The sequence below is a fragment of the Oncorhynchus clarkii genome, chromosome 7 (assembly GCF_045791955.1).
Source record: "Oncorhynchus clarkii lewisi isolate Uvic-CL-2024 chromosome 7, UVic_Ocla_1.0, whole genome shotgun sequence".
NCBI lineage: Eukaryota > Metazoa > Chordata > Actinopteri > Salmoniformes > Salmonidae > Oncorhynchus > Oncorhynchus clarkii.
The window spans coordinates 46538951-46599898 of NC_092153.1; the positions used below are offsets into that span (position 1 = coordinate 46538951).

Sequence of the window (60948 nt, forward strand, 5' to 3'; positions counted from 1 at the left end):
TTTGATAAACTTGCGTTGATGTTATTATTAGCGGCTTGTCTCTTTTTTTATATTGAGTAATATTTAACTTTATCTGGACATCGGACTAACAACATGAAATGGTGCATGAGGCAGAAATAATGCAGCTGGAAGTCTGTGTCCCCTTTTCTCAGGGAGGGAGGGAGGGAGAACGGAGGGACAGTGACAGACAGTTTCACCGCTGCTACGGTATCTCCCTCCCCCAAGACTGACCATCAGATGCAGGCCATCAGTGTAGTAAAATAATAAAAATTATTATGCTCATTCAGCTGTGCCTCACAAGTATTACAACAAATTATCTATTACCAGTGTGATCATGTACCTTACATTTTGAAGTATAATTTCAAAATAGTCTGAGAAGAACAACATTGGCCGGGCAATTCATTGCTACAGAACTATTTTAGTAGATTAACTTCTTGACGCACCCATCCCTTTAGCGGGAACATTTTCATCAACACCTGCTGAATTGCAGTGCGCCAAATTCAAATTAAATTACAAAAAAGATTAAATTTTCATGAAATCACAAGTGCAATATAGAAAAACAAAGCTTAGCTTGTTGTTAATCCACCTGGCATGTCAGATTTCAATACAGCTTTTCAGCGAAAGCATAACAAGCGTTTATGTAAGAATATCTCTCTCAGTAGACAAAATATTACAAACACTAGCAGCCAAGTAGATTGGTCACGGAAGTCAGAAAAGCAATAGATTAAATCACTTACCTTTGATGATCTTCAGATGTTTGCACTCACGAGACTCCCAGTTACACAATAAATGTTCCTTTTGTCCCATAAAGATCATTTTTATATCCAAAATACCTCCATTTGTTTGGCGCGTTATATTCAGAAGTCCACAGGCTCGAGCGGTCACGACATCGCAGATGAAAATTCCAAATAGTATCCGTAATGTCCACAGAAACATGTCAAACGTTTTTTATAATCAATCCTCAGGTTGTTTTTAACCTCTTGGATCTCTAGGGGCGCTATTTCATTTTTGGATAAAAAACGTTCCCGTTTTAAGCGCGATATTTTGTCACGAAAACTATGCTCGACTATGCATATTCTTGACAGTTTTTGAAAGAAAACACTCTGAAGTTTCAGAATCTGCAAAGATATTGTCTGTAAGTGCCCCAGAACTCATTCTACAGGCGAAACCAAGATGATGCGTCAACCAGGAAATTAGCAGAATTTCTGAAGCTCTGTTTTCCATTGTCTCCTTATATGGCTGTGATTGCGCAAGGAATGAGCCTACACTTTCTGTCGTTCCCCCAAGATCTTAGCAGCATTGTGACGTATTTGTAGGCATATCATTGGAAGATTGACCATAAGAGACTACATTTTCCAAGTGTCCGCCTGGTGTCCTGCGTGGAATTCGGTGCGCAATTGCCAGCTGCTTGTACTTTTCCATTTGATTCAGGGGAGAAACCATGCGTCCAAGAACGATATATCAATGAAGAGATATGTGAAAAACACCTTGAGGATTGATTCTAAACAACGTTTGCCATGTTTTCAGTCGATATTATGGAGTTAATTTGGAAAAAAGTTCGCGTTTTGAGGACTGAATTTTCTGTTTTTTTTGGTAGCCAAATGTGATGTATAAAACGGAGCTATTTCTAATACACAAAGAATCTTTTTGGAAAAACTGAGCATCTGCTATCTAACTGAGAGTATCCTCATTGAAAACATCAGAAGTTCTTCAAAGGTAAATGATTTTATTTGAAGGCTTTTATGTTTTTGTTGAAATGTTGCGTGCTGGATGCTAACGCTAATGCTAACGCTAAATGCTACGCTAGCTAGCTACTTTTACACAAATTATTGTTTTCCTATGGTTGAGAAGCATATTTTGAAAATCTGAGATGACAGTGTTGTTTACAAAATGCTAAGCTTGAGAGATGGCATATTTATTTCATTTCATTTGCGATTTTCATGAATAGTTAACGTTGCGTTATGGTAATGAGCTTGAGTCTGTATTCCTGATACCGGATCCGGGATGGGGAGATCAGAGAGGTTAAAATATATAATCGATAATATATCAACCGGGACTGTCACTTTTTCAATAGGAGAGGGAGAGACAATGGTTGCCCCACTCTGTTGCGCAAGCAAAACTCTGCGAACACCCAGCTATCCACTGACGTGATGTTATCTTTCTCGCTCATTTTTTGAAACTATGTCTAAAGACTGTTGACACCTTGAGGAAGCCATAGGAAAATGAATCTGGTTGATATCCCTTTAAATGGAGGCAAGGCATCCAATGGAACAGAGAGCTCTCAGGAAAAACAGCACTCCCTGGTTTGATTTTCTTCAGGTTTTCGCCAGCAATATCAGTTCTGTTATACTCATTATACTATTTTGACAGTTTTGGAAACTTTAGAGTGTTTTCTATCCTAATCTGACAATTATATGCATATTCTAGTTTCTGGGCCTGAGAAATAGGCAGTTTCAAATGGGTATGTTTTTTAGCCAAAAACGAAAATCCTGCCCCCTACACTCAAGAAGTTAATGTTGCTTAAGTTTAAGTCATATAGAAATACAAAATCTAAGCGGTAGATCTCAGCTTGCATTTTGACTCAAAGTGATCTTGACTCAGAAATGGTTGGTGAGCACTGTTGTAGAGCATGAACCTGCAGGAGAGAGACTGCTTGGATATTTTCAGCGAACGTCAGGGTGTTGTCCAGGGTCACGCCAAGGTTCTTTGCACTCTGGTAGGGTGACACTGTGGAGTTGTCAACCCTGATGCCAAGGTCTTGGAGCGGGCAGGTTTGGTATGGTCGTTTAAAAAACATTTTTTAACGTTTCTTGAATGTTTTTTTGAGGTGTGGGTCGACATCCAAGCTGAAATATCTTCCAGGCATGCAGAGATGCGTGTCACCACCTGGGTGTCAGAAGGGGGGAAGGAGCAAAGTAGTAGCAATTAGGAGAGACCATATTATGGAGCCGAGGGGACTTGGTGTATAGAGAGAAAAGGAGAGGGCCTAGAACCGAGTCCTGAGGGAAAGCCTTTCGTGAGAGTACTTGATGCAGACACAGATCCTCTCCAAGGCACCTGGTAGGAACTGCCTGCCAGGTAAGATACAATTCAATAGTGTGCAGAGCCTGAGACGACCAACTCTGAGAGGCTGGAGAGGAGGATGTGATAGTTCACAATGTCTATGAGGTCAGAGGAGAGAGAGTCAGCTTTGGCAGAGCTGAGAGCCTTTGTGACACAGAGGAGAGCCGTCTTGGTTCAGTGACCCGTATTGAAGCCTGACTGGTTAGGGTCAGGAAGATCATTCTGAAAGGGATAGCGAGAGAGTTGGTCAGAGACAGCACGCTCAAGTGTTTTGGAAAGAAAAGAAGGGATACCGGTCTGTAGTTTTTGATGTCAGAAGGGTTGATTGTTGGTTTCTTGGGGGGAGCAACTCTGGCAATTTTGAAGAGGGAACACGGCCGGTGGTCAGGATGAGTTGATGAGGGAAGTGAAGAATGGGAGAGGGTCTCCAGAGATGGTCTGAAGAAGGGAGGAAGGAATGGGGTCAAGTGGGCAGGTTGTTGGTCGGCCGGACCTCATTAGTCACAGGGTTTTATCTGGATAGAGAGGGGAGAAAGAGGTCAATGGGTAGGGGAGTTGTGTGGGTGGATGTTGTCAACCTTTTCAAAGTGAGGAGTGAGGTGGTGGAGGATTAAGGAGCAAGTAGAAGTTGGAAAATAGTTTCCTAGGTTTGAGGCAGAATCTTGACATTTAGAGTGATAGAAAGTGGCTTTAGCAGCAGCTACAGAGGAGGAGAAGGTAGAGAGGGGGGAGTGAAAGGATGATAGGTCCTCCATAAATGTAGTTTTGTTCTGTAAGCTCACAATGAGTCACTCAGACGCGGAGCAAGAGGGGGGGGGGGGGCAGAGCCTTCCGGGAGGAAAGGGGACAGTGTGAGTCATGGGATGAGGAAAGGGAGGAGAGTTGGGTCGAGGGGGCAGAATCAGGAGACAGGAGGGAGAAGGATTTGGCAGAAGGGAGAGATGTGGGAGAGAGAGAGCGAAGACAGCAAAGATTGAGATGACGCATGATCATTGTGTACGGTCTGAGTGGGTAGGGTTGGAGGAGAGTGAGACAGAAAAGGAAACAAAGTAGTAGACCTGGAGGGGGGTTGCAGCGAGATTAGTAGGTGAACAGCCTCTTGTAAAGATGAGGTCAAGCCTTTTGCCTGCCTTGTGAGTGGGAGGGGACTGGGAAAGGGGTAAGTCAAAGGAGGCATGGGGTGGAAAGAAATTAATCGAAGGCAGATGTCGGAGGTTGAAGTCGGCCAGTACGATGAGCAGTGGGCCATCATCAGGAAATTAGCTTATCGAGGTGTCAAGCTCATTGAGGAACTCTCTAAAAGCACTTGGTGGGCAATATATGGCAACAATGTTAATCTTGTGACAGTATGGAATTCAAATGAGGAGATGGACAGGTTATTGAGGGAGAAAAGAGAACATCTCCACTTAGGAGAAATGAGAAGCTCTGTGCCACCAGCAAAACGGCGGCCCCCTAGAGATCAGAGTCCCTGTACACGTGCACCTGCGGTATTCAGCCATGATTAGTACAAGTTTAGCTGGCTAGCTACTAGACTAATTGACCAATAAAAAAATTGTTTGCTGACATGGCTAATTGAGTGACTGACATAACAAGAGGAAAACTGCTGATGCACAACCAAATTTCGAAATTGCACCTTGTGTATTCTACTATTCTAACTCTCAGCAGTAAGTTGAGACCCAGACTGAGTTCGCTTATGTCTCTAATGCCTGGAACCGACCTTGCCCTGGCATGACGTGGGCATGAAACAAACCTTTACCCACCTTTCACCCACCGCATATGCTATGCTGCCCCACCACTCCTGGGGATATTTCCCTCAAAAATGGGTCCATTGTTGTAGCACTCCCTAAAGTCTTGCAAGTCTCTCCAAAGTTCAGGCCAAAGTCCACTTCTCTTCAGTGCTGGCAATAACTATTAGTGTGTGTTATTTGCCAGGAAGTCAGACATTATTGGCAAGACGTGTAATTTGGGACTGTGTCTGACGTCTGTGTGTGTGCGTTTTATGGAGATGTGTGGAGGTGAAAAGGACTGCCCCACTGCTCATATTGGTTCTCAGTGGATCTGTCAGTGGATCTCTGTGTCCCTCTGGCACATACTTCAGGAACACGCTGTTTAATGCTCTACCCACCTCACTAACGACCAACGACCATGCTTTACTGCACTATAGCAAGGTTACAGGCACCTTTCTCTTCCTCTCTGACATTATTGTGCCCCTCCCTAAAGTCTTGCAAGTGTCTGCAAAGTTTAGGCCAAAGTCAACATGTCTTCTGGCAATAGGCTACCATTGGCATGGATATTGACCAATGTTCAGGTCAGAGATGAATGGTCAAGACATGGCCAGAGTGTCAGACGTATTGCTATATTAGTGTTGGGTAATGCGTGTGTCTGAGGCAGTGGGTGTGTGGTGCCAATGCGGGTGGCAAGGAGTTAATGCCTACCTGATAGTCCCTTTGTGCCCTGTGGCGTCAGCCTCTGTTTGTCTGTGTGTTTTAGTTCCTTTTCTTTCTTCCTGTGGCCCATTTCCTCCCTGGAGTGTTCCAGGAGGCTGGGTTAGAGAGATTACTGTGGGGACTGCTGCTGCTGCCTGTGGTCTCAGGAGAACAAGCTAGTGTATATCTTCTCCTCCGCCACTGGGCCAGACACACACACACACACACACACACAAGCATACGCACACTCCCGACTCCTTACCTGTCCTGTAGTGACTGGCCATTCTGTGAATGAGGAGTTGGTATGTTCTCCCTATGTGGTAGCCTAGGCTAATCTGTTTCAAGAAGGGAAAGATTACAGTCCCCACCCTGCAGCTCAGGAAACACAAGAACCCCATCTCCTCTCTTTCTGTCGCTCTCTTTCTATCCACGAACTCTTTCTGCTGTACAGGGCCCCCAGTTAGCATGTTATGCCTAGCTGGTAGCTAAGGTAATGTTGACAGTTTATCTGCAGAGTAAACTGGAAGAGAACAACACTGTTTTATTCCATGTTCTATTTTGCTCTCAAGACTACCTTCACCTTAACGGATACCGTTATTTACATCATACCAGACCGCTGTTTGTTCCATAATCAACATGCTGTTGCCCTCAACGTTATTTCTCTGATTGAAAACTGATTGTTACCGTGTTTACGAGTGTGTTTGCGGCTTTCTGTCTTTGCGAATGTTAAATGGCAGTAGCCAATATGTGGGCACTGGGCCTGCATTATTTTATCACCTGTCTCACCCTCTCAGTCGTTGGTCTGAATGAGGAAATGCAGTTTGTTGTGTGAGGTTGTTAATAATTAAGGTTTAAAACGCTTCTGTCACACAGAGGGAAATAGCTGAGTTCAGTTCAGCTCATCCCTCCTTATAACTCTGTTTTTCTGCTTCTTTCCTTTTTTCTCTCTCCCCTCCCTCTTCGTTTGCACGCTCTCTTCCCTCGAAGGGTTACCACCCAACAACCTGCTCCTGCTTGTGATTGGTGGAAGTGGGCTGAGCGGGCGGGTCTGTGTTTGTGCTTGTGAGAGTTACCAGTCAGAGCAAGTGCAGGCTGTCAGTGTCAGGAGGGTTTCAGTGGAGTCAGGCAGACCAGACTCTGGAAAGCAGAAGCAGCTGCGCAAACCTTCCTCTTTCAACCTCAGGACACAAAGGACTGTCTGTTCCTACACCTCTCTGCCATCTGCTTTCCAAGGCCAGGAGGAAAAAAGGGATTTAAGATCAACAGACGCCGATGATATTTCTCTCTCTCTCTCTTCCTACTTCCCTCTTTGTTTTTGTCTTGCAAAATCCCTCCTGCACAGAGGAGAGATAATCACAGCCTCCTCTGAGGGAACCAAAGAAAAGGAGGGATCGAAATAAACGACAACAACATCATCAAACCCAGCGGCCTGCGTGTGGTTGTCCGACTGTCCCGTTGCGGCCCTGCTGCACTGTCCCCCCGAGGAGGGAGACTAATGCATGTGGCGCTGTACTCCGGGTCAGGGGAGGATGAGTCCGGTCATGGAGGCTCAGACCATGCAGGCCAAGCAGCAGCAGACGCAGCAGCAGCTACAACACTACCTGGAGAAAGGGGTCCCGCTTGAGCCCTTCATGCACCAGGTGGGGGGCCACTGCTGCGTGCTGCGTTTCGGGGAGCAGACCATCTGCAAGCCCCTCATCCCCCGAGAGCACCAGTTCTACAAGAGCCTACCCAGCGCCATGAGGAAGTTCACCCCCCAGTACAGAGGTAAGAGGCTACCCCGGAAGACACATTTCAGTTGAATGCATTCAGTTGTACAACTGACTAGGTATCCCCCTTTCCCTTTTCTAACCACAACCTCCACCGCATCCATCTACTGTGTGTGACTGGGCTAATGTTGTGCTGCTGTGTTCTCTCTCTCTTTTTCCATATTCCATCCTCTCTCTCACTATCTCTTGGAAGGCGGTTGGAAAAGAGGGTAGGTTATTGCAGGTGCATGCATTTTTCTCTATGCAATTTTCATTATTCACAGTCCATGTAAGCCCACGGTTTTAGGGTGTTTTCAGGAAGTCTGACTGTGCCCCTCCACAGAAGGATCAGGTGGGTTTTGTCAATTCTCCAAGGCCCAGGGTAGGACTTTGCAGGCCAGCCAGGATGCTGTGTGGTAGCAGGTGCTATTGGACCTGGCCACAGGAGGGCGCTGTAGCATTGGAGCACCACCAGGGTGTCCTGCCCTGCCCCTGTGTGCAGTCACATAGAAACAGGTTGGAGCTGTGTTTCTCTGCCCAGAGAGCATGCAGAGCAGGTAGAATGTAGTATAGTATGCATTAACTGAAGAAAGGTTTAGTTGCACACATACACAAATATGCATTCTAACAGGAGAGGGGTGAATCTGTCATACCATGACATCAGTATCTAAGGCTTGAGATTCAGAAGGCAGTGTGGACCTGCAGGGTCCTAAAGTCCTCCCAATCTGGTTAACTCTCCCCTTCCACCTCCAGTGCTGCCTCTCCCCTCCACTGTCTAGCCCTTTAACAGTGGGTTATCTAACACTGTGTTATGGTTCACTGCAGCTGTTTGTCTTTAGTCCCTGACAGACAAGTGAAAGGTGAACCTGTGTGTGTACACAAGGAAGAGGAGATCCAATTCATCCCAGTCGGTATCTCCCTTTTCTATCTTCAATCTTCCCTTTGAGCTACAGTACCTTTTCATGTTAATATTTGCAGCTGTTGTGTCCTATGCATCCCCACAGAGAGTTGGGGTGGCTGGGTGAGAGAGGTGGATTCTGGGTAGGGTGGGGCATGACTCATGAGAGAGGGGGGTTAGAATGATGCACTTGCGGGATGGGTAGAATGGCGTGAGAGACTGAGTGGCTGAAATAGGCTTTCACTTCATCCATCTGGTCCATCTACAGAGGCTGCAAACTGTGCATGCTGCTGTTCTGTTCTCTTATTGCACAAGTTGTTGTAAGGCAATATGCATAGGTTTACATGTTTTGTGTTTGTTGGTACTCTATGGTGTTTTTAAGATGTTTTATTTAATGTTGCTCTGTCGTCTACTGTTTAATAATATTACTGCTATAATGGTTTGATAAACCAGTTTAAATCAATTCAAATCAATAGCATTTTTGATTGCATCTGCTCGAGCTTTGGTGGTTTGTGTTCGGAGTGACTTTCCTTTTCTGCATGATTGATAGTATAATATTGGGTGTGTGTGTGTGTGTTTACACAACTGCATACTGTACTCAAATATAAACAAGATTTCCAGATAGACACATCCTCAATTTGTTTTCCCCAAGCCCCATATCTCCATTGCTCTTTCTCTCTCGCTTGTTCAAGATCCGAGTTGGGAGATCTGTGTGTATGTTTGTCATGTTGTCCAGGTCCTTTGATCTCTATCAGGTTGAGAGACACCAGGGCAGACAGCTCTGGAACTTTAGAAAGGCAGGAGAGTAAAATGAGTTGGGGGTAAGAGACAGTCCATTTGCATGTAAAAGGATCATTGAGCAGCAATATGTGAAGTTCATCGTGTCATGTCAAATGACAGCTAAGAGTATATCTTCTTTAGATTAAGAAATATATATATATATATATATATATATACAGTGCCTTGCGAAAGTATTTGGCCCCCTTGAACTTTGCGACCTTTTGCCACATTTCAGGCTTCAAACATAAAGATATAAAACTGTATTTTTTTGTGAAGAATCAACAACAAGTGGGACACAATCATGAAGTGGAAAGACATTTATTGGATATTTCAAACTTTTTTAACAAATCAAAAACTGAAAAATTGGGCGTGCAAAATTATTCAGCCCCCTTAAGTTAATACTTTGTAGCGCCACCTTTTGCTGCGATTACAGCTGTAAGTCGCTTAGGGTATGTCTCTATCAGTTTTGCACATCGAGAGACTGAACATTTTTCCCATTCCTCCTTGCAAAACAGCTCGAGCTCAGTGAGGTTGGATGGAGAGCATTTGTGAACAGCAGTTTTCAGTTCTTTCCACAAATTCTCGTTTGGATTCAGGTCTGGACTTTGACTTGGCCATTCTAACACCTGGATATGTTTATTTTTGAACCATTCCATTGTAGATTTTGCTTTATGTTTTGGATCATTGTCTTGTTGGAAGACAAATCTCCGTCCCAGTCTCAGGTCTTTTGCAGACTCCATCAGGTTTTCTTCCAGAATGGTCCTGTATTTGGCTCCATCCATCTTCCCATCAATTTTAACCATCTTCCCTGTCCCTGCTGAAGAAAAGCAGGCCCAAACCATGAGGCTGCCACCACCATGTTTGACAGTGGGGATGGTGTGTTCAGGGTGATGAGCTGTGTTGCTTTTACGCCAAACAGTTCAATTTTGGTTTCATCTGACCAGAGCACCTTCTTCCAAATGTTTGGTGTGTCTCCCAGGTGGCTTGTGGCAAACTTTAAACGACACTTTTTATGGATATCTTTAAGAAATGGCTTTCTTCTTGCCACTCTTCCATAAAGGCCAGATTTGTGCAATATACGACTGATTGTTGTCCTATGGACAGAGTCTCCCACCTCAGCTGTAGATCTCTGCAGTTCATCCAGAGTGATCATGGGCCTCTTGGCTGCATCTCTGATCAGTCTTCTCCTTGTATGAGCTGAAAGTTTAGAGGGACGGCCAGGTCTTGGTAGATTTGCAGTGGTCTGATACTCCTTCCATTTCAATATTATCGCTTGCACAGTGCTCCTTGGGATGTTTAAAGCTTGGGAAATCTTTTTGTATCCAAATCCGGCTTTAAACTTCTTCACAACAGTATCTCGGACCTGCCTGGTGTGTTCCTTGTTCTTCATGATGCTCTCTGCGCTTTTGACGGACCTCTGAGACTATCACAGTGCAGGTGCATTTATACGGAGACTTGATTACACACAGGTGGATTGTATTTATCATCATTAGTCATTTAGGTCAACATTGGATCATTCAGAGATCCTCACTGAACTTCTGGAGAGAGTTTGCTGCACTGAAAGTAAAGGGGCTGAATAATTTTGCACGCCCAATTTTTCAGTTTTTGATTTGTTAAAAAAGTTTGAAATATCCAATAAATGTCGTTCCACTTCATGATTGTGTCCCACTTGTTGTTGATTCTTCACAAAAAAATACAGTTTTATATCTTTATGTTTGAAGCCTGAAATGTGGCAAAAGGTCGCAAAGTTCAAGGGGGCCGAATACTTTCACAAGGCACTGTATATATATATATATATATATATATATATATATATATATATATATATATATATATATATATATATATATATATATTTAAAAAATTATATTTTCCATCCCCAAAAAATTGAATAAGAAAATAAGTAAACCCACATATCTAATTTGGTCTCCCTCATGAGGAGGGAGGATAATGAAAGTACACGGAAGTAACAAGGAAAAGTAGTCCTATCCACTAGTTATTGTGATTTTACGGATATCAATTTTGTTCATGAATTGTTAAGTGATAACTAGAAATGTTCGAAAGAATCAGTAACAGAATCTATGCAATTGGATTGGCTACAATGGGAAATCATAATATTTACGAACCACAATTGGGTTCACAAGTTTGGACAGTACAGCACAGTAGAGTACAGTAAAGAAAAGTAGAGTTCAGTACAGTATTGTAGAGTTCAGTAGAACACACGAGGACAGTACAATGTGTTGTACTCTACGGTACAGAACTATACTGTACTGGATACTCTACTGAGCTCTACTGTGCTGTACTTTGATGTCCAAACTTGTGAAACAGACTCTACTAGCTAGGTTTCCATCCAATTGGTGACTGATTTTGATATTCTAAAATCCACAAAAACAATATGCACATTTTTCCACCAGAGATGTTACAGTCAAATTGTCTTGTTGCGGACAACAGTCATTGTGTGATAACGTAGTGCACATATAAATAACTTTTGCAGTTACATTCACATGTACCGAATAAAAAATACGATACATAAAAAATACACCTGCATTGCTTGCTGTTTGGGGTATTAGGCTGGGTTTCTGTACAGCACTTTGATATATCAGCTGATGTAAGAAGGGCTATATAAATACATTTGATTTGATTCCATTGAATTTAAACTCCACTGATGGTTTTGTCAGAAGAAATGTTGCGTAATGTAGCGAATCTATGGTCTTGGCAGTGTGCTCTAGCCAACAGCTCACAGAAACAGTGCGGGCAGGCTACCTACATGATGAGTACACGATGATTTATATTTGTCAAACGGCAGCCACGCATCGCTCATCAGAATAAGACCCTCAATATTTATTGGAAAGGAGCGTCAAGCTCGTCACTGTGCACTTTCAACACATATCTTGTTTAATCTGTAGCCTAATAAACTGCATGCTTTCCCAAAATCGTAGTGGGAGGACAACACAATATCGTGTGACTCCACGTTTACTTCGATATTATGGTTATTATATCAATATTTGCACATAAAGGCATTTCCATCATCGTTTCTCACATAATTCATTTCACAGACACAAAAAGATCCCACCCACAAATTTGCTGTTTCCATCAGGCCTGTCGTGACATTTTTATCCGACATGTACTTTGCTTGCATTAAAACCCTTTTGGGATAGGGGGACAGCATTTTGTGGCGGCTAGTGGTTAGAGCGTTGGACTAGTAACCGGAAGGTTGCCAGTTCAAACCCCCGAGCTGACAAGGTACAAATCTGTCGTTCTGCCCCTGAACAGGCAGTTAACCCACTGTTCCTAGGCCGTCATTGAAAATAAGAGTTTGTTCTTAACTGACTTGCCTAGTTAAATAAAGGTAAAAAATAAATCACTTTTGGATGAACAGCGTGCCCAGAGTGAACTGCCTCCTACTCTGTCCCAGATGCTAATATATGCATATTATTATTAGTATTGGATAGAAAACACTCTAAAGTTTCTAAAACTGTTTGAATGATGTCTGTGAGTATAACAGAACTCATATGGCAGGCGGAAACATGAGAAAAATACAACCAGGAAGTGGGAAATCTGAGGTTTGTAGTTTTTCAAAGCTTGGCCTACCGAATACACAGTGGGATATGGATAAAGTTGCACTTCCTATGGCTTCCACTAGATGTCAACCGTCTTTAGAAACTTGAATGAGGATTCTACTATAAAGGAGGGGCACATGAGCCCTTTCTGAGTCAGTGGTCTGGCAGAGTGTCTCAGGCTCGTGACGCGTGCTCCCGACAGTTACCTCTCGTTCCAGTGCTTTTCTTCAGACATAGGAATTCCCCGGTTGGAAGCTTATTGATGTTTTGTTAAAAACATCCTAAAGATTGATTCCATACATCGTTTGACTTGTTTCTACGACCTGTAATGGAACTTTTCGAGTTTGTCTGGAAGAAGTGCTCGCGCCACATGAAGATGGATTACTGGGATGAACACGCTAACAACAAGTGTCTATTTGGACATAAATTATGGACTTTATGGAACAAATCAGTCATTTATTGTCGAACTGGGATTCCTGTGAGTGTCTTCTGATGAAGATCATCAAAGGTAAGTGAATATTTATAGTGTTATTTCTAACTTCTGTTGACTCCAACATGGCGGCTATTTCTTTGGCTGGGTTGGCCTCTGAGCGCCGTTCTCAGATTATGCTTTTTCTGTAAAAAAAAAAAAATAATTAAGGAGAAGTCTATCTTTAATTCTGTGAATAACACTTTTATCAATGTTTATTATGAGTATTTCTGCAAAATCACCGGATGTTTTGGAATCAAAACATTACTGCACGTAACGTGCCAATGTAAACTGTGATTTGTGGATATAAATATGCACATTATCGAACAAAGCATACATGTATTGTGTAAAATTATGTCCTATGAGTGTCATCTGATGAAGATCATCAAAGGTTAGTGATGAATTGTATCTATATTTCTGCTTTTTGTGACTCCTATCTTTGGCTGGAAAAATGGCTGTGTGTTTTTTTGACTTGGCTATGACCTAACATATGATTGATTATATGTTGTGCTTTCGCTGTAAAGCATTTTTTAAATCGGACATGATGGGTAGATTAACAAGATGTTTATCTTTCATTTTCTGTATTGGACTTGTTAATGTGTGAAAGTCACATATTTCTAAAAAATATTTTTGAATTTTGCGCGCTGCCTTATCAGTGTAATGTTGTCGAGGGGTTCCGCTAGCGGAACGCCTGCCCTAGAAAGGTTAAAAGGTTGGATGGAAACCTGGTTTATGATTGGTTCAGATTTGGTCCGGCTGAAACAAATTTGTTCTAGTTTGGGGGCAGAGCTATACCCAAATAGTGGGTAGAATAGTACCCAAATATGCAAAGGAGGATTATGCATATGTATACCTTTGTGTACCTATTTAGGATAGATCACCATGAAGAGAATGACATTCAGAGTTTTTGGAAAACGTGGTCACATAAAAAACTGAGGGAGATTTGCCGGAATTCTGTTACCAAACGTTGAATCTGCACAGTTCTTCCAGTGAATGTGTTTTTGTAAAGTCTTCAGTGTAAAGTGTTAAAAGTAGTCCTTGTGACTTGTATGGTTTGTTTAACTTTGAAGTCAATGGTTTTTGTTTGGCATATATTTTAAGTGAAAAATCTTAGTCTCAGCGCAATTCTGTTACCGTGGAATTGCCCAGACAAATACTTCCCAATTTATTCTATTTCCTGCTTAGGAATTCAAATACAGTATTACAGAGAGAGAGAGAGAGTCAAAATAACCATTGCTTTGCAATTTCTACAAAGTTGATGTCTTACCGGTTTTTCTTCTCCCTTTTTGTCTCTCTCTGTCCCTCAGGTGTGGTATCTGTGAATTTTGAGGAGGATGAGGAGGGCAACCTGTGTCTCATAGCGTATCCACTGCAAAGTGACTCTGGGGTGGGGGACCTGGAGAATATAGACCCATCGGTCAATGGCGAGCCCAACAGCAAGATTCACCAGTGGGGCATCAAGCAGTTGTCTGCCCAGAGTCTGCTGGACTCACGCAAAGACAAGGACAAGAGGTGAGAGACGAGAGAGAGACGGGTGCACTTGAAACACTGTTACAGAGACCTACTGAGATACACCAATAAAGAGATATACAGGGTGACTGTTGACTGAGACATACACACACACTTTAAAACCCCAATGCTCATTTGAGACCCCTCTTTTAAAGTCACTGAGATCTATTCTTCTAGTCAAAATAATGAGCAACTGGGCATTTTTATACATGACCCTAAACATTTTTATTTTATATTTATTTAACTAGGCAAGTCAGTTAAGAACAAACAGTGGGTTAACTACCTTGTTCAGGGGCAGAACGACAGATTTTCACCTTGTCAGCTTTGGGATTCGATCTTGCAAACTTTCGGTTACAAGTCCAACGCTCTAACCACTAGGCTACCTGCCGCCCATGATGGGGATGTTAATTGCTTAATATCTCTCATATACTCAGGAACCATGCCTGTGTGGAAGCACCTGCTTTCAAGATACTTTGTATCGAACATTTTCCTCTATTTTGGAAGTTACCTGTTACCTGTATGTTGAGACACAATGTAGGTTCTAGAATAAGCTTGATGCTCTCCACCCCTCCTGACTCCTCTCTTCCTATTTCCCCCAGTCATAAGCTTGAGGGGGAGGTGTTGGAGTGGCTGCAGCAGGAGGAGGTGCCTGTGGGAAGCAGAAACGCCATCCAACACAACCCCTGGAGACTCAAACTCCAACAGAAACACCTGCAGAGGATGAAGGAGAACGCCAAGCACCGCAACCAGTACAGTATCCTTTCAGCGTGGAACAACCACTTTGAACATCAGGCCGTCCAGCACCTGTCTGCAAAGTTTGTCCATGTACTGTACCTAAACGTATTACTGTATAGTGCTGCCTATTTCTTCACTCTGCAGAATCTTGTGCCCAAAGTAGCCTTACAATCTCACAGATACTCCACTTGTGACATCTGTGTATTTGTAAGTGAAGTGGATTGATGTGAGGAAAGGCTCGAGATGGATTGGTGTCCGGTGCATCTGATGAATTAGTGTCTGCTGATAGGGATTCAGGTCTTCCTACTACATTAGCGGAGAGTTAAGTCTCCAACCAGGTGCATTAGGAATATGATGTGATTCTCCTGTAACCAGAGGCTCCTTGACTCAGGACCCCTTCCCAGAATTCATCCTGCTGGAGAACCTGACGTGGCGTCATGCGGTTCCGTGCGTGCTGGACCTGAAGATGGGCACGCGGCAGCACGGTGACAACGTGTCCGAGGAGAAGAAGGTCATGCAAATCCGCAAGTGCCAGCAAAGCACCTCTGCCTCCATCGGAGTACGCCTCTGTGGCATGCAGGTACAATGTTAACTTGTGTTATTGATGGGGATGGGGCAGAATTGAAGAGTCTGAAATGATATATTGGCGAGGCATAGCTTAGTTCTAGTTCAGAATGAAAGGGAAGAAATGTGTTTATGAACCGCTCCGTCTCCTACCTCTCTCTCAGGTATACCAGTCAGACTCGGGTCAGCTCATGTTCATGGATAAGTACATTGGGCGTAAACTGACCTTGTCGGGCTTCAAGGAGGCTCTGTTCCAGTTCTTCCGTGACGGGCGGCGTCTGCGGCGCGAGCTGCTCTCCCCGGTGCTGCGGAGGCTCAGGGAGATGCAGGCAGCTCTAGAGGGCTGTGAGTCCTACCGCTTCTATTCCTCCTCCCTGCTCATCATCTACGATGGTGAACCGCCCCGCACACACACACGCAGAGGCCCCGAGGGCGGTCTGTCTGAGGAGGAAGAAGAGGAGGAAGTGGAGAAAGATGAAGAGGCAAGTGCGTTTGGGTTTCCCGGCAGCAGTAGTAGTGGTAGCACTGATGGTGGACATCTGGCAGCCCGATCTGATATAGGCCCTGGCCCGGCGGTGGACGTGAGGATGATTGACTTTGCCCACACCACGTTCCCTGACTATGTGGAGGACAGTGTGGTGCACGATGGCCAGGACAGTGGCTACATCTTCGGTCTGCAGAACCTCATCACCATCATATCCCAGCTGGAGGACCACTGCACAGACTAAAGCACACACACACAGTTTCTCTTCTCTCTATTGGACTCATAGAAGAAGCAGCACACTGGACTACAGAGGCTGGCCATAGGGGCACACTGAACATTGCTGTAGCCAGTTTTTCCACAGGAGTCCTTCATTTGGGTGTTTTTGTTTGTATCCACAAGGGATACAAAGGGCCATGAAGGTTACATTTGAAGAGACATTTGCAATCTTCTTTAGTTGACTCAGTGAGTTGTCGCCATTATCTGCTTACTCTGTTACCTATTACGAAGTTGGTTATTTTACCCAGTTATTTATTTAGGGAAAAAGCAACACAAGGAGGTTTGAATTGAAGTCCAAGACTGCAAGCATGGATTCCAACTGTCCAAAGGTGCCTGGCTTATGCAAGCATACACACACATGCACTGATTTTTATGTGTGCTACTGATCGGGCAGATGTACTTGAAAAAGCAAAGAGGAACTGATGTATGTGTGTGAACTATTAAAGTTGATGAGAGGAAAGAGAAAACAACATCTCATCTTCCATTTTTCTTCTAAACCAGTTTATTTCCCCACCCTCTTTTCTTCTCCTTTTGCATTCATAGAAGATACTATGTTATATTCAGATAGCAATTACATTACATACAGGGACTATAGCTTTATTTATTTGACATGTTTCTTAAATAAAATAAAAAATAAAAAATTGAAATAATTGTATGTTATTGTATATTATTCATTTTGTTAGAATAATATTAATTAATATTATTATTTGACGTTCAGGTACAGTTGAAGTCGGAAGATTACATACACTTAGGTTGGAGTCATTAAAACTTGTTTTTCAACCACTACACAAATTTCTTGTTTACAAACTATAGATTTGGCAAGTCGGTTAGGACATCTACTTTGTGCATGACACAAGTCATTTTTCCAACAATTGTTTACAGACAGATTATTTCACTTATAATTCACTGTATCACAATTCCAGTGGGTCAGACGTTTACATACATTAAGTTGACTGTGCCTTTAAACAGCTTGGAAAATTCCAGAAAATTATGTCACGGCTTTAGAAGCTTCTGATTGACAGAAGCTAATTGACATCATTTGAGTCAATTGGAGGTGTACCTGTGGATGTATTTCAAGACCTACCTTCAAACTCAGTGCCTCTTTGCTTGACATCATGAGAAAATCAAAAGAAATCAGCCAAGACCTTAGAAAAAAAAATTGTAGACCTCCACAAGTCTGGTTCATCCTTGGGAGCAATTTCAAAACACCTGAAACTACCACGTTCATCTGTACAAACAATAGTACGCAAGTATAAACACCATGGGACCATGCAGCCGTCATACCGCTCAGGAAGGAGACGCGTTCCGTCTCCTAGAGATGAATGTACTTTAGTGCGAAAAGTGCAAATCAATCCCAGAACAACAGCAAAGGACCTTGTGAAGATGCTGGAGGGAACAGGTACAAAAGTATCTATATCCACAGTAAAACGAGTCCTATATTGACATAACCTGAAAGGCCGCTTAGCAAGGAAGAAGCCACTGCTCAAAAACCGCCATAAAAAAGCCAGAGTACGGTTTGCAACTGCACATGGGGATAAAGATCATACTTTTTGGAGAAACGTCCTCTGGTCTGATGAAACAAAAATACAACTGTTTGGCCATAATGACCATCGTTATGTTTGGAGGAAAAAGGGAGAGGCTTGTAAAGCCGAAGAACACCATCTCAACCGTGAAACACGGGGGTGGCAGCATCATGTTGTGGGGGTGTTTGGCTGCAGGAGGGACTGGTGCACTTCACAAAATAGATGGCATCATGAGGGAGGAAAATGATGTGGATATATGGAAGCAACATCTCAAGGCATCAGTCAGGAAGTTAAAGCTTGGTCGCAAATGGGTCTTCCAAATGGACAATGATCCCAAGCATACAAAGTTGTGGAAAAAATGGCTTAAGGACAACAAAGTCAAGGTATTGGAGTGGCCATCACAAAGCCCTGACCTCAATCCTGTAGAACATTTGTTGGCAGAACTGAAAAAGTGTGTGCGAGCAAGGAGGCCGACAAAACCTGACTCATTTACTCCAGCTCTGTCAGGAGGAATGGGCCAAAATTCACCCAACTTATTGTGGGAAGCTCGTGGAAGGCTACCCAAAACGTTTGACCCAAGTTAAACAATTGAAAGGCAATGCTACCAAATACTAATTGAGTGTTTGTAAACTTCTGACCCACTGGGAATGTGATGAAATAAATCATTCTCTCTACTATTATTCTGACATTTCAAATTCTTAAAATAAAGTGGTGATCCTAACTGACCTAAGACAGGGAACTTTTACTCTGATTAAATGTCAGGAATTGTGAAAAACTGAGTTTAAATGTATTTGGCTAAGGTTTATGTAAACTTCGGATTTCAACTGTACCTATCTTGTAAATTATCTGGATTGTCCACAGTTTGCTGGAGGGGAAATAAAAACTGTTTTAGTTGTGGTAAAATGTACTGTTCTGCTCTGTTTTCTTTGTGTGCTAATACTGTATTATACAGTTACGATCATTCTCACTACAATCAGACAATTTCACCATCTTAACAAGAGTACAAAAACAAAACTTGCATTGCAAGTTTTTACTGCTTCTAAAACTTCTTCTTGCCCCACATGTTTTCTAAAAATAGCTTTCAGCTAATACAATGTTGACATGTAATGGATGGAAAAACAAAATCAAGTCCCCTTCTGGCACACCGAGTCCAATTGGTTGTAATGGGACTTCGTGTTTTTACCCTGCAAACTAGAATGAACCCTGACTATAATAGACAGCTGACAACGCTCTTAGATTATACACATTTGATGGAAGGAAAGTTAATGTGAATGATGATGTGGAATGCCTCTCAAAGTGCCAGCGCATTTATAAAACAATTGAATCCATGATTTGTTTGGAAAGTATGAGAACTGCAGCTCCATGATGTCAGTCATGATGCAGTCCCACTACCACCTGCTGGGTCAGGGGGAAAGACCTGACCACAGGGCTCAGACTGCTCTGTTAGATCACATCTAAGAATGGAGGCTAGAATCCCATCTAAATAACACTTGAAAGTATCACTTTCAGTTTATTAAAATGTCAGATGAACATTGGGTTGCTGAGAAACATGGGCTCTCTGGAGCTAATCTAAATAAATGATACAAAGCACCACATGACAGCTATATGGTCCAGAAAGGAATACAGAGGCTGTGTGTGTGATGGTGCCAGATGGGGCTGGTACTACAGTAAGAGGTCAAGTGAGGTCATCCAGAGCTGGGGGGAGATGGTGTCTCGGGTGCCGTCAGGTCCTAACCAGTCTGAGGCGGAATCAGAGGAAACAAGACTGAGGAGAGGAGAGTCAATCAGCCAGTCTCGGGAGGAATGCTATGAGTCACAGACTTCTGGAGACGTGATCCACTCACTGAGCATTCAGAGCTCTTCTCTCTCTCCTGTGTACACAGAGGTGATAGACCATTATCTGCCTATCAGCTCAACTTCCCCTTTAACTCTATGTGCTGTGCTTCAATAAATAACATATGGTGGACATTGACAATCAGAGATGCTTTCTGCAATACGCACAAGCCATTGTGTCGGTCAGTGCATCAGTCTTCTGTCTACAGGTATCTTGTTTCTCTAGTTAGTCTGACTGATTTAAAGGGGCAGTGTCCTGCTAATAAACCTATGTGGGGTAGGAGTCTCATGTTAAACCTCTGCACTGTATGTGGAGCAGGTCTGACCAACTGGCTGATGTGACCCAGAGGACACAGCTCCAACCTCAGGGTAAACAGCTGGGTGGATCAGGGCAGGGGGCACACAGGCAGTACATGTACACACAAATGCACACAGGCACACAGACACGCACAAACACAAGCACATTCACTGCTTGAAATCACTCTCTCCATTTCTCGCCATACTAAAGATATTTGATGTGTTTTATCTAGTCCCATTCCTGTGTGAGATTGCAGATAGAGAGATTGAGTGATTTGATAGAGATAGTATAAACTGTCATATCTCCAGTCTCTTGAGAAGGGACTGTAGTTGATGTTAATGTAACAGTGAAGCCACTGAGTGGACTGTTCTATATTCTAGACTGTGTGTGTTATTCATATCCTTGCCCTTCTTTTAACTCTGCTCTGGCTGCCATTGCAAGTGGTCCAGTTGCTTAACAGTGGTACAAAATCACTATGGCAACAGCAGCATAGTATTTTTAGGTTTTCTCTGAAGCTGAGGATAAAATGGTGTTCCCGAATCTCAGATGTTTGTGATCATCATACCCCAAATGATGAAATACAATCCCCTTCAAACACTCAGCTCCATTTCAAACAAAAGTATTTATTTCTTACTTGTTTATGTGTAATTCTCCAGTGACTACCATGTGATTCACCTATATTTGGAATCAGAGTTTCAGCTCTCCTATTTTTCTCTCAACCTCATTCTGTCTCCTCTAAAAGTATGCGCTCAAATTCAGCATCTAGGCCTAAGGCCATTCTTAAAATACTCACCCCGGCTAACTTAGGTTTCTGTTTGGTGAAATCGAAAGGAGCCAGAATGCTGCAGAATTTAAGCTTAATTCCTCTTGCCCTCCAATTGAGTCCCACACAAACACCCATCTCATACACAAACAAATACACTTCAACAGCCTGCCAGAACTCACAAACGCATACACAGATTAAGAGTGTTTAAGAGTTCTGAGAAGACCAAGCTAGGCACAACAAAAAGCATGCAAATGTCAAAATGCATCAAGGGAAATAAACACAAACAAGTTTGTACAGACTGAGTATATAGGTTGATGGACGCAGGCAGACAAGCACACCGATTCCCTTTCAGTCCCATCTCCCACTCAGTCCATCCGTCTCCTCTCAAACAGACAGCCACAGAATCCCTCATTTGTCTGACATGCGAAGGCTTGCAAAGGCTTCCATACATTTGTGGCTCTGCCGCTTTCGCCTCTCAAAATGGACTGTGTGTGTGCATGCGTGTGGTTATGCTTGGTTAATTCAGCCCGAGTCAGTGCCTGAGGGGGTTACATAAACAGAACGAGGCTGTGACAAGAGAGATGCTCTTTTCCAACTCTCCTCTCTCTTGCTCCTAGAGAGTACACAGAAAACTTCTCTGTGATAAAGGATGTTTCGTTGTGTCATCTGTAGGAAGCCAAAGGCAACGTTGACTTTTGAAGGAATTATATTATATTCAATTCCATCACATGGAAAACGATACAATACATGATGTTCTATAGGCCCAATACATGAATAACGACACTGAAAGAACAGGGATTGACATGACTGACATACATTAACGGCCTTTAAAAATAAGGAAAATAAGTTTAATCTGGAGCAGTTGCAAAGTAACTGTCCACTCCATTCACTGTGTGTTCCCACAAGTCTCTACTGCACATCTGCACATTTCTCTGTGTGGACGTGTGTTTCTCTGTTAAGAGTTCATGCAGATTTTTCTTCAGGGCCTGTATGAGTGTTTGGCAGAGCTAAATGTATTTGTTGTATGGTAGCCTACTTGTCCAGTATGTGAGTGTGATGGTCAGCTACGTATAAGATCATAGACAACACTGAGTGAACCACTCAGACATGCCCTTCAGAGAGATCTGTCCATTGACTGAGGGAAGCGTGTCCCCTCTGGGGCCAGCCTCACAAGGACAAACAGATACTGATGTTATTTTTCTGTTGTCTTAGTGTCAATATTGGTCTGTCATGTTGCTGTCAGTAATGCATTTTTGAAACAATATGCACCGTAAATATACATGTATTTTTATGTATAATTGTGATGTTCAGTCAATCAGCTCATGGAGAAGCAGGTCAGAATTGTACTGATGGAAGTTCCAAACATATGTTTTCCCCGATTAATCAATTAGAGGATGAAGGCAGGTACAGTGACAACAGTAGCTGATCAAAGTTGTTCGTACACCTCTAGGAAGAGGGAACGCAACACACTGGGATTGTAGGTGCGATTGTAGGTGCGATGACAAGGCAGAGAATTTACCGTTTACTGGGAATTTATTCCATCACACAGTAAATTTGGGGAAAGGGGGCTGGATGGAACCAAAGAAAGTAAATGTCAAAGCCCCCTCTCCTACCTTACCTGCCTACCCACTACTTACCTAATTTAGCACCACCTGGTGCGCTAACCAGAATACAAGGGGTGGTCCGCCCAGGTCTTACCTAGTGTGCATACAGTACATACTACGGGTATAAGTATGCCTGCAGGCCTCTTGCCTAAGCACTCCCTAGGTGCCTTCCCCTTCCCCCCTGGGAACAAATGAAACATAATATTACAAACAATTTCACAAAAACAACACAGGACATTAAATAAGCTCTATCTGACTGAGCAACAAACTAACACAGAAGATAACCATCAGCTCTCTCAGCAACAACTAACATAGTACATACCAAATCTCTTTCTAAGACCCAACCAACATATGATATAACCCTCAGTTTTCTTCTGCGCAACAGAACACTGGCTTATATAGCTGGAGAGGAGTCTAATGGGCTACAGCTGTATCCTGACGAGGGGGCGGGGTCAGCTCTCCAATCATCGATGTAGCCGACCAATCAGCTGCTTGGGGGAATTTCAGGAAGCCATCCTGAAACACACACACATAGAAACAAAACCACAACACAGAAACTGGGAAATGTAACAAAGGTGGATGAGGCCATCAGATCACTTAACATACAGATTGGGTTAGATTGGAGGTCCTAATGAACAAGTGCTCTTTCATCGGTGAGGGGATAGCTGACAGAACAAGGGACATCTTTGAGGGTTGTAAAACCAATATGTTATGCAAAATGCATTTTCAATGTTATTAATTTGTTATTGTATTGTCCATTGCTAATGATAATCATGGAAGGAAGGTTCCCATTGGGCACAGACGTTAATTCAATGTCCTTTCCTCGTTAGTTCCATGGAATTTCATTGAAATTATGTGGAAACAACTTTTATCCAACCAGTGTGTGCCCAGTGGGTTACCTCATATCCATTCCTTCTCTGGCTATGTTGCCAGATGTGTCTCATTGGGTCATATATTTTCAACTGCTAGAAACAAGCCACTTCCTCTGAAGTAATGGTGAAAACAACGGTCATGAATCTGCGCTCAGTTTACTCTCAATGGCACACAGAGGCTGCGGTACAGCGAAGCCTATTATCACATCAATTATTATCTGGGTGATTTTTTTTCTAGGTCGCACAGCAAGATATTTTTTGAGCAATTTAGAGCAGACCGGAATGGCTTGTGTCAACTTGAACTAGCTAGCTAGTAAATGTTAGCCAGATAGCCAGCTAGCTAGGTTAAATAAGAAAAGATGCATTAATTCAACGTTGGCTAGCAATAAAGATACTTGGAAACAAGTCACGGTACCTACCCAGCAGCTTCTCAAAATATTCTTCCACTTCATAGCCGCTTCAAGAAGATATTTTCTCAGATAGTCTGAACTTCATGTGTCTCACCTGACAGCATGAGGTTGGCGCCTGAAACAAATAACTTGTATCTACAGCAGGCATAAGCTATTACTGTAAAGAAATACAGTATGTTGGTGACATTTTTACAGTAGGCTTCCAATTACGGATAATAATGGCATTTTTCAGCATTTAACCATAATGCAGTGCAATCTAGAGCATGATTGCTGTAAAACACATGTACAGTATTTTACTGTGCATTATACAGTGTTTTACTGTTAAATTACAGAAAAGTCTTACAGTGTATGTGAGTACAGGAGTCTGCGTGTGTATGAGGTGTGTGTGAGCTTGTGTGAGCTTGTGTGTGTGTTTTATATGAGTGAGTCCATCTTTGTGTCTTACTACACAATGGCTGTTCAACAGTCTGACTGCCTGGAGATGTTTCTCAGTCTTTCGGTCCTGGCTTTGATGCACCTGTACTGTCTCTTATCCATTTCATACACAAACCAAAATCCCACAAATTTACCATAAGCTTTTTTACACCAGCTTTTCCATATATCTGAAAGGGGTAAAGGGTAAAATAAACATGGTTAAAAGCCACCTAAAGACCTAGTCATGATTCCAGTATTTTCACAGACCCTGTAACAAAAATATAGGTATTGGGTTTAGGGTGACCACATTAAAAATACCCAAATGCAGGACAAAAGGATGATTTTGCGGGACATTCGCACAACAGTGTAGCCTAAATGAAAACTTTTTGGGCAGCACTGACAGATGAAGCCTATTGAATCTCATTAGAATATGCATAAAATGCATACTCTGATTGCAACGTCTGCCTATGCCCACACATATTGTCTTAATTTAAAAAATACATTCTTAAACAACTTGGCACATCTATATTTGGGGAGTTTCTCCCATTCTTCTCTGCAGATCCTCTCAAGTGCTGTCAGGTTGGATGGGGAGCGTCGCTGAAGAGTTATTTTCAGATCTCTCCAGAGATGTTCGATCGGGTTCAAGTCTGTGCTCTGGCTGGTCTACTCAAGGACATTCAGAGATTTGTCCCGAAGCCACTCCTGCATTGTCTTGGCTGTGTGCTTAAGGTCGTTGTCTTGTTAGAAGGTGAACCTTAGCCCCAGTCTGAGGTCCTGAGTGCTCGAAAGCAAGTTTTCTGAAAGGTGAATGTATCACCCAGTGTCTGTTAGAAAACAGACTGAACCAGGTTTTTCTCTAGGATTCTGCCTGTGCTTATCTCAATTCTGTTTATTTTTTTATTCTAAAAAAAATCCCCAGTCCTTAACGATTACGTGCATACCATACCCATAACATGATGCAGCCACCACTATGCTTGAAAATATGGAAAGTGGTTCTCAGTAATGTGTTGTATTGGATTTGCCCCAAACGTAACACTTGGTATTTTGGACAAAAAAGTGACACTGGCAATATTCAACAGTGCTCTGAAATCGGAGTAGATAGCCAGAATTAACAATGTCCATTGAAACGCACAACGACTATACCACTTTGCTAAGAATGATGTGAATAATCAAGTCAATAAATGTTGGTTAGTTAGTTAGATAGCAGATAGTAAATATACTGCCTGCCAAGTTCGATGTATTAGTATCCAACTAACGTTAGGTAACTACCTAACATACATTCCTGTAATGCTATGTGGTTCGCAAGGATAGCGTAGCTAACAAATTGTCAACCAACATAACATGTAACGTAACTTATTTCAAAAGTCATTACTTTATTACATTGCTCAACATTTTATTTTAAGTCAGTTAAGAACAAATAATTATTTACAATAATGGCCTATTTTATTATTTTTTATTTATTTCACCTTTACTTAACCAGGTAAGCTAGTTGAGAACAAGTTCTCATTTACAACTGCGACCTGGGCAAGATAAAGCAAAGCAGTGCGACACAAACAACAACACAGAGTTACACATGGAATAAACAAGCGTACAGTCAATAACACAATAGAAAAAAAGAAAGTCTATATACAGTGTGCGCAAATGGCGTGAGGAGGTAGGCAATAAATAGGCCATAGTAGCAAAGTAATTACAATTTAGCAGATTAACACTGGAGTGATAAATGAGCAGATGATGATGTGCAAGTAGAGATACTGGTTTGCAAAAGAGCAGAAAAGTAAATAAAAACAATTTGGGGATGAGGTAGGTAGATTGGGTGGGCTATTTACAGATGGACTATGTACAGCAGCAGCAATCGGTTAGCTACGCTGATGTTTAAAGTTAGTGAGGGAAATATAAGTCTCCAGCCTCAGTGATTTTTGCAATTCATTCCAGTCACTGGCAGCAGAGAACTGGAAGGCGGTCAAAGGAGGTGTTGGCTTTGGGGATGACCAGTGAGATATACCTGCTGGAGCGTGTGCTACAGGTGGGTGTTGTTATCGTGACCAGTGAGCTGAGATAAGAGCTCACATAGACTTATAGATGACCTGGAGCCAGTGGGTTTGGCGACGAATATGTAGCGAGGACCAGCCAATGAGAGCATACAGGTCGCAGTGGTGGGTTGTATTTGGGGCTTTGGTAACAAAACGGATGGCACTGTGATAGACTGCATCCAGTTTGCTAAGTAGAGTATTGGAAGCTATTTTGTAGATGACATCGCCAAAGTCGAGGATTGGTAGGATAGTCAATTTTACTAGGGTAAGTTTGGTGGCGTGAGTGAAGGAGGCTTTGTTGCAAAATAGAAAGCCGGTTCTAGATTTGATTTTGGATTGGAGATGTTTAATATGAGTCTGGAAGGAGAGTTTACAGTCTAGCCAGACACCTAGGTATTTGTAGTTGTCCACATATTCTATGTCAGAACAGTCCAGAGTAGTGATGCTAGTCGGGCGGGCGGGTGGGTGCGGGCAGCGAACGGTTGAAAAGCATGCATTTGGTTTTACTAGCGTTTAAGAGCAGTTGGAGGCCACGGAAGGAGTGTTGTATGGCATCGAAGCTAGTTTGGAGGTTAGTTAACACAGTGTCCAAAGAAGGGCCAGATGTATACAGAATGGTGTCGTCTGCGTAGAGGTGGATCAGGGAATCACCCGCAGCAAGAGAGACATGATTGATATATACAGAGAAAAGAGTCGGCCCGAGAATTTAACCCCCATAGAGACTGCCAGAGGTCCGGACAACAGGCCCTCCAATTTGACACACTGGACTCGGTCTGTGAAGTAGTTGGTGAACCAGGCAAGGCAGTCATTTGAGAAACCAAGGCTATTGAGTCTGCCGATAAGAATACTGTGATGGACAGAGTCGAAAGCCTTGGCCAGGTTGATGAAGACGGCTGCACAGTACTGTCTTTTATCAATGGCGGTTATGATATCGTTTAGTACCTTGAGCGTGGCTGAGGTGCAGCCGTAACCAGCTCGGAAACCAGATTGCTCAGCGGAGAAGGTACGGTGGGATTCGAAATGGTCAGTGATATGTTTATTAACTTGGTTTTTGAAGACTTTAGAGAGGCAGGGCAGGATGGATATAGGTCTACCCCGGCCAAACCCTAACCCGGACGATGCTGGGCCAATTGTGCACCGCCCTATGGGACTCCCAATTACGTCCGGTTATGGTACAGCCTGGAATCAAACCAGGGTCTGTAGTGACACCTCTTGGACTAAGATGCCGTGCCTTAGACCGCTGCGCCACTCAGGAGTCATTAGTTAGTTCAATGTATTTGTATTCGCTCGCTTCGGACTTCGGCTGCAAATTTTCGACATTTTCTTCAAATCTGAAAACATTGTGAAGCCACGGCCATTTTCTGAAGAATTAAAAAGTATCCTCTGCGTGTATACTTCGTATTTTGGTTAATTTAGTACGACATCTGGGAACTTTTGGCATACTAACCATATCCATACTTTGACCAATAAGCATGCTATATACTCAATTCACATCACAAATAGTATTGTTAGTTTGAGTATTCGAACACAGGTCTATTCTCCTTGATTCTACTTCCATTTTATTCAGAATCCACTTTATCACCCGCTTCCTCCATCTTTCTTCACTAGTTCCGAATACACGTCGCCTGCAGCCTCCTTGTTGATGTTCTATTCCAAAACCATCTAACCAAAACAGAGTGTTATGTTTCACTATATTGGATCATTCCAATATATTGGTATCAATCCGCGGCGGAAGGATAGATCCGAGGTGAGGATTTACAGATTCACTCCCATGTACACCTGTGTCACGGCTGGGGTCCGCCCCTGTATGTAGACCCCATGGCCGCGACACACGTTCTCTTTCATTTTCTCGGCGGGCGTCCGTATGGTTTGAGGTACGAACTTTATGAAGTTCGTTTGGTGTCACTAGTAAGTGTAATATCTTGCGTGGAAGTATACTCACTGGCTGTTTGCAGCCTGGAGGCAGCTGGCCACATGCGGTTGATCTGTATCTTCTGCCCATGGTTTGTCGTACTTGTGATTTGTTAGTGTTACACTACGACTCTGTGTGCATCTATTAGTATGGTGGCTCTTGCTGCCACAAACTGTAATTTACCTTACACAACTTGTCGGCTGGCTTGTTCTATGTGTGTGCTGTGAATTGCTTTAACATGCTGTTCCCTGCGCCATAGGTGCGGGTTCTCTGCTAATTACCCTGCTGGGTTTTTTTATTGTTCTTTCCCCTGCAGAGTGTAAAAGTATCATGGTGGACTTTCCACTACTTTGAGACATTAACTTTGGAGTTCCTTAACAGAGTTACTCCATCATATGGCTGTTTTTACTGCTTGGATTAAACAGGCTAGGTAATATTGCAGTTGGCGTAAAACAAAAAAAACTAATAAATCAAATCCATTACCTGGCTGCTGTTTTTTTTGTCTGCCCGTTTTCTCCCACATGGGTCTTCCCCATTTTTTCTAGAGGTACTGGATAGTTTATCCCTCACCGGAGCTTTACGTATTCCCCCCTTTTCCCCTGATCCAGGCTGTGCTGGACAGGACCAGGACCAGGATCATTGTCTGCTGGCCCAGATGACCCTGGTTCAGCCTTTTATTTATTTTACCTTTATTTAACTAGGCAAGTCAGTTAAGAACAAATTCTTATTTTCAATGACGGCCTAGGAACTGCCTGTTCAGGGGCAGAATGACAGATGTGTACCTTGTCAGCTCGGGGATATGACCTTGCAACCTTTCGGTTAATAGTCCAATGCTCTAACCACTAGGCTATCCTGCCGCCCCAGCCTTCTCCTGTCCCTGTTGTCTGGGACACCTTGGCAACTGCCCCTGAGACACGACCTGCTGTCTCAGACCGGGGGAACTATATGGCATCCGAGACCGCACTGCCTCAGTCTGTTCTGCTCTTGGTGCACTGGTATTGAGGTTGTGCCTGAGTCATGTGGGGTGCAGTATGTCCTCCAATACCTGCAGTCTCACTTGGATGAGTGCTTGGCAGCCTCTACACTGAGAGGGTAGAGGGTATTTGCCTCTATATCTGCCTGCCATATGGGGTGGATGGACAGGCCAGTGGGGTGCCATCCCTTGGTCTCCAGGTTTATGAAGGGGTTTCGTTTCCTGTGTCCAGCTAGCACCCGCTCAATGGCAAGCTGGGATCTGGATGTGGTCTTGGCAGCTTTGGCAAAGCCACCTTTCGAACAGTTGGAGTCTGCCTCCCTGAAACACCTCTCTATGAAGGTGGCTTTCTTGGTAGTGATTACTTCCATGAAGAGGGTGGTTGAGCTCCATGCTCTTTCGGTAAGTTCTGAGTGCTACCGGATGGACCCCGGGGCGAGGAGTATATCTCTCCTCTCCAACCCTTCATTCCTCCCGCAGGTTCTGTCAGACAGGCATGTGAACATCCCTTTTATCCTGTCTGCTTACGATCCCCCAGGAGTGGTGGTGGACTCTGGGCCTCCCTCCGGCATGCTGTGCCCTGTGCGGACACTGGCTGCCTATGTGGAGCGGACATGGTCAGTGAGAACAACAGACCAGCTTTTTGGCTGCTATGGTGAGAGAGTCCTGGGGGCTGGGTTATCAAAGCAGAGGCTCTCTCACTGGATCGTGGTCACGATTACGACAGCATACCGCCTGGCTTGCAAGCCAATGCTGGGATCTGTGGTGGCACATTCAACACGAGGTGTGACTGCATCCTGGGCTCTATTGAGAGGAGTGCCCCTTGCTGATATCTGTGCTGTGGCCAGCTGGGCTTCCTCTTGCACCTTTGCTAGGTACTATCGGGTAAGTGTGGCACCTCCCTCTGCGTTTTTTTTCAGCGGTCCTGGGCATCGCCTCCTCTTCCGGGGACTGTGCCAGGACCCCCCTTCCACATTGATGGCCCCTGCGTCTCGTTCACGCGCTGGGACTTCGCCGCTGGCTGGCCAGGTCCCTCTAGCACCGACTAAATCTGGTACAGGTATACCAACATATTGGAGTGATCCAATGTAGTGAAACAAACGGTGAAACAAACACGGTTATGTGAGCTATATGGATCACTCCAATCCTCTACGGTGCTAGAGGCGCCTCAAAAATGATGTAGAGAATGTGTTGCAGCCATGGGGTCTTTTTATAGGGGCGGACCCCAGCCGTGACACAGGTGTACGAGTGAATCTATAAATCCTCACCTCGGATGTATCCCTCTGCCGCGGAGTGATACTATTATATTGGAGTGGTCCATATAGCTCACATAACCGTGGATACATACGTAACCTTCGTTTTCGACACACCCACTTTCCCATACTCCAGTCGCCATATTGGGATGCAGCCACCCCCTTCTCTGAGAGTCTCATCTTTCGATAGGTGGTGAGTTTGTTGCTTGGTTTGGGTTTTACACACGATTTCGTGATGATTTTCTTGTGTGGGTGTGTCATGTGTAGAAAAAAGCTGCTATCACAAGCCCCATGTTTTGGAAAAGCGGCAAACTTTATATCGGCTGAAAGAGGTGATTAAGCTGCAGCCACTACAATAGATAAATCAATAGCATAAACACACAGCTATTCATGGGTGCCTCAATCGACTCTAGGTCTAATAGAGAGACACTTAATCATTGTCCAATTTTTTTTGCACATAATTGATTTACTTAGTCACTTTACCAGTTGCTCACTTTTCTGTGCTTGCATGATTCAATGTCATTCTAGGGCCAACTGAAAGCTGTACAAAAAATAACATGCAGTGATAAAAATTGTATAATGCTGACCCCTGATGGCAGTGTAATCTAGAGCATTTTCTGCATTCCCAAATCATTGAAGTCAAATAAACAGTATTTTAATTTGTTCATGATCATGCATTTTAATTTCAGTGAAGGTAAATTAAACTACTGAATGAGCAGTCTCATGTGAACATTTATACATTGTAATGACCTAGCAGTTATTCTGAAGTTTTGCATTTACTGCAAGTGTAATTTTTCTTGTTTTATCATAATCAAACGCATATTTGAGATTTATCTGTTTTGACTAATGGGATCCATTTTTGTCAGATTTGACTTTTGGCAGCATGTTAGGAGAATTTACGCAGCAGGTTATGAGAATTATGCCGTGTTCAAAAATACTGGGAACTCTGAAATCTCCGACTTCAGTCCGTTCAAGACAACTGGGATCTCGAAAAAAAACTGCTACGACTGGGAAAAATCGTTTTGAACGGTCATCCTAACTCAGAATTCGAAGTCGGAATATCGGACATCTTTCTAAAGCTCCGTCATTCCAACCTGAAAATCAGTGACATCATGATTTGACCTAGTTTTTTTTCTCCTTTTACCAGTTGTATTGAAAGCATCACACGTTTCAAATTCAGACATTCTTGAATGCGGCATTAGAAACCCCAAGATCTGACGTGTAGTAGGAGCTTCATTGATGACGTGTCTTTTCTGTGCAGAGCGGTTCAATGGTGCCACGCAAACTGTGCTGATCCTTCAAGTGGCACCAGTTTAACACAACGGGAATCGGATAAAGGACACCATGGGCAGTGAGTCATTTTTCTAACGTCTGTCGATGTATCTGTGAATTGCATCTTAAATGTATATTTTGAACGTTTAGTTAGTTAGATTGGCTGTGAACGGACATGTATTGTAGCTTGCTACTAGCTAGCCAATGCTAACGTCAGCTGTAATGTTAGGTGGTTAACTACCTAAAGTTACCGTACATTGGCTAGTTAGCTAGTAGTTATGGTGTTATAGTTATTAGCTAACCAGGGTTACACAATCGTTTTACTTATCTATTACCTGTAAAATGAAGAATATTATAACGTTAGTTAACGGAATGGGAAGCTAACGGTAGGAGGCAGCTAACGTTCAATCTCTGCTTACTTTAGCTCATGAAATGCCCACAAATTGTTGACTCTTGGCACTTAGTTGGCACATTTCAGATTGCTGTGTGCAACATTCGCTAACTAGTTACCCTCTACAGTCTTTGTGTCATTCTAGGAAATGTTACTAGCTAGCATTGTCTGCTGTAATAGTGTCAGTACCTGTGTGCAGAGATACTGCCGGTTCAAGTCTTTGTAGTGACATCAGACAAACAAACTGGGTGGTTCGAGCCCTGAATGCTGATTGGTTGAAAGCCGTGGTATATCAGACCGTATGATAACATTTATTTTTACTGCTGTAATTACATTGGTAACCAGTTTATAATAGCAATAATGCACCTCAGGGGTTTGTGATATGGCCAATATACCACGGCAAAGGGCTGTGTCCTAGCACTCTGCGTTGCGTCGTGCATAAGAACAGCCCTTAGCCGTGGTATATTGGCCATATACCACACCCCCTTGGGCCTTATTGCTTAATTATGACTATTTTGCTGCTAGCTTGCTAACATTGTTTTTGAATAAACCACATTGGCATTCCCAATGAATGTCAACTTCTTTGAAGAACTATGGTTAGCTGTCCAGCTACAGTAGATATTAGAGGTTGACTGATGATTTTAACGCCAATACCGATTTATTGGAGAACCAAAAATATATATTTTAAAATCAGCCGATTTTAATCTGTATGTTTGTGTGTGTAATAATGAAAATTACAACAATACTGAATGAACACTTATTTTAACTTAATATAATACATAAATAAAAGTCTTAAGTCTCAAATAAATAATGAAACATGTTCAATTTGGTTTAAATAATGCAAAAACAGTGTTGGAGAAGAAAGTAAAAGTGCAATATGTGCCATGTAAAAAAATAAATTAAAAAAAAGCTAATGTTTAAGTTCCTTGCTCAGAACATGAGAACATATGAAAGCTGGTGGTTCCTTTTAACATGAGTCTTCAATATTCCCAGTTAAGAAGTTTTAGGTTGTAGTTATTATAGCAATTATAGGACTATTTCTCTCTATACCATTGGTATTTCATATACCTTTGACTATTGGATGTTCTTATAGGCACTATAGTATTGCCAGCCTAATCTTGGAAGTTGATAGGCTTGAAGTCAAAAACAGCGCTGTGCTTCAAGCATTGCAAAGAGCTGCTGGCAAACGCAGGAAAGTGCCGTTTGAATGAATGTTTACTAGCCTGCTGCTGCCTACCACAGCTCAGTCAGACTGGTCTATCAAATTATAGACTTAATTATAATATAATGAACACAAATACGAGCCTTAGGTCATTAATATGGTCAAATCTGGCAAATTAATTAGTCTTTGTTAGGAATAAATGGTCTTCACACAGTTCACAATGAGCCAGACACCCCAAACTGCTGCATAAATTCTGACAATGCTTGCACAGAACGCAAGAGAAGTGACACAATTTTCATAGTTAATATATCCTGCCAACATTAATTTATTTTACCTAAATATGCAGGTTAAAAAAATATATACTTATGTATTGATTTTAAGAAAGGCATTGATGTTTATGGTTAGGTACATTGGTGCAATGACAGTGCTTTTTTTTGCAAATGCGCTTGTTAAATTATCACCTGTTTGGCGAAGTAGGCTATGATTCAATGATAAATTAACAGGCAACGCAGGACAAGCTAGTTAAACCAGTAACATCATCAACCATGTGTAGTTAACTAGTGATTATGTTAAGATTTATTGTTTTTTATAAGATACATTTAAAGCTAGCTAGAAACTTACCTTAGCTCCTTTCTGCACTCACATAACAGGTGGTCAGCCTTACTTAGCTAACTAGCTAGTTAGTATTTTATTGACGATGTCTGTAAATGTGAGTGGAGCCTAATTTTTCCATGCATGGGAGTGATGACGTTTCATCCTGATAAAGTGTAACTATCTTGCACTGGTTAGGACAAGACTTATTTTACTGTGCATGTAGTTTTTTTCCCCCGAAAGAAACTAACCAACCTCGTGTTTTTTTTTTTCAGTCAAATTTTTGGAAGTCATAAAGCCGTTTTGTGCGGTCTTACCCGAGATTCAGAAACCAGAGAGAAAGGTATAGTATACCGCAATCTCTACTTACTAGCTCTTCAACAATCTTAGCTCTAGTGATGATTCTAAAACCTCCCTCTTTTACCTATACAGATTCAGTTCAGAGAAAAAGTACTATGGACTGCCATCACTCTCTTCATCTTCCTGGTGTGCTGCCAGGTTAGTATCTGCTGAACATCTGTCTCTGTAATTCTATATATTGTATGGTTCTTGCAGAGAAGCCCTGTCTTTGGTCTTATTATCACTAGCTGATAATATGGTTAAAGCCACAGGAAAAGATGACTCAATGAGTGTAGTTTTAACTCTTGTGGGTACAGTGTATTGGGTTCATTCTTTCTTTGTCTCCTGTCCTCCTAGATTCCCCTCTTTGGCATCATGTCCTCGGACTCTGCAGATCCCTTCTACTGGATGAGAGTAATCCTGGCTTCCAACAGAGGTGAGAAACGAACAGTCTGGTTCTACTTAGTTTGAATGCTTGCCTGTGTCTTTAATCATCAGTCCATAGGGAGGAAGATGAGTTTAAACGTTTGAACTGTGCGTCCCTAGTAACAGATTTGGCCCCGCCCACAAAGGTTTTTTTTTTTTTAAAGGAATCTCTCATTGAAATGCATTAATTTTAGTGCTGCGTTAAATGGCTTAAATATAATATTTTTAAATAACCAAGTGTTCTATCTATAACAGAGTTGATGCCTGATATGATGTGTAAAGCCAGCAAGTAATTATTTCAAGCTACAATGCCAAGGTGGTAAAATGCTAATTCAATGCAATAACTGCATGCACGCTGGTGTCCCGTGCCATTGTAAAAACAGACAAATTTGCTGGGTCCATAGTGCGAGTGGGAACATTATCATAGTTTTTGCTTTGCTTCTTCTCCACTGCAGTGTATTTCTGGAGGTTAGGACTGGAAATATATCGTGCTGGTTGGATAGTCAGCCAGTCATGATATTGGCTGCTAAGTAGCTACAGTTACTACTAGTAGCTAGCTAAAAGAAGAGAATACTAAAAAGAATGTTTGTCAAGTGTCATGACTGCATGTTATGTATACCTAGCTAGCTGTGTGTGCGTTTTGAACATGACAACTTTCAAACAACCCAAAGATGGTACGCTATCTAGTTGGCTAACTATTTTCGAATTAGGCATTAGTTTCATAACCCAATCTAGCTAAGTTTGCAAGCTAGCTTTATCTGGCCTGCATAATATTTTCTGCCTTGTTTGTCGATCTTTAATGCTACCTAACAATGCAGTACCAACCTGCCTAGCTGCCCATCCAACCAGCTAGTAATAGGCAGCTAGCTAATAGTGCTGAGTGATTAGTGCTTTTTCATTTCTGTTTGATTTAAAAAATAATAATGGATTTCGGTATTTAATTTTTAAAAATCACAATGCATTATGAAATGACATTCAAATGTTTGTTTTTTTCTTCATGTTAAATTTCTAATCCAAAAAGAATTAACATTCAATTGCCAAAACATTTAAAATATGTGATTCTCTCAGGTCCACATTGGATAGACATCAATAGGAAATTACTATAAAATATTTCAGATGTGTATATTACTTTGTTTTTATTTGACTTTATTTTTAATTCCTTAAAGTCATCATCTCATCTCTGCTCAGGCAGTAGCAGCCAAACAGCTCTGTGCTCCCCAAATACTGTACTGTCTTTAGTCATCCTATTTAGCTAGGCTAGCCTGCTCAAGCATGCTGCAGAGCTGTCTGAGAATCCCTTTACTAGTTCTTCAAAGTAAATGAGACATACTTTCAGGAAGTATCTCCATCCCTCTGTGTACATTCCTCTCTCATGAGGTCTGTGTGAAACTAACTGAACATAGTTAAGTGTATGTGTTCTTGTGCTGAACTAGGTTGGATATTTGCTTTATGGAAACTACAGCTTCCTTCAGCCCAGCGTGCCACATTTTTCTTGATGTGATTTCTCATGATTTGATTTCTCTGTAGAGAAATGGTGCGTTGGACTCGCCAAAACCCTCAACTAAAAGGAATTCAAGTAATTGAACAGCTGTCGGTCAATTAGTTGTTTAATAACCAAAAAAGGAAATGTCGGTGACTCACTCAGCACTACTAAATACTTATAGTACAGAAAATACCTTCAAGTCTAAGTTGGATATTAGAAGTGCTGTACTTACTAAATAATATTGTACTGCCAGTTAAGATCGCATGAATATGATCTTAACCAATAAATATTGCATGTTAACTTAAACAAAACACAGCTTTACCCTAAAGCTTTACCCTTCCTGGTTGTTGCTAAGCTAAACAATGGGCTCACGTCATTGACACAGCGGTCTAACGCACTGGACCTCAGTGCTTGAGGCGTCACTACAGACATCCTGGTTCGAATCCAGGCTGTAACACAACCGGCCGTGATTGGGAGTCCCATAGGGCGGCGCACAATTGGCCCGGCGGCGTCTGGGTTTGACCGGTGTAGGCCGTCATTGTAAATAAGAATTTGTTCTGAACTGACATGCCTAGTTAAATAAACAAATATTGACACCTGTCTCTTCATTTATTAACGACTCTCAATCTTGGCTACTGATTATGTTAGAGGCATCTAGATATATTATACCTTCACTGTTTGGTTCCCACCTCTTACATGGAGAAATAATTATTCCCTGTGATGTTATCAGGTCTCATCTCTTTTGACAAGCAGTCTTTGCAAAAGCTGACATTCGTTAGCTGATATCAGCGTATTCAGAGCTTTGCCTTTGTTAGAATCCCCTTTTCCATTACAACAGTGTTGGTTCATAATAATGGTTGACTGATCCTCCACCATTCTACAGGTACTCTGATGGAGCTGGGTATCTCGCCCATTGTTACCTCTGGTCTCATCATGCAGCTGCTGGCTGGAGCCAAGATCATTGAGGTTGGAGACACCCCCAAGGACAGAGCACTCTTCAATGGAGCACAGAAATGTAGGTCCACCCTCTAATCATCTTGCACAGAAGAAGTATTTACCAAGGAATGAGATTCATCATAATATGTTGAATTATGGTTATATAGCCACCTGGCAACTGTTCTGATTTGTGGGCTTGTATATGACAGGTATTAGAATAAGGGTCTCTAGCCTGTCATAAGGCTGGGGTGTATTCAGTATCCCGTTGCAAAGTGTTTTTCCACTCACAACAGTCCAAGGATATTGAATGCAACAATCTTCCTTTTTCTCTGCAGTGTTTGGCATGATCATCACCATTGGGCAGGCCATTGTTTACGTGATGACTGGGATGTACGGAGACCCCTCAGAGATGGGTGCTGGGATCTGCCTGCTCATCATCATTCAGGTTAGTTAGACCCCTCCCCAGTTCATATAAACAGTTCACTAATTGTACCCTTTAGTTACAGAGACCTAACTTTCACAACTAAAACCCTTTGGCAGCCATTTCTTTAATCTGTCAATCAGCCATGCTCAACTGTCTGCTCTGCTTTCATCCGCCTGGTCAGAGCGTTGGGCCAGTAACTGAAAGGTCGCTGGTTCGAATCCCTGTGCCGGAAAGGTGGAATAATCTGCCGTTCTGCAAGGCAGTTAGCCCACAACTGCTTCCCGGGCGCCGCACCTCTCCCATTTCAGTTGAATGCATTCAGTTGTGCTGACTCTGTATACCCTTTCCCTTCCCTATTTTAAGCTCTCTCCTTCTTCCCCAGCTGTTTGTGGCAGGTCTGATTGTGCTGCTGCTGGATGAGCTGCTGCAGAAGGGCTATGGTTTAGGCTCTGGTATCTCCCTGTTCATTGCCACCAACATCTGTGAGACCATCGTCTGGAAGGCCTTCAGTCCCACTACTGTCAACACTGGGAGAGGTAGGTAGCACTACTGCTAGTATACATATGACCAAAAGTAGGTGGACACGTGCTCGTCGAACATCTAATTCCAAAGTCATGGGCATTAGTATGGAGTTGGCCCCCCCCCCCTTTGCTGCTATAACAGCCTCCACTCAGCCACAAGAGCAGTAGTGAGGTTGGGCGATTAGGCCTGGCTCGCAGTCGGTGTTCCAATTCATCCCAAAGGTGTTCTATGGGGTTGAGTTCAGGGCTTTGTGCAGGCCAGTCATGTTCTTCATCACCGATCTCAACCATTTCTGTATGGACCTCACTTTGTGAACGGGGTCATTGTCATGCTGAAACAGGAAAGGGCCTTCCCCAAACTGTTGCCACAAAGTTGGAAGCACAAAATCATCTAGAATGTCATTGTATGCTGTAGCATTGAGTTCCAGTGAAGGGAAATAAAGGGCCTAGCCCGACCCATGAAAAACAGCCCCAGACCATTTATTCTTCCTCCAACAAACTTTAGTTGGCACTATGCATTGGGGCAGGTAGCGCTCTCCTGGCATCCGCCAAACCCAGATTCATCCATCGGATTGCCAGATGGTGAAATATGATTCATCACTCCAGAGAACGCATTTCCACTGCTCCAGACTCCAATGGCGGTGAGCTTTACACCACTCCAGCCGATGCTTGGCATTGTGCATGGTGATCTTAGGTTTGTGTGTGGCTGCTCAGCTATGGAAACTAATTTCATTAAGCTCCCGATGAACAGTTCTTGTGCTGATGTGGCTTCCAAAGGCAGTTTTGAACTTAGTAGTGAGTGTTGCTACCGAGGACAGACAATTTTTATGCGCGTCAGCATTCGGTGGTCCTGTTCTTTGAGCTTGTGTGGCCTACCACTTCACGGCTGTGCTCCTATAAATTTTTACTTCACAATAACAGCACTTACAGTTGACCTGGGTAGATCTAGCAGGGCAGAAATTTGACAAACTGACTTGTTGAAAAGATCCTTTGACGGTGCCATGTTGAAAGTCAATAAGCACTTAAGTACAGGTCAATCTACTGCCAATGTTTGTCTTTGGAGATTGCATGGCTGTGTGCTTGATTTTTATACCTGTCAGCAATGGGTGTGGCTGAAATAGCCGAAACCACTAATTTCAAGGGGTGTCCACATACTTTTGTGTAACTAGTGTATGTGTATTTACTATGTGCTCTTGTTCTTCAGTCAGGGTTGTTCCCCCTGCTGTGCTGTGGTTAGTTAGGTAACCTTGTCTCTTGTGTCTCAGGAACGGAGTTTGAAGGTGCCGTCATTGCCCTGTTCCACCTGTTGGCCACCCGCACAGACAAGGTGCGCGCCCTGAGAGAGGCCTTCTACCGCCAGAACCTGCCTAACCTCTTGAACCTCATCGCCACAGTCTTCGTCTTTGCTGTCGTCATATACTTCCAGGTCAGTGGACAGACAACCCGTTTTATAGCCTATATCGTCTTGACTGTCATTTGATTGGTTTTACAAATGGCTTTCAATTCATTGCTTACGTGACCTTTATGACCATTGGCTCTGTTGACAATGTGAACATAAATGTTCAGACCAAAAAGCTGCATGCATAGAATAATTGAAGACAAACTTTGAATACCATTGGATTTCCGTGGTAGTTTTTGAAAGGTCTTGAACACTTCTCGCCTCCTTCCAGGGCTTCAGGGTGGACTTGCCCATCAAGTCTGCCCGTTACCGTGGTCAGTACAACACCTATCCCATCAAGCTCTTCTACACCTCCAACATTCCCATCATCCTCCAGTCTGCCCTTGTGTCCAACCTGTACGTCATCTCTCAGATGCTCTCCACACGATTTAGTGGCAACTTTCTGGTTAACCTGCTGGGCACCTGGTCTGTAAGTACCTGTCCGAAATTACCTTTGAGTGTCGCTTCTGTGTTCATTACACAGAGGTGGAGACTTGCCTCACCCATGTTCATTACACCAGTACTATTTAAAAATGTACAGCCACTTATTTTTTTCTCATCACATTTAACCTTCATGAGGTTAAAACCAATACTGAATAATTCTGTGTGACTGTAAACAATGAAGAGTCTGTTTGATGCCATAGTGGTGGTTATGATCACATGTTTTGGACTACTATGACAGCACACTGGTAGTGTTGATCGATTAGACACTTCTTTCAGCAGTCCTGTGTAAGAGAGCTAGCCGTAGGAAGGTTTTAAGAGGGCTCAGACTAACATTTTTCCCTGGTCGCACTGGTGCCTCTGTTTTTCAGTTGGTGGCACCAGCCCAAGATTTGGTCGCACTTCCATGGGAAATGCATAACCATGGTAGCAATTGAAAGGGAACAGTTTGGAGATTATTGGAAAATTGATTTTATGTGCATTTTAATCTGAAAATACTCCTGATACATTCAGTAACATAAGAATATTCCTGGAAAATGTAGGGTAGAACGTATGACCAAAAGACCAATCTCTTAAGTGGCCACACCTCTCCAAATTGTGCACAGTTCCTAAGTAATTTCAATGCCCTTTTATTAATCTTCAACTAGTAAGGTGCTTTTGAGCTCACCTAGCTGTGTTGTTGAGGAACTACAGCAAGCACAACCCTGCATCCCCACCATCACACAATTACTGTTTACACAATCTAAAAAACAATCCATTTATAAATCGCATAATGGGTGAGCTGTGCATCACATGATATTTCAGTGTTAGACTTTCACAATGAAATTCAAGGAAAGCATCATTTTGATACACATAGAAAGGAGTCATGATTGGTGGGCACGGTTTTCTTTCTGAGCTCTGTAGAGATAAATCAGATAGCCTGAACTGTACGACATGGTTTCCAACAGACCAATATTCTACATACTTTAGTGCAAAAAACTTGGTAATTTAACTACAATGAACATACAGTAGTCCATTCTGCGCATACTTGTCCGGTCTGTTTCTTTTACGCCTGCTATGTAAAAGAGACAGAAATGCATAATCGAGAGAGAGAGAGCAGATGCTTAGCGCGCTATCAATCTTGACCTGAAAATACATGATCTAAGTGATTGATAGTTGGTATTCAACAGTCATAAAAGTATGCCTTAGATATTGATTTACTTTGACAAATCACTAAGTCGTTCTTCAGACTGCATAGGCAGTAGCTCTATAGACATGTCTTGGGGTGAAATAAAGTAATCAACTAAATCAAATGTAATATACACAACTGAAATATTGAAGTGATGGTTAGTAAGTGATGAGCAGTAACTACCATCATGGGAATTGTATTCAACCCACAGTGCATTTAATGTTTAAAGAAAATGATCAAAATTGAAATGTATTTTGTTCGGTTTGAGTATTAGACTTCAAATAGAACTAATCGCTCAGCACTACCAAGCAGGAATGCATAATTTTAAGATTTTGATGTGAAACCTATTCCAGCGATTGTCATGAATTTGGGGGTTGTTTTCTGTTATCCAAAAGAGATGTTTTGGGTGAGGTTGCAATGTAGATAACATGTAACTCGCACCGCTAAGTCAAATGGTTGCAAAATGTGACTCAATGGTCGCAGTCTTGAGCCCTGTTTTACTCATAACAGCCCTGATTGGGCTATGCTTACATGGAGAATCTATACTTAATTGATTGTGTGTTTTGTATAGGATACTTCCACTGGAGGACCAGCTCGTGCCTACCCAGTTGGCGGTCTCTGCTACTACCTCTCTCCCCCGGAGTCCTTTGGTTCTGTTTTGGATGACCCCATCCATGCTGCAATCTACATCGTCTTCATGCTGGGCTCCTGTGCCTTCTTCTCCAAGACATGGATCGAGGTTTCAGGATCCTCGGCCAAAGATGTGAGTCACTTGATGTATTTGCTTCATCTGTTACAGATGCACTTTTACTGTAGGTACACTGAAATGTGTGTGGTAGTTTCTAACTCTGCATGTCTGACAGGTGGCTAAGCAGCTGAAGGAACAGCAGATGGTGATGAGGGGACACAGAGAGACCTCCATGGTGCACGAGCTCAACCGGTAAAAACATACACACCTTTTGGTTGCACTCTGGCCCAAGTGTTAATTGCTGTGTATTTTTCTACACATTTCTAAAATCTTGTGTTCTTTGTGAAGGTACATCCCCACGGCTGCAGCTTTCGGTGGCCTATGCATAGGTGGGCTGTCCGTCATGGCGGACTTTCTGGGTGCCATCGGTTCGGGTACTGGAATTCTATTGGCCGTGACCATTATCTACCAGTACTTTGAGATCTTCGTCAAGGAGCAGAGTGAAATGGGCAGCATGGGAGCGCTGCTATTCTAGAAACACCCTCCAACACGCACCACAGACACACAGCCTCCACCCTCTACAAATTAATTTTCATTTTGCATTGTATCTAATGCGCACAAATCAGTGCATTCTGCCTCTGCGACACGTCCTCTTTCTCAGCTTCTTTGTGTTCCCAGAAGCTCTTGAGGGCTCACGCAGACTGGATCTCACTGGGAAAGAAAGATGGTACTTGACCCAGTGTTCGGCATGGAATTGCGTCTGTTCTGTCCCGTTGTTTTTCAATACCATTCAGCCAGGCTACTCTGCTGATGGTCTTATCTTCTATAGAAGCTTGCTCAAGGAAATTGAAGACTGACTCCATTTTAAAGGAGTCTGTTCTTAAACCAACAAGCACTACACCTGGACATTTTTGGAGAGTGGAAAGAAAGTCATGTCATGTTCATTTCAGGTCATTGTAAGCTGTGCATGGGTTTGAAGAGCCACATTGGGGTAAAGAAAGTATAAATATACTTGTATATGTATCCTTTAAATGGCTCTGGGAATCTCCAACAAGCTTTGTTGGTTTATTTACTTTTTAAAACATTTTAATCATGGAATATATTTGTATTCATGCTGGTCCTATCAATAGCATATGTTAGTACTTTGTCTCTGGGTCCTAAAGGAAAGTGTTTGTGTTGTGGTCTTTTATTCCCAGACAATCGCTGTAGAAACTGCCTAGATGTCATTGGAGGATGGTGGGTTTGGTAGGAATGGAATGGGGTTTCACTTAGAGTTTTTTACTTTCTGTATTGGACATAATTATGAAATTTGACTAGGATTTAATTTTTTAGATCCTCATCCCCCACTGAAAACTGTCAGTGTCCCCCAAATAAAACACTACCATGGACATAGGGCCCATGTCTTTGTTCAGGCCAATATTTTTCAATAAAAAGCTAGAAAACAACATTCTGTGTTGAACCTTCACATGGCATAAATCACAACAATATGCATCAAACAAAGTATATCCCAATATTATTGTGGTACATACTGCCAGATGAGTGCAGTACAGGTTTCACTTCTCTTTGGGAGAGTACTGCCAAATAGTCACCTGGTACTGTTGGTAGGAGTTTCCCCGCACCACTGGTCCAGACTCAGTTTTTTTCCTCATTATGGGGGTTGTGTAATCTGATACTGGATCTACCTCGAACTGCTGCACAAATTACCAGTGGCTGCCCGGATGACGTCATGAGACTGCGTCCAGAAATCGAAGCAGAGAGAGGTCAAAGGAAACGGAAACCGGGCGGTTATTAATTACATGGCTATGTTCACTGCAGCTAATTGTACAAAAACCGTCGTTGCTTCTGATCTAAGTAGAGGACCAACGGATATCACCACCGTCTGTCATGTCGTACTGTAAGCAAGAGGGTAATAGTGCACCTTAGATTTTCATTCATTTCGCTTGTCCAATGAATGTCGTTGAAGGGGCTAGCATGATAACGTTAGGTATCTAGTGAACTTGCGAAGCAGGTCAGCGGTGCTTGTTCCAGCTTGATGTGTGCAGTAATTTCATGTAGCTTAGTTCCAGTCAGTTATAGGGTTTGAAGAGGTCTATAAATGGGGCAATCAAATTCTCAGGATTAATCTGATTTGTAAAGGAAGGCTATTCGTACGAGACGAACACATTAACTTCCACGCTAGCCAGAACTTCAGGCAGAGCTGTCAACGCGTTTACCAGATAAGTAGAGGACCAACGGATATCACCACACTAAGGTCAAAACGCGATCATGGTTCCATTTAGTTCTGACTCGGTGGTATTCAGCCATTCGCTTTGCCCACGACTACTCTGTGTGTGAACTACATCCACGACGCTGTGTTTAAACATTTATAAACGTCAATCATGGCTTTCGAAACGTATGGCCCTTTATCTTTCTTAAGCAAGAACCAATCCTTCAAATAAAATATATGCTGACCACACTGTTCGCGTTGCGTGAGCAAAATAAATGTACACGTACATGGTATTCAATCATTGCACCCACACTGCTCACGATATTCTGCGTAGCATTTATATAACTTGGTTCTATTTGTGATGTGCTGAAAGTCCCGCCTCCCATCTCCTCATTGATTTTTAGGAGCATATACCCACGTGGGTGGTAGTGTTAATGCACCTTACAGTTGGTTGCCGACCACCTGATAAAGTCCGAAGAAGAAGGAGAGATTACTTGAAACAAACTTTTACCCTTTTATCTGTGGATTAATTGTCGGAGTAAAGGTAAATTAATATAGTTGGTTCAGAGTTTGTTTTGATATTTCAACTTGCGTGTCCTGATTGCATCTGGTATGTGTGGACAAAATCAACATGCATTTGGTCAGCATGTTAAGGTGTGTTCACACTGCACCTTAGACTAGGGCTAAGAGCGATTTTAGCCTGGGGCTAAGTGAGTTTTCACACTTGCATATTCTAAAGTGGGCTAGCACCAACCTTAGCCCAGGACTAGCTGGCCCTGCTCCGGAGCACTTTTTGGGGTTTTCCAGTGTGAATCAGGGTCAGGAACAACTACTAGAATGCCCAGTCCAATCAATAAAGCTGCACTGTTATTTTGACAAGTCAATTCATACTATTTAATCCTATTTGAGTACAAAAACCAAATCCATGCAAAAACATTGCTTGCTATGCCTAACAAATGTGGTTATTATGGCTGGCTGGCTAATGTCTTCTCACTTATCAAACTAAAGCTACAAACACTACAAATGGAAAGGCAGCAAACACTTCATTTGTCTGTTTTCATAGATTTTCCATTTACTTTTAAATGGATATATCCATGATAATATTGTTGAATGATTCCTGCTAGATCAGAAAAGTTGATGCCTCGTTCATGCACACCATTCTCTGTACAGGGGTGAGAAAGAATTTCAAAAGTGAAACATTGTTTCTGAGGTCAGACAGGCAGATGGCGAAGTTTATACAAGCCATCACTGTTGGAAATCAAATGCTAGGCTAGACGCAATATGAAATAATGTGTTAATGCCTTATTGCTTATAACATTGGTCACATGTTGTTTGTCCGTTAGCCCTGGGCTGTGGAATACCAGTGTGATTCCTTAGCCCAGGGCTAAAGCTTAGCCTAGGGTTAACAAATGCTTGTGTGAACACAGGCTAAGCTAGCCCAGGGCCAGTCTAGCCTGTGGCTATGATAGTCCGGGGCTAAGAACAATGCAGTGTGAAAAGGCCTTTTATAGCAGTTTTGCACATATCCATACCGCTATGGGTACCTTACACTTACAGACAGATGTGCAGAGCATGCTAGATAGTTAAACTTACCTCAATGCAGGGATGGGATATGCCACTGTACTCCAATTTGTACCTTTATCCAAATCCACACTGCTCCGTCAAGAAGATTGAAATACTGCTAGTTTTTTTTTCTGAAAACTGCCCTCGCTAGCTGTAGCCACCGCAGCCATTTTGGAATGGCTTTGTCAGCCAATCAGCTCCTTTGTTGTTTAACGCATCATGCCATTCCATAATGGCAGCTGTAGCTACTGCTAGCTAGCATGAGGATGAAAAGGGTTTTCAGAGAAAATAGCAGTATTTAAATCTTCTCGATGGAGCAGTGTGGATAAAGGTCAAATTTGAATACAGTGGCATATCCCATCCCTACATCCGACCCACGTCTCGCGCCGGCTCTACGGTGTCCTAATGTAACCATGATTTGCTTTCCGACCTCAGTGCAGCTCAGTGTAAACAAGTATAACAAGTAGGGTCGGTATCTTCTGGCAATCAAAGCGCATGTCATGTCAGGTGACAGTTCGGTTGTTTTTATATCTGGACCCTGCTGGTTAAACATAGTTAGTGGGCATTGATTCAGCGTTCTGTTTACAAAAACAGCTGTTGTCGAATTGTAAACTTAGCAGCTATTATGGCCAACATATTAATAGCCAACCACTTGCCTTGATCCAATAGATAAATGCATTTGTGTGTTTATTGGGTCAGTCAGACCATATTAACCATGAATTTGTATAATTGGTCTCCCACTTTGCTTTAATAAAGCCAGCCTGGAGACAGGGAAGGGGAAGTGCAATTAGCATGTCATGGTCATAGCAGGGTGCCCATTGTTTCCTTAGACATTGCATATTTTCATCCCATCGTCTCACCTGTGTTTTCACCTTGCCAGGTAAAGATCGCATCATCTTCGTTACCAAGGAAGACCATGAAGCACCTAGCAACGCTGAGCTCATTGCAGATGACCCCAATGACCCCTACGAAGACCAGGGTAAGTGGGCTGTGAATTCATGTCAGGGATGTAGAAGGATTATGAAACACTCAACAGTGGTGTAGTCATTACAAAGGTACCAAAGAGGTGAATTCTGAAGTTACAACCATGTCAATTAAGTGCATTCGGAAAGTATTTAGACCCACTTGACTTTTTCCACATTTTGTTATGTTACAGCCTTAATCTAAAATGGATTCAATAAATAAAAATCCTTTCTGTTCTTTATTTTTTATACATTGACAAAAATGTTTAAAAAACAACAGTTTTCACTTTGTCATTATGCGGTATTGTGTGTAGATTGCTGAGGATATTTTTTTTGTTCATCCACTTTAGAATAAGGCTGTAACATAACAAAATGTGGAAAAAGTCAAGGGGTCTGAATACTTCCCGAAGGCACTATGTTTGTGTGAGTGTGTGTGTGTGTGTGTGTATAGAGAGAGATATTACAAATTTAAAACAGAAATACCTTATTTACATAAGTATTCAAGCCCTGAAATTGAGCTCAGGGGTATCCTGTTTCCATTGATCATCCTTGAGATGTTTCTACAACTTGATTGGAGTCCACCTGTAGTAAATTCAGTTGATTGCACATGATTTGGAAAGGCACACACCTGTTGTGTCTATATAAGGTCCCACAGTTGACTGTGCATGTCAGAGCTAAAGCCAAGCCATGAGGTCGAAGCAATTGTCCGTAGAATTCCGAGACAGGATTGTATCTAGGCACAGATCTGGGGATGTGTACCAAAAAATGTCTACAACGTTGAAGGTCCCCAAGAACGCAGTGGCCTCCATCATTCTTAAATGATGAAGTTTAGAACCACCTAGACACTTCCTAGAGCTGGCTGCCTGGCCAAACTGAGAAATCGGGGGAGAAGGGCCTTGGTCAGGGAGGTGACCAAGAACCCGATGGTCACTCTGACAGAGCTCCAGAGTTCGACTGTGGAGATGGGAGTACCTTCCAGAAGGACAACCATCTCTGCATCACTCCACCAATCAGGCCTTTATGGTAGAGTGGCCAGACTCTCAGACCATGAGAAAGAAGATTCTCTGGTCTGATGGAACCAAGATTGAACTCTTTGGCCTGAATGCCAAGTGTCACGTCTGGAGGAAACCAGGCACCGCTCATCTGCTGGCCAAAACCATCCCTAAAATGAAGCATGGTGGTATTTTATTAGGATCCCCATTAGCTGTTGCAAAAGCAGTAGCTACTCTTCCTGGGGTCCACACAAAACATAATACTGTCAGGGGTGCGTAACTGGTGGCAGGGAAGTCAAACGCAGGAGAGCAGAACTTGGTAAATAGCCAGAGCCGTTTAATGTACATAACTACCGGCATACAAACATAACGAAACACATGGGCACAAAACCCGTATCGCACCAGTCACATAAAGCACACATACTTACAATAAACAATTCCCGACAAGGACATGGGGGAAACAGAGGGAAAATATACAACATGTAATTAGGAAATTTAATCCAGGTAAGTGAAAACAAGACAAAACAAATGGAACATAAAAAATGGATCGGTGATGGCTAGAAGGCCGGTGAGGTCGTCCGCCAAACACCCCCCGAACAAGGAGAGGAACCGACTTCGGGAGAAGTCGTGACAAATACAGAATGGCATAATACAGAACATCATTTGACAACAACAGCTCAAGGACAGAACTACATACGTTTTTAAAAAGGCACACATAGCCTACATATCAATGCGGACACATGCGGTCAAATAGGGGAGAGGCGTTGTGGTGGCAGCATAATGCTGTGGGGATGTTTTTCAGAGACAGGGACTGGGAGTCTCAGGATTGAGAGAAAGATGAACGGAGCAAAGTACATAGAGATCCTTGATGAAAACCTGCTCCAAAGCACTCAAGACCTCAGACTGGGGCGAAGGTTCACATTCCAACAGGACAACAACCCTAAGCATACAGCCAAGACAACGCAGAAGTATCTTTGGGACAAGTCTCTGAATATTATTTTTTTATTTCACCTTTATTTAACCAGGTAGGCTAGTTGATAACAAGTTCTCATTTACAACTGCGACCTGGCCAAGATAAAGCAAAGCAGTGTGACAAACAACAACAACACAGAGTTACACATGGAATAAACAAGCGTACAGTCAATAACACAATAGAAAAAAAGAAAGTCTATATACAGTGTGTGCAAATGGCGTGAGGAGGTAAGGCAATAAATAGGCCATAGTAGCAAGTAATTACAATTTAGCAAATGAACACTGGAGTGATAGATGTGCAGATAATGATGTGCAAGTAGAAATACTGGTGTGCAAAAGAGTAGAAAATAAATAAAAACAATATGGGGATGAGGTAGATGAGGTAGGTAGATTGGATGGGCAATATACAGATGGGCTAGGTACAGCTGCAGCGATCGGTTAGCTGCTCGGATATCTGATGTTTAAAGTTAGTGAGGGAAATATAAGTCTCCAGCTTCAGCGATTTTTGCAATTCGTTCCAGTCATTGGCAGCAGAGAACTGGAAGGAAAGGCGGTCAAAGTAGGTGTTGGCTTTGGGGATGACCAGTGAGATATATCTGCTGGAGCGTGTGCTACGGGTGGGTGTTGTTATCGTGACCAGTGAGTTGAGATAAGGCGGAGCTTTACCTAGCAAAGACTTATAGATGACCTGGAGCCAGTGGGTTTGGCGACGAATATGAAGCGAGGGCCAGCCGATTAGAGCATACAGGTCGCAGTGGTGGGTGGTACAGTGGGGCAAAAAAGTATTTAGTCAGCCACCAATTGTGCAAGTTCTCCCACTTAAAAAGATGAGAGGCCTGTAATTTTCATCATAGGTACACTTCAACTATGACAGACAATGAGAAATAAAATCCAGAAAATCACATTGTAGGATTTTTAATGAATTTATTTGCAATTGCTTCCAAAAGGTGCTTCAACAAAGTACTGAGTAAAGGGTCTGAATGCTTATTTAAATGTGATATTTATTTATTTAAAATTGTATAAGTTTGCAAAAATATCTAAAACCTGTTTTTGTTTCATCATTATGGGGTATTGTGTGTAGATTGATGAGGGGGAAAAGTCTATTTAATCAATTTTAGAATAAAACTGTAACATAGCTAAATGTGGAAAAAGTCAAGGGGTCTGAATACTTTCCAAATGCACTGTACATGCCAGCAAGGTGGACAAACTTGCCGTTCTGCCCTTGAGTAAGGCAGTTAACCCTCAACAGCAATTACTTTCTGGGCGCCGATGACGTTGATTAAGGCAGCCCCCTGTACCTCTCTGATTCAGAGGGGTTGGGTTAAATGCGGACGACACATTTTGGTTGAATGCATTCAGTTGTGCAACTGACTAGGTATCCCCCTGCCCTTTCCTCTTATATCTCTATTCCTCTAGGCCTGATTCTGCCTAGTGGGGAGATCAACTGGAACTGTCCATGCCTGGGAGGGATGGCTAGCGGGCCCTGTGGCACACAGTTCAAGGAGGCCTTCTCCTGCTTCCACTACAGCAATGAGGAGGTGAAGGGTTCAGAGTGTATCGACAACTTCCGCGCTATGCAGGAGTGTATGCAGAAGTACCCCGAGCTCTACCCACAGGAGGACGAGAACGAGGGAGTCGCCGCGGGAGGGGCAGATGCTACTGCCCCTGTGCCTGCTGAGAGCTCTGCCCCCGTTGATTCTGCTTCACCTGAGCTGGCAGAGGACTCGTCCCCAGCACCAGTGGCGTCTAGTGACTCTACCCTGTCCTCCCCAACACCTGAGTCTGCCCCGTCATCCGACAATACACCCCCCACAGACAGCCAGGCTGCCAGTTAAAATCACCCACTCTCCACCATCCCCCGGTCTCTCCCTGAAACCACTGCTGTGCACAGACCACTCTCTGGGGAGATCAGCTCTGTCAACTGATGCCTCAGACCTGTTCTCTTGGTTCAACATTCATCACGAGGGATAATTACTTTTAAAGGGGGCCTAGAACTGCAGAGGAGTTAAGGCTCCTACAGGGAATATGCTGTGAGAAGAGGAGGACAATACAAAATAAATACACATCTTTTTTCTTATGCTTTTTTATCCAGTGGTTGTTGAGCTACTGATGTTCCTACAGTGGGGAGTTTGTAGAGGAGGACTTGTTCGCTGAAGTGGACTTTAGTTAAAGGTTTCTCATCCAAAACAATTTAGCTGCTTATTATCAAGCTTCAAATCAGATAATTTGTGCCATTCTATGTTAATTCTACACTGGAAGTGTGTAACCTACTATCAATGTTACTGGTCAGACTAGTTTGTGATCACTTGACTTAATGTTAGGCTTGGGCGGTATACCTCATACCAGGGTATTTGGAAATAGTTGGGATGTTTTTTTCAATACTGTTAATGGCATTGAACATTTAAACTATTTATTTGATGTTTTTCAATACATTTTAATATTTGTTGCTAATTTTTAAGTAAATACCCACACAGTCAACTTGTGCAATACTTTAGGAGATAAAGCAGGTTGCGTTCTTCATTTCACCGGTAGTTCTTCATTTCACATAGGTCCCCAGAACAGTTGAGCCAATGACGTGGTTGTTTGTTTGTAAATAGCACAACTGGAGAAAGCGGGAGGAGGTGAGAACAGCTGTGTATTGACTGGTCGCGTTTTATATTGAAAGTCGTGTTTTTTTTGCTTCAATAGAGTGATCAGGGAAGTGCAACTATAGTTTTCCTTCAGAAAAAATACGTTAGTGCAACACATTAGGCAGAAAAAAGCTTCATTGTAATCAGATGACAAAAGTAGTGCAACGCTATTTGGCTGGCAGTCACACACAAGTAAACGAGCTTGCAATGAAAAAGCAAGGTATTTTTTGCAAAAAAATAATGCATGGCCATCGTGTGCCTGTTTATCATAGAAAGAATGTAGCCAGCTACATTTCCTAATCTTTTACCGAAGAAAAGTAGGCTAGCTACACCGAGAAAAGTAGCTTCACATCAGTCAGAGCACTGTCTGCTGATATAATGCCCATTTGTGAATTCTCATCCGAGTGGAGAAGTGCAATTGAAGCACAAAATGAGTCTGATGCAGAGCAGAAATTACATTAAGTAGCATTTTACGTCTGCGTTTACAAAACGCTGCAAGATATTTATTTTTTAAATTTAAATTCTGCATTAAATTGGCTTCCGAGTGGTGCAGCGGTCTAAGACACTGCGTCTCAGTGCAAGAGGCGTCACTGCAGTCCCTGGTTCGAGACCAGGCTGCATCACATCCAGCCGTGATTGGGAGTCCCATAGGGTGGCGCACAATTGGGCCAGCGTCGTCCGGGTTTGGCCGGGGTAGGCCGTCATTGTAAATAAAAATGTGTTCTTAACTGATGTGCCTAGTTAAATAAAGGTACAATTTTTCAAATTTAAATTAAAGTGACCCTTAAATTTAACTTGCTAGTTAATCTAAGTAAATTGCTGAATTAAGTGGAGGCATCATATCGTGTTAGCTTTCTGCCGTGTTCTCCCATCTTCTCAGAGCAGGCAGGCCAGTTGCCCTAGCGACTCCAGACTCCACACAGGCACAATGTGTAGTCTACACATGCTGCTTCAGAGCCAGTACTGTTCTTCCTTCAGACAAGCATGCATCAGAACTTTCTTAATTTGCAGTGTCTCACGTTCACATTCACTTGTAAATGTCCAAACTCACCAAAAATAACATTTGGTAGCTCCTAACTATATATATATAACTTTATGAGCTGGATTGCCTGTTTTTGCAATTCCTTTATTTTCGTTGGCGCCCGTTAGTATATTTAGTCAGCAGCCCCCATTGAAATTCGCTATTACCTGTGCTAATTTTGTTAGCATTCTGTTAGACGCCCAATGTTTTGTTTGTTTTTGCGCCCCCTTGTATACGAACCCTGTAATGCCGTATATCCCGGTATGAGAAAAGGATGGTATGATATGAAAATCTGGATACTGCCCAACCCTACTGCATGTTTGTGTTTGACAGATTATGGTAAGAGATAGGATTAAAGCTTGATTACTCTTGTGTACTAAATTGCTGCTCAAAGATCATGTGACATGTCTGTTTTTCAATTTTAAGTTTTGTCAAAAGTCCTGAATGTTGCTGTTGGCATGATGTTTTTCCACCAATCTGTTCTTTGATTTTTACCTCACTATTACTTAATAGATTTTTCCATCCAATGACCACCCTTCATAACCCATATACCTGAATAAAGTGGAAGTCCATTGTCTATGCAATCATTTCCTCAAAGGAGCTAATTAAACCCTGCGTGCCAACTGGGATTTGGTTATGGGTTGCATAATAGTCTCTTGAAAGAGGGAGCTGTTGGAAATGTATTGGACAATGACACTAATAATCAGAGGGAGGGTTTTGGAAGATTGGGGTTAAATCCTAATTTGAGATGTGTGTTTTAGGGTTGACCCCATTTAGTCAACTGGTCGATAGGCTGTTGGTCGAGCAGTCGCAAATATACATTTCTTTATGGCACACGAGAAACCCGTCAGATTCACGCTGGCCTTAGTGGACTAATCCATTGCGAAGGCCACGGGGATGGCTCACCAGTAGTACATTTACCGTTCTAATCTACAATATTTGTTTGGTGAAGGTAATTTCTGTTAATACATTATTGAGGTATTTTACATTTTTCATTGTCGGAGTGGATACGTTATTTGCGGACCGCACAACCTAAGCTACGCTTGTGAGGAACGTGTTTTTGGTTTATTTCATTCCATTTACGGAGTTATCAATGTTTGGAACGTCTTTTGTTTGTAGCGCTCCTGTCAATGTTCATTAATGATGCGCGCCAGATTATGCATAGAAGTAGGCCAAGGCTACCTGGTTTGCGCACAAATGTAGACCTATAAATGTGCCCATATGAGGAACTGATAGTATTTCTGATTCTCTTAAAAAACCTGTTCCCAACCCTCCTCCCCTTGCTGATTACCTTAGCTCCTGAAGTTGCCGGCAACCTTTTCAATTTGGAGTGTCAATTTATCTTACCATTTCTACCAATCTGCCTGCCAGTTATTATTTTCAAAAGTCTCATTGTCGTGGAAAAGTTTAGTTTCATTTATAATAAAGGCTTAGTATCTCAAAATCATTATCATATGCTTCATAAAAATTCTAAAAGTAACTTATGTAGACTAAAAGTAGCATACATAAAGCCAACAAATAAAAACATTGCAGCCTGCAGGTAAAACATATTTTGATACAAATAAATATCCTATAAATCACATTGGCCACATGTGGCCTGTCTGCAAGGAACTTGAAACATTGAAACAAGGTGTCAAAAAAGACACCTTTTAACATTTTGACCAAGATTATTTTTTAGTCAGACAGCCCTAGCGTGTTTAATGCAATGACGTCAATACAGGATTCATGTGAAAATGTGAGATACAGTGTGTTTAAATCTCAGGATTTGAGCCTTTGAGATATGACTTTTCTGGTTAGGTGCCCCAGGTCCTGGAAGGCCAAATATGTTTGGTGCTGGCCGCTATTATCAACAACTCATGTTCTTATGAAGAAAGACTGAGTACATAGAGCGGCCTCTAGTCAGAGCACAGTGAAGGTGCTTCCTTCACCTGCTTTTGAAACATGTCATTTCAAGCCTTTAATGCATTGGTACTTTCTTTTACCTGTCCTGATTAAAGTTATTACTAAACAATGTCTTATTACCTCTTTCAAACATTTCTACCCATATGTTTAAATACTGTTCAAACACAAATGAAACTAGAGCTTCATACATACGACTGGACCATGATGCTTTGAAAGTGATTCGTCCTCTGGGATCTTGTTCATTCTTCGGTGAAACTGCACCACATACATTGAACCTTGTATCTTTTCAGATTAAGATATTAGCTGCATGTTCCTAACACTTACATTTCTCAGGTTGATCTTTTTATGTACTCTGTAGGCCCTATTTGTTGCATAAAAGATGGCGGTGGCTGGGACTTGTATAGACTGCCACCAGAACGCACACCCTGCGATTGCACTACGCTGAAGAGAAAGACAGGATGCCCAAAAGAGACATGGAGAAGAACAATAGAAAATAAGGTGGAGTGGCTTGACCTGGGGAGCCCTCACCAAGAAGGCTGCAGACTGGAAGCAGTGCACTCTCCTGTGGATGCCTTTATGTGCCTCAAAATGTAAATAAGTGTGTGTGTTTGTTGCACTTTTCATTAGCACACTACACATGGAAAATAAATGATTGGAACTGGACACTGAAAAAAATACTGTACACTAAAAGCAGTCAAAAGCAGCACTGTACTGAGAACCTGGTAGGCATAAAAAGGCATGGCTTTGGTTAAACACAGTCTGAAAAGCTGGTATACTAGGGTTTGTTGTGTCTAGTAGATTCCAGGAGGGTGTTTGTCTGTCTATGTAGGACGCCTCAAGTTAAATCATCTTCATAAGAAAGGCGCTAAAGATTCCAGTATCCAGTCCATCCTCTTCGCATCATATGGCAGGGTTGTAGTCTTTTATGGGCACGATTTTCCATAGCAATTATTGGTCAAGACACTTGGTCAAGCCTTATCCACTGAGTTTGTCCCTTTCCTGAATGATCTAGTGAACCAGTGATTTCCATTCAGGGCGCTCTGTTATGGGTTTGGAGAGGGTGTTCAGGGGCAGCCCTGCCTTAGGCCCTCTGATATGTGGGCCCCCAGTTGGGAGGTCCAGGGAACCACCACACTCTGCATGGTGACCAGCAGCCGTCCCGTCCCTGCCTCCTCTGGACCCGCCAGCATGTACTCCACCCCTGGAAGAAGAGGGAGAGGGTTCAGCCTCAATCCTGTTTATTGGAACTTATATCAGAGTGAACAGAGTAGCTCCCAACCTTGTGGAAAAATAAGGACAATATTTAGAACATATTGAATATAGTAGCACACTACTCTGTTCTGTTTGGTGATGTATATGTTGGGTTACCTGGATTAAGGATGGGGCAGGTGCACCCCCGGATAGTCCAGGATATGGGGTAGAGACTGTGTGTGCCATGGGAAAGGGGCACCTGTCCTGACCGAAGGACCTTGCGAACTTTGACCTGTACCTCTGCGTGGCTCCCCTTGTCATGAGCAGACAACACACTGGCTTTGATCACTGCCACAGACACACATGAAGACATTCATCAGTTACACCCAGCTAAATCAAAGGATTGTGGAATGTATGCCTAATGTAGCATAAATCCTCACCGGAATTTAACACCATGTACTGTATGCACTGCTTATATCACTTGACTAGACCAATGGTCAAGAGGCCATTACAGAGTGAGGGGAAAAATGTAAATACTGTAAGATGTACAGTATGTGAGAGCCTTGGAAAATATTTTACCATAGGCATGTTTGGTCTTACAGAGATCTGAGACACTCCTCAACTTTCTCTCCTTACAGCTGCATTTCCCTGGAAGGAGCCATAGACAGACAGTGTCAGCAGTACATGAATATGTTTACTCAAACCAGTGACAGCAAGCTTTAAGTAGTGAGGTGCATAACTCTAATGCTAGTGTGCATCATCATTCACCTGTGTAGTGCATGGCAGAGACTGTCAGTTCCTTTGACCACACTGCCTCAACCTCACTGGTCAAGGCATGGTCCATGTCAGGAATCTTGCCCCCCATAGGGACGTTGAAAACCTGGTTATTTGCATAGCTGCTGAAATGACAACGAGAATATGGAGGTCAGATGAAACTGGTAATAGGAAAGAAAGCCACATTAGAAATGTTGGATTTAGTATAGAAAAAAAATGTCTTTCCTGTCAAGGCAAAGCCCAGTGTCGGGGTCACAGTTTTGGGGACAAGCACAGGGTTTGCACCCCTCTTCCCCAAAGCCCCAGTACCCAGGGAGACAGTGGCTACAGCTTGTTCCCCCCACACCAGGTCTGCAGTGGCACTGTCCACTCCTGGGGTGGCACCATGGGCACTCCTCCCCAGAGCTGGCTGGTAATGAGCCCAGTGGGTCACACCAACAACCTGTGAAAGAGAGAAAAAGACTTACCACACACACACACACACATATTTCTCCCTCATCTCTTCTCGCTCTACCCACACATACTACTGTGACAAATCCACACCATTAGAGGCAGATGTTTTAATATACACCCATGCCTGCAATTTCAAGTACTGTTATACATGATGTATAACTGGAATTCACTGACAACAATTAATGTACATCAGATGAAATGTAGCATTCACACGTTATTCTATATTACTTTCACTTGTCCAGATTTTGTCCCTACTTACGTGTGCAGATGTGGGAGGAGCCAAGGGGCATGGCTGGGTGGCGGTGGTAACCGTGGCGACAGCGCTGGCACCTGCGCCCTGCTGTGTTGTGTCGGCATTCGTCACAGACACCCCCACTGGTGGCCCCTGAGGACAGCCACGCCCTCTGGGAGAAGTGACAGCTTGTCGCGTGGCCGTAACACTCACACTCTGGAGCACAGGGAGACAACGATGGGACGGGAGAGAGGACGGAGGGGTTAGTCAACTGGAAGGATAGATTATGCGATGACACCCAACAGTAGGTTTGCCAACACTCCCGGTTTGGCTTGGAGTCTTGACCTCCCTACAAGCAAAACTTTTCCAGGAGATTTGATTCATGTTTGAATGAAAAGTAATAACTGACATATGAACAGTGTTGAAGTATTTCTATGATCTCTCAACATGAGCTTGATTTGAGTTGGCAACCCAGCACTGCCTGGCCATTGACCCATCTTAGTAGGGCACTCACTGTGGCACGGGTGTGGCTCCCCACTGCTGCCGTTGGCTGCCCTCCAGGGACGGTCATTGTATAGAGGGGCACACCTCTCACAGTGTTCTCCTGCTGTGTGGTGAGTGCACACACACCTGCCAGGCACCTGCAATAAAACAGGGCTATTTAACACAAAGGACAAGCTTAGATAATGAAGCATTTTTAACACACACACACACAGGCTGAGCAGGCCACACTCACCATGTCTTTCAGTTTGTCCTGTCCGCCACTGTGTAAACAGTGTTCTGAATGGCCATGACAGAGACAGGTACCTCGAGCCAGGAAAGTGTAAATGGCAAAGGGAGCTGAGGCAGGGGGCTCTGAGCTGGGCTGGGGGGAAGGGAGGAGGGGGAGATTCAGGTCCGTAGGAGGGTAGGAGAGTCCAATGGAGGAAGAAGAGGTGGAAGGTGCGACAGATAATGGGCAGGTCTGGGCCTTGAGAAGTCTGAGGCGGAGGTTGGTGAGGGTCAGCTGGGAAAGGCTCTCTGGACTGTAGGGGTCAACTAATCCACCAGGGCCCAGAATCCGGAATATTACCTTTTGAGAAAGATAAGGGTCTACTGTATACTGTTTGTCTACTGTGCTTCTAAAATTGTGTCTTACACCACAGAGTAAATGAGACATTCTGTCGCCTTACCTCTCCCCTGCTGCATGGCTTGGCACTGGAATACCGGGACGTACAGAGCGAGCCAGGCTGACCGCTGTCATCAGGAAGACCAAACGCAAGACTGCAGTTCTGCGCAAACAGCTTGAGTGTCTCCCACGTCCGACCAAAGTCCTGCGAGCGCTCCATGGCCATGGCAGCGGGCCTGGGTGAGTGGAACAGCAGCACCACGTGGGTCAGACAGAAACGAGTCTCCAGGTCCAGACGGACCTCCTCCTCCTGGTCAGTGCCCATGCCCGAGGCCCACCAGGTGGCTGGGTGCTGGAAGGGATCATCCACCATGTGGGCAGGTGGGTGAAGGTCAACTGGACAGGGGTGGAGGGGAGTTAGGCATGGGGAGTGTTGGGACCCATTCCCACAGCAGCCTGAGAGGGATGTGAGGGTCCTGCCACTGGCCAGGTTGCCCATGGGAGGACTGCAGGCATGGTCTACACACCTCGAGGCTGAATATGGGGTAGATGAGAGAGAGTTAATGCAGAAGAAATTTAAAATAAGAGATCTGTGTCAATGCACTCAGTGTCCAGCAGGAAAGGAGGCTGCGTCATCCACGTTAACCCAATAATATCAGAGTAAATCAGGTGACAGCAGATTGATGAGTGCTGCATTCTCTGCTCTGAACACATAACACCTCACATAATTTTGCCCCAAAACAATGAAAACATCTCACCCAGTGGCATATGGGCTATTAAGGTGAGCGCAGATGCCGCCCCATGATAATCAGTCCACTTTGCCAAACTCAGGTGCGCACAATATATAGCTTGTCTTTGCCCAGCGTGCCTTTCCATGGTGCTGTTGGAGACGCAGCACTGTGGCGCTCCACCAATGCTCTGTCAACGTCATCGAACATAAATCATGTAGCCTATACAATAGAAAGAGTATATCGTCTCTTTGGGCTTTTCTGTAGACTACAGGGCGACCAGATTTATGACAATGTCATGAGACACTTTTTACATAATCGTGTTTTCGATCAAATAGCATAAATGGCGCACTCTTAAATAAAAATGCGCATCGATGTGAATATTAATTAACATGTTAACAAACACACCATATTCTAAAAACACGACAGGTCAAAGTAAAATGGACAATAGCCAATGGAATGTAATTATGCTACTCAAGACTACTGTCAGAGAGTTTGCGCAGTGGGCTAAATTGTCATGAGAATGAGCAATTTCAAGTTTAGGCCTATTCGTCATTTTCTGAGCTGTTGATTGCTAAGAAGAAAATATGAACTGCATTTTACAAGATAATGCCATGCCTGGAAACCTGGGTAGCTAACATACAGAGTTTCATGTTTGGGGAAGCTTACAATTGATCCTACCATTTCTACCGATCTGATCTGCGTGCCAGTTAGAATGCTCATATGCGCATTTCAATAATAAAGTTTCGTTTCTCAAAATCATTGTCACGTGGTTATTAATACAAACGAATGCAAGAGCACCAGCCTCGGACATATAGACGCATTGATACAGTGCTCTCTGCCATATGGACTGATAAACTGTGGGCCATTGGTGGCTAAAGAAATGAGCGCAAGGAACTCAGAGATAGCTTAGGCCAATTCAGTAAGCCTATAACTTCCATTGTCAACTAAGTAAAAATATATAAAGCCGACAAATAGAAACAGAAAATATCCTGATGAAAATGCAGGTTCTTGCAATCGCATTTATCCCTCTACTTCCCCCCTGTGCCTTCCTTTCTATTTGTCTTGACTTTAACTATCTAGTGAATTGCAACATTGTACCAAATCAATCAACTGGGTCAAGCCGGAAACTGTGCTATAGCAAACTTGCAACATTGTAGCCTATTCCGTGGCCTCCGTTTCCAGTGCACGTGAGTTCTAGACAGACAGCTGTTTTTCTGCGTGAGGGAAAACTGCTCTGGTATTTTTGGGCGCTTCGACTAGGGCAGCATATCAGCAAGGATCGGGCCTGGGTGATAGGCTTTCAGTTATCGGTAAAATGTGCCATTCATAACTGCAAAGAGAACAAGCCAGATTACGGAACCTTAAACTGGTGGCACGGCACTGTGTACCCAATTCATCCCACAATGGAATGTAATTATGATACATTCCTATCCACTGCTTCGTCACCATAATAGCGCCGAATATAGGCGTAGCCAACATAAGCATTAGGCCTATATTATTGGAAAAATCGAATCTAAAATGGGGAAATACCATAGGCCTATTAGGATATTATTCATAAGAGTTAAAATAGCCTATGTATGGTGATCTTGAGTTCCAGATATAGCCTATAATCTGGCTAGTTGGCTGATAGCCCTTTGCTGCCTCCCGTCATATCAAATTAATATCAAGATGATGGCCACTCACCTGTCCCGCTTTGCATGAGCGCTAAAATTAAAGCGCAGGTAATCGCCAGCATCTCAAATCGAAGACGAACTGTAAGTGGTTTCACAGGCTCAGAATCCCGCTGGATGAGTTATCACCAATCCAATGACAACAAAAGTGCACACAGTCAAATAGTCGAATTATTCTCGCCGGTAGTGCAGATGCGCTTCAGCGTCACATGTTTTTGTTTATACCCAAAATGAGCGCATTCCAATGAGAACATCAAAATTGCGCATACCTGCCCAAATCCCTGTTATTTGAAATCCTATCGAGGCGCAGTTCGAGTCATCCAAAAGTTTTGTTTGACATCTTGTCATTAATAATGACGGGGGAAATGATTGTATTCGCATTCAGAGAATTAACAATTAGCATTAATCAATGACAAAGTGTTCCGTGCGCGGTTGGTCCTTGTCGCACAGATCTCATCTAGGGACAAGTCAGGCATGCCCTCATGTCAACAACGATACCAGCTCGTGTTTCCTCGCACAATACATTGTCATGTTATTGTTACACCTCTACACTCTATGCAGGACCCTACGTGTGTAGCCTATGCCGAAGCCACCTACGGTCAAGTGTTGTCTTGAGTGAGAGTTTAAATGGGCTCACACACGCCCTGAGATTGGTTGGCATTTACCCATGACCGTTCTCATAGCAGCCGGATATTATGCTGGCAGTACGATCGAGGATTTATTTGTATTTTTTCATAGTAAGAGTCCCCTGCAAAGACATACTAAACTTTGTGAATATTTTTAACACAGCATGCTAACAACTTTTTAAAATAAATGGATCATTTGACATGTTATTTTTAATATTGTATTTTTCATACAATT

At 43.0% G+C, this 60948-nt stretch overlaps 4 protein-coding genes across 5 annotated transcripts; 3 read left to right on the forward strand and 1 right to left on the reverse strand.

Moving 5' to 3' along the window:
• Nucleotides 1–6586: 6586 nt before the first annotated feature.
• Nucleotides 6587–17153, forward strand: LOC139414280 (inositol hexakisphosphate kinase 2-like). Its single transcript, XM_071162184.1, has 5 exons — nt 6587–7256; nt 14252–14456; nt 15053–15207; nt 15593–15768; nt 15917–17153. Exons 1-5 carry the CDS (start codon nt 6989–6991, stop codon nt 16478–16480), a joined length of 1368 nt encoding a protein of 455 aa, XP_071018285.1. The 5' UTR covers nt 6587–6988; the 3' UTR covers nt 16481–17153.
• Nucleotides 17154–31578: 14425 nt separating this feature from the next.
• LOC139413388 (protein transport protein Sec61 subunit alpha) lies at nt 31579–43125 on the forward strand. Its single transcript, XM_071160711.1, has 12 exons — nt 31579–31751; nt 34092–34159; nt 34249–34314; nt 34513–34591; nt 36948–37079; nt 37336–37445; nt 37807–37960; nt 39211–39371; nt 39616–39813; nt 41564–41755; nt 41856–41932; nt 42029–43125. Exons 1-12 carry the CDS (start codon nt 31745–31747, stop codon nt 42213–42215), a joined length of 1431 nt encoding a protein of 476 aa, XP_071016812.1. The 5' UTR covers nt 31579–31744; the 3' UTR covers nt 42216–43125.
• Nucleotides 43126–43414: 289 nt separating this feature from the next.
• Nucleotides 43415–54034, forward strand: LOC139413389 (mitochondrial intermembrane space import and assembly protein 40-like). 2 transcript variants are annotated; one of them, XM_071160712.1, is made up of 3 exons: nt 43415–43586; nt 46330–46428; nt 49792–54034. In XM_071160712.1, exons 1-3 carry the CDS (start codon nt 43565–43567, stop codon nt 50208–50210), a joined length of 540 nt encoding a protein of 179 aa, XP_071016813.1. In that variant the 5' UTR covers nt 43415–43564; the 3' UTR covers nt 50211–54034. The 2 variants fall into 2 exon arrangements, with proteins under 2 accessions (XP_071016813.1, XP_071016814.1); XM_071160713.1 differs by having other exon boundaries at nt 43422–43574.
• A 958-nt stretch (nt 54035–54992) lies between these two features.
• Nucleotides 54993–60161, reverse strand: LOC139414281 (netrin-4-like). The gene is made up of 10 exons (XM_071162185.1): nt 60101–60161; nt 57751–58220; nt 57315–57650; nt 57093–57219; nt 56606–56794; nt 56122–56335; nt 55888–56018; nt 55699–55767; nt 55297–55467; nt 54993–55129 (listed from the first exon to the last, which is right to left on the reverse strand). The coding sequence occupies exons 1-10, from the start codon at nt 60150–60152 to the stop codon at nt 54993–54995; spliced, it is 1896 nt and encodes a 631-aa protein (XP_071018286.1). The 5' UTR covers nt 60153–60161.
• Between the last annotated feature and the right edge of the window lie 787 nt (nt 60162–60948).

Excerpts from the sequence above, each read along its gene's own strand:
- LOC139414280 (XM_071162184.1), top strand. The coding sequence starts at position 6,989 with ATGTGGCGCTGTACTCCGGGTCAGGGGAGGATGAGTCCGGTCATGGAG. Across the intron at positions 14,457-15,052 it reads CGCAAAGACAAGGACAAGAG|TCATAAGCTTGAGGGGGAGG; the intron begins GTGAGAGACGAG and ends TATTTCCCCCAG. Across the intron at positions 15,208-15,592 it reads CAAGCACCGCAACCAGTACA|AATTCATCCTGCTGGAGAAC; the intron begins GTATCCTTTCAG and ends ACCCCTTCCCAG.
- LOC139413388 (XM_071160711.1), top strand. Across the intron at positions 39,814-41,563 it reads ACCTGCTGGGCACCTGGTCT|GATACTTCCACTGGAGGACC; the intron begins GTAAGTACCTGT and ends TGTTTTGTATAG. Across the intron at positions 41,933-42,028 it reads ATGGTGCACGAGCTCAACCG|GTACATCCCCACGGCTGCAG; the intron begins GTAAAAACATAC and ends TTCTTTGTGAAG.
- LOC139413389 (XM_071160712.1), top strand. The coding sequence starts at position 43,565 with ATGTCGTACTGTAAGCAAGAGG. Across the intron at positions 43,587-46,329 it reads GTCGTACTGTAAGCAAGAGG|GTAAAGATCGCATCATCTTC; the intron begins GTAATAGTGCAC and ends TCACCTTGCCAG. Across the intron at positions 46,429-49,791 it reads TGACCCCTACGAAGACCAGG|GCCTGATTCTGCCTAGTGGG; the intron begins GTAAGTGGGCTG and ends CTATTCCTCTAG.
- LOC139414281 (XM_071162185.1), bottom strand. The coding sequence starts at position 60,152 with ATGCTGGCGATTACCTGCGCTTTAATTTTAGCGCTCATGCAAAGCGGG. Across the intron at positions 57,220-57,314 it reads AGGACAAACTGAAAGACATG|GTGCCTGGCAGGTGTGTGTG; the intron begins GTGAGTGTGGCC and ends GTTTTATTGCAG. Across the intron at positions 56,336-56,605 it reads CTCCTCCCACATCTGCACAC|GTTGTTGGTGTGACCCACTG; the intron begins GTAAGTAGGGAC and ends TCTCTTTCACAG.